This window comes from Nycticebus coucang, chromosome X (assembly GCF_027406575.1).
Source record: "Nycticebus coucang isolate mNycCou1 chromosome X, mNycCou1.pri, whole genome shotgun sequence".
Lineage (NCBI taxonomy): Eukaryota > Metazoa > Chordata > Mammalia > Primates > Lorisidae > Nycticebus > Nycticebus coucang.
This window is the reverse complement of record NC_069804.1, coordinates 119,649,688-119,721,776: the sequence shown is the minus strand read 5'-3', so window position 1 is coordinate 119,721,776 and position 72,089 is coordinate 119,649,688. Positions and strand designations below refer to the sequence as shown.

The window sequence follows — 72,089 nt, the reverse complement described above, 5'->3', positions numbered from 1 at the left end:
AAAAATATCCAGTGTACTCAATAATATTATGAAATCAATATATAACCATCCACACTTTCATATGAAAGATGAAACACAATTATAGCCCAGAAAGAAAAAGAGAGGAGGGGGGTGATGGGAGGGGAGAGGTGGAGGGAGGGTAATCAGTAGGACATTACCTACTGTGTATATTGCAGGAATACATGTTAAATATATTAACAGTAAAGTATAAATGTCTAAACACAACAATTGCAAAAGTGAGGTGAATGACATGTTGACCAATTTGATGTGAATATTCTAGACTGTATATAGAGTCACCATATTATATCCCATAAATGCAGTAATGTATACAGTTATGATCTAATAAAAATAAATTAAAAAATAAAGTAAAACAAAAAGAAGGATTGGTGCACCTAGATTCTCCTAGAACAGTTAGAGGGGAGAGTTGGACAAAGGAAGAAGGAACTACCTGGGCTAGACTGTGCCTTGTAGTTGCTGGTCCAAGTAAGGTGAGTATGTATGTAGGTTTTATTCAAACCCACCTGTTTGATTTTAGAATTCAGAGGCTTAAAGTTAATAATATAAGCTTATAGTTGAATTTAGTAAAGTTTAAAAATATTATAGAGGTGGCAATTTTATAATCATTGAATACTTCAACTTTAAGAATAGGTTTAATATCTCCAAAATAATTGAACATAAGATTGAAAAGAGATACTTGCACATCCATGGCCATTACAACATTATTCACAATAGCCAAGAGATGAAACAACCTAAATATCCATCAACAGATGAATGGATAAAGAAAATTTGATATATGTAAAATGGAAAGTTATTCAGCCTGAATTGGAAAGGAAATCATGTCACATGCTACAACATGGGGAAACCCTGAGGACATTATGCTAACTGACATAGCCAGTCATAAAAAGACAAATACTGCATGGTTCTATTATTATTTCTGGTGTGGTGGGGAGACAGACTCTTACTTAGTTGCTCAGGATGGAGTGCAGTAGCGTCAGCCTAGATTACAACCTCAAACTCCTGGATTCAGGCAATCCTCCTTTCTCATTCTCCTGAGTAGCTGAGACTACAGGTGCCTGCCACAATGCCCAACTAATTTTTCCTATTTTCAATAGAGACAGGGTCTCACTTTTGCTCAGACTGGTCTCTTATTTCTGATCTTCTGAGCTCCCCTCATCCTCCATTGTTGGTTTCCCAGAGTGCTAAAATTCCAGACCTGAGCCTCCACTTCTGGCTGACTCAGTCTCATAAACTCTCCTGTCGTAGCAGGAGAAGAGAGAATGAACACCTCTCCTCTATTTTATACTAACTGAGGATTATTTTACTCACCTGATGCTGTCTCTGGTCAGTGATGTGTGGGAAAGATCAGGGAAACCAAATAGCTCTCTCAAACCCTTTCTCAGAATCAAGACAAAGAATCAGATTTATTTGCGGGTAAGAGAATCATGTAGTATAACTAAATATACATAAATAGATTATGTATATTTACTTAATAGGTCAATTATTATTTCTTCAATTTCTCCTTCTCCTTCTCCCTTCTCCTTCTTCTTCTCCTTTTTCTTCGCTCTTGTTCTCACTCTCATTGTTTTTTTTTTTTTTTTTCTGAGAAAGGGACCAAGGTATCGTGCCATGGTGTCAATGTAGCTGGCTGCAATCTCAAACACTGGGCTTCAGGGATCCTTTTTCTTCTACCTTAGTCTCCTGGGTAGCATGCCATTACAAGTTATTTTTTGTCCAAATTTTAGTAGAGATGAGGTCTTGCTCATGCTCAGGCTGGTCTTGAATTTGTGAGCTCAAGCAATCCGCCTCTGTTGGCCTTCTAGAGTGCTAAGATTATAGGCACAATCCATAGAGGCAGGCAAATTGTTTCCTCTTTTAAGACATTTAATTTGGTAACTGATTATGAGATTAGTGTTAGAAAGCTTTGGGTGAGATGCACCACAGGTGTGATCCCTTTAAAGGTAGATTTAAAAAAAAAAAAAAGAAAGCTTTTGGTGGATTTACAGCTTAAGTAAGATTTCATTAATTGTCCTCTGAATAACCAGCAATGTTTAGCTAAAACAATCTTTGTTAAAAAAAAAAAAAAATGACTGCATTTGTTTATCTTTTTTTTTTTTTTTTTTTTGGAGACAGGATCTGTTGCCCTGGCTGAAGTGCAGTGGCTGGATTAAATTTTGCTGGATTGCAGTTTGCTATAGCCTGGGCTCAAGCAATCCTCTGGTATCAGACTCTGCATTACATTAGCTGGTCCTAAAGGGATATACAACTACATATGGCTAATTGGTGTTCTTTTTTTCTAGAGACAAGGTCACACAACAGCTAAGGCTTGTCTTCAACTCCTGGCCTCAATCCGTCCTCCTGCCTTGGCCTCCCAAAGGACTGGGATTATAGGAGTGAGCTACTATTCCTGGCCTAAAGTTTGAACATACAGATAAATATGGAGAATTATACTGAGGAACCTGTACATTGATATTCATTAAGTCCAATCTCAACATTCTGCCATAACTGCTTCAGTTTCTTTCTTTTAAAAAAAAAAAATTCAAAATTCAAACTTCAGGGTTGAGTGCAGTGGCTCACACCTAGCACTCTGGAAGGCAGAGGTGGGTGGATTGCTTGAGCAGAGGATTTCGAGATTAGCCTGAGCAATAGTGAGACCCCCACATCTCTACCAAAAATAGAAATATTAGGTGGTAGCTGTGGTGAGTGTCTATAATCCCAGCTACTCAGGGGACTGAGGCAGGGAAATTGCTTCAGCCCAGGAATTTGGGGTTGCTGTGAGCTGTGATGACCCCATAGCACTCTACCCAGGGCAACCAAGTGAGAGTATTGTATCAAAACAAGAAAAATTCACAATTCAAAAAAAGAAAAAAAAAGAAAGAAACGGGCCAGGAATGTGGTTCTCACCTGTACTCCTAGTACTTTGTGAGGACAAGGCAGGTGGATTGCTTGAGTTCACAAGTTTGAGACCAGCCTGAGAAAGCGCAAGATTCCATTTCTAAAGATACCCAGACATTGTGGTGGGCACCTATAGTCCCAGCTACTTGGGAGGCTGAGGTAAGAGAATCAACTGAGCCCAAGTGTTTCAGGTTCCTCTGAACTATGATACCACGACACTCTACCAAGGGTGACAAAGTGAGACTCTGTCTCAAAACAACAACAACAAAAAAAAAAGAATAAAAAAATAAAAATAAACGAAAGCCTAACCAAGTCACAGTGAAACCATCTGCCAGCACTTCATTCATCTGTTGTGATAACAACTATGCAGATTGTGGTAGTCCTATTCATATTCAGATTTTATATATTTATTACTTATTATTGTATCTGTAAATAATACGTGTAATTATTTTACACATTAGAAAACTTTGTAGGAATAGCCTCTTACTGTATGTACTGTTTGGCAGCTTGCTTGTTTGTTGAACATTTCTGATTTTGAGGGAATACTCTGTTTCCCTTGTTAACACCTAAGACACAGCTGAGACCTAAATCCAGGCTAGTTTCAGGAGGTTACCTCTAAATGCTCTGGCCCCTCATCATGTTGCTTAGGTGTGCATTCTTGATTCGAATCCTTAGCGTCATCCACCTGGTATTTGATGACCTGTCTTCAGTGACACCTGAAAGCCGGTAGAGGGGCTCTGAGACCTGACAAGAAGCGAAATCTTTGTCCTGAACAGAAAAACCTGGGAGCTGGAACAAAGGTCAGTAACAATGGAAAGTATCACAAACACAGTGTGGCTCTACCCATTGAGCTAGGAGAGCCTTGTTCAAGGTCAAGATGTGACCTCTGTATAGCCAATATTGGCACTCAGCATTGTATTGACACAGAAGACAAAAATTTCCCTCCCAATTTATCTCCATATACAAGAGAACTGTGGGAAGATGCTGCCACCTAAGAGAAAGCAAAAATAATATAATATATGGACTGAAAATGTGATTTATGTTTCCTGGATTGGTATGCACCTAGCACTTTCTGTTACCTATATTAATCAGCACATTACAGTTTCTTTTCAAATTCCTATAGCAGATTTTTTCCCAGTCTCACATCTCTGCCCATTCATCCTCGGAGAAGTATTTGGAAATGTCTTTGAAAGCATCTTTGACCTGGAAAAAGTAAAAAATGCTATCAGTTCTTCACTACTACCCATAAAGCTGGGCCTTTTCCTCCACCTTGAGTGTAGGGTGTAGCCTATAGTCTTTACGAAACAAGAGTAAAGACCATCTCTCCTCAGATTATGTCCTGTTTCACAGCACAAAAACTAAGAGCTAGTTCTCCTATGACGGAGAGTAGTTGTTGGTACTTGTGTCCTTTCCCCTTCCACATCCTAGACAGGAGCAACTGCCCCCATTCCATGCACATGCAGACAGAGTCACCCAGGAGTGCAGGCCAGGAATCTTGCAGACTTCCAGAGACTAGATTCTTGTTATTATGTCCCCCTCCTCACCCTTCCTACAGACAATGCTTGAAGCTTGATTTCACCCCCACCCCTATTCTCTCTGTGGGCTTTCACCCCTTCTCCCTTTTCTACTAGTGGCCTCTCCTCCTGGGACATCATGGTGCTCAACTGCCTAGCAGGTCCTGCTCCAACTCTGAATTTGGGAAAGGCCTGTGAGTCTCCCAGAACCTAGACCAAGGCTCCTGTGGAAGGAGAAGGTATCGAGAGAGGGTGCCAGCCCAGGCCATTGCCAAGAGCCAGGATCTGTTTTCTCTCTTGGGCAGGGCTATCTATAATAGAAAGAATTGGGCCCCATGGATGCCAGAGTGGTTTGGGTGCCTATCGATGGGATGGGGTGGTCTCTACCAGTCCTGACATATCACAATAAGTGAGCTATATTTTGTTTCTTCAGTTCCCTCACAGCTTGGCTCATTTGAGGAAAGGTGGCAAGGGTGTCTAGAGAGTTGAGCCTAAGAGTGTTTGAGGGAAGGCCTGAAGTGTGGGGGCCAGAAGAATACCAAGGAGACCTTGAGGACCCTTGACTGCCAGGACTGCAGTCAGGTTGATGAGCAGCATTCTCTTCCAGTGAGAGAAAATGATCCTGTCTCTTGGAAGAATTTTGGTGCTCTTGGGGGTAGGAGTCTCATGCTGAGGGGAATCAAATGTACTGGGCTTCTGGGTTATATGACGAGAGGTCTCCCAAGGTGGCAGGGTTTGAAGTCCCTTGAGGCTGAGAGGATTTGGAGCTTCTCAGGCTACAGGGATATGAGGTCTCCCAGGCTGTAATTTGAAGGGCTGCACCTGGGGGTTCCTAAGAGTTTCACACCACACAGCAAAGGCTCACGAGCTCCTGTCAGTCCGCCTAAGTCTTTTCCTGTGCTGCCAACTTGAAGCCCCTCAGGAAGTAAGACATGGTGGAGGATGAGCTATCAGACAGCAGTGCCTTATTGGTACACACAAGCTACCAGTCAGCATTCCAACCAGAGTGATCTTGCACTACAGAGTCAAAGCCATGCCTGTCATTCATCAGCACAACCCAGTTCTGAGGTGGGGTGGTCTGGCTGAGGCCTGGTCTTTCCCACTTCAGCAAAGCCCCATCCACCCCATGGGAATTGGCAGTGCTGAGTCTTGGGGCTGTGTTTAAAAGCTGCTGGTAGGCCTGGCATGGTGGCTCACGTCTATAATCCTAGCATTCTGGGAGGCCAAGGCAGGTGGATTGACTAAGCTCACCCGTTCTAGACCAGCATGAGCCAGAGCAAGACCTCATCTTTAAAAATAGCCTGGCATTGTTCTGGAAACCTGTAGTACAAGTTACTTGGGAGACTGAGGCAAGTGAATCACTTAAGCACAAGAGTTTGAGCTCGGTGTGAGCTGTAACACCATCACTCTACTGAAGGTGACAAAGTGAGACTCTGTCTCAAATTTTTTTTTAACTGAGTAATTTATACCGTCACAGAAATGGTTTTGTTGCTGCTGTTTATTAGATGTGACTTCCCAATGCAGTTATGTAAAAAGATAGAATATATAATTAAGTTATCCAGTGAGAGATGTATTTACCATAATGAAAATAAGATAGAGGCCATCACACCTATGTGAATCAGGTAGAATGTTTTCACTGATAAACTACTTATAGCAGATGTGTATTCATTACAAATATTTGTATTTGCCAAAGCATAACCACTTGAAAGAGTGAGTTTTATCTTTTATCTAAAGTGGAGACAAATGTACGTTTAAACTTCAAGATGTTTACTTGCTAAAAAACATGTTATAATATAGTTATTTAACTTCTGATTATTTAGAATCAATTTCTCCTAAAGTTGGGTCAGGTTTTTACCTCTTGCGCACATAAAACTGAGTTGAAGTACATTATGCCTTATTTTTCTAATCCAAATTTTGAGTTCAAGCTTTATATGGTAACTGCATCCTGTTCGAACAAGTATAGTCTAAATGTTTGAAACTGTATCCTGTTCTCTCAAGTAATAATAACAAAGTTGAAGCTCATTAAAATCACAAGCTTCAGTGAAACCCTTAACGTCCAAATCTTCTGAATATTGTAAATTGTACCCCTTCCAGTTTAGTTTCTTCTGGACTCTCTGTACTTAACTGAAAGTTACCTTTTAAAATTAACACACAGTAAGATGAAAACTGGGCCTCTCGTGTGACAATTCCTATTTCCTCTTGTATTTTAAGTGCAAAATAACAAATAAGTGAATTTTAACATCAAGCAATGCAAACCTAAGCGTTCACTTGCTTGATTCAATTTGTTATGTTTTGAATTTACAAGTTTTGAATTGAAATTGCACCTTTTCATAAATAAAGAAAACTAAGTATATTGCTGCACTTTTATATTTTCAAAACAGTATTTAAAAATTGCATTTTTTAAAACTCTGTTCAAAAAGACTAAAACATGCTTTCAAAATAGGCATGTTAATGTGTTCCTACTTTTGTATATGAGCTTAGGTTTTATAACCAATAAAAAAACTGCCTTTGAATTATGTATAGCCGACATCCTCAAAAAACTCCAAATTGATATTAATCAGTTAACCACCCTGAATGATTTTCTGTGGTTACTAAAAAATATTGATTGTCTCCATCCTAAATTAAAACTTTTTACCATAGATGTGGAGCCCATTTTGGACTTTTTTTTTTTTGAGACAGAGTCTCACTATGTTGTCCTCAGTAGAGTGTCATGGTGTCACAGCTCACGGCAACTTCAAACTCTTTGTCTTAAGCAATTCTCTTGCTTAAGTAGCTGAGTCTACAGGCACTTACCACAATGATAAGCTATTTTTGTTGTAGTTGTAGTTGTGTCATTGTTGTTTAGCAGGCCTGGTCTGGATTCGATCCCACAAGACCTGGTGTATGCAGCCAGTGCCCTAGCCACTTAGCTACAGGCACTGAGCCTGTATTCTTAAAAGACCAGCTAATCCTTACTCTTCTCCTTCTTTAACACCTGCTGCCATAGAGGGTCTAAACAAGGTCGACCACACTTTGCATAGAACAGAGCTCACTAATCTTTCCTACTCCTCATATGCCTATTACTTTGTTATGACAACCTCTTAGTGCATTTAAGCACAACAACAAAATGGGTTTTAACTCCCTATTTAAAAAAGTTGCCACATTAATTAAAAAGGAAATACAATGCTTTGGTAGCTCTCAGACACTGGTCCTAACTGTTTGGGAAACTTCCCCATGGCAGCAAATTACATTTGCTAATTTTACTGGGTATTGCAAATATATTTGCTAATGATAGAATGTTTTCTGAAAAGGTAGCTTACACCTCACCTCACAGAGTTGAGTTACATGCTGTCATTATGTCTTTTTCTTTTTTGGTCAAACTTCATAATAACAAATCAAAGAAGGGGGAGATATACCCACAATACACCTCATAATCTTCTCTGTCATGCCCTTTTACACTGAATTTTATAAATGCTGATAACCAGGGACATACAACATCACAATGACTTAGAAATGCACCTAAGTCAAAATATCCTGAGGTGCTATGGAAGGACCCTCTGATTGGTATTTGGCAAAGGCATAATCTTGTTCTAATTTGGGGTACAGGATATGTTTGTGTTTTCCTTAGAACAACTGACAGCCCTCATTGGGTCTCTGAATAGTTGGTCAGACATGGACCCAAAGAAATGCCACCAATGAAGAAGCTGAGATTAACAGCCTGAGTGATCTACCACCAAGCCAACACATCACAGAAAACAAAGCCACTGACATGGGGACAAAATGAAGAAGCTGAACCATGAGGGAGCTGATCCTTTGCAATGTGTGGTGAGCCAGTCACCCCCAAAAAGCTTTTCATAGCTCTGATAGCTATTGTTTCTTGTTATTCTTCTGCAGAGTCAGAGTCAAGCAACTCCTCAAACTAATATCATATATTCATAAATTGGCACTAACTAATTGGCAATGTGAAATAAAAAGGGAGGAGATGTGGAGTGCAGATTGTGAGGTGAGCTAACCCCCACAGCCTGGGAAGTGCATTCAAGGAATGATACCTAAACTGCTTCTCCTCCCTTCCTAAAAACAATAGTCCTTTCTCATTGCTCCCTCTGTCAGAAGTTATGTACATTCTATATATTTTTCTATCTTTTGCCTAAAAGCATACAGCCTTCTCTTCCAAAAGCTAATCTTTACCCCATGTTCCACTACTAGAGGATAATATTTAGATATAAACATATTCTACATGAAACACACAAAGTGAACACAGTGTGAGTTAAAAATGGCTTGCTGCTAACACAGAGGCTTAAGAAACCTGGGCCCCCTGATGCACGCACAGAGCTGGTTTTGCTTGGGGTTAAAATTCCACAAGCTGCAAATATTTTCTCCCATTCTGAGGTCTGTCTGCTTGCTTTACTTACTATGTTCTTGGCTGTGCAGAAGCTTTTTATTTTGATCAGGTCCCAGTAGTGTATTTTTGATACTGCTTCAATTGCCTGGGGAGTCCTCCTCATAAAATATTCACCCAGGCCGATTCCTTCAAGAGTTTTCCTTGCAATTTCCTCAAGTATTTTTATAGTTTCATGTCTTAAGTTTAAATCTTTAATCCAGTGAGAGTCTATCTTAGTTAATGGTGAAAGGTGGGTCTAGTTTCAATCTTCTACAGGTTGCCAGCCAGTTCACCCAGCACCATTTGTTAAATAGGGAATCTTTTCCCCACTGAATGTTTTTAATTGGCTTGTCAAAGATCAAATAACGGTAAGTAGCTGGATTCATCTCTTGGTTCTCTATTCTGTTCCAGATATCTACTTCTCTTTTTTTTGTGCCAGTACTATGCTGTTTTGATCACTATCAATTTATAGTATAGTTTGAGGTCTGGTAGTGTGATTCCTCCTGCTTTGTTTTTATTTCTGAGTAATGTTTGGCTATTAGAGGTTTTTTCTGATTCCATGTAAAACAAAGTTTTATTTTTTTAAAGATCTTTAAAATACGACACTGGAGCTTTGATATGAATTGCATTAAAATTATATATTGCTTTGGGTAGTATAGACATTTTAACGATGTTAACCAGAACCCACAGAGAACTCAAACCTATTAGCAAGAAAAGAACAAGCGATCCCATCTCAGGGTGGGCAAAGGACTTGAAAAGGAACTTCTCTAAAGAAGACAGATGCACGATCTACAGACACATGAAAAAAAGTTCATCATCCTTAATCATCAGAGAGATGCAAATCAAAACTACTTGGAGATATCACCTAACTCCAGTATGAGTAGCCCACATAACCAAATCCCAAATCTAGAGATGTTGGCGTGGGTGCAGGGAAAAGGGCACACTTCTACACCGCTGGTGGGAATGCACACTAATATGTTCCTTTTGGAAGGATGTTTGGAGAATACTTAGAGTTCTAAAAATAGACCTGCCATTCAATCCTATAATTCCTTTACTAGGTTTATACCCAGAAGACCAAAAATCACGACATAACAAAGACATCTGTACCAAAGTGTTTATTGCAGCCCAATTCATAATTTCTAAGTCATGGAAGAAGCCCAAGTGCCCATCAACCCACGAATGGACTAGCAAATTGCGGTACATGTATACCATTGAATATTATGCAGCCTTAAAGAAAGATGGAGACTTTACCTCATTCATGCTTACATGGATGGAGTTGGAACATATTATTCTTAGTAAAGTATCTCAAGAATGGAAGAAAAAGTATCCAATGTACTCAGCCCTACTATGAAGCTAATTTATAGCTTTCACATGAAGGCTATAACCCAACTATAGCACAAGAATATGGGGAAAGGGCCAAAGGAGGGGAAGGGAAGGGGAAAGTTAGGGTGGAGGGAGGTTAATGGGTGGGGCCACACCTACAGTGCATCTTAGAATGAGTACAGGTGAAACCTACTAAATGCAGAATGCAAATGTCTACATACAATAACTAAGAAAATGCCATAAAGGCTACGTTGAACAGTTTGATGAGAATATTTCAGATTGTATATGAAAACAGAACATTGTACCCCTTGATTGCACAAATGTACACTGGTATGATTTAACAATAAAAATAAATAAATAAATAAATAAATAAAATTCAAAGAAAAAAAATTCCTGAAGCTGAGTCTCTGATGTTGTGCGCCTCAAGCCTGGGGTCAAAGGGCATGCTGCCCCTCCTCAGACATACTGGCCAGAGGGTTGACATATGTTAAGGACACATTTGTCAAAGGTCTATAGGTGTTCTGCCCTGTGGAGAAACACAGTTGTTACTTCATGCTGGGTAAACTGAGTGAATGCTTGAAGGCACTTTTCCATTAGCTTTATTCCCCTGTGGCTGTTTTCACCTTTGTGATCTTTATTTAGATGTTAGTTCAAGAGATTAATCAATGTCTAGAAAAGAATGTTAACTGCAGAAATGATTGTGTTGATGTGGTAACAGGATATTTCTTTACAAGTTAATTTCAGATAGGTAAAATGAGGTAATGCTGAAACTATTAGATGATAGATTGTGTACATGACTATAAGTGTATAAAATCAGACCCCCGAATAAAGAACTTTCCTACACGCCATCTTAAGATATGTAGTCGCATGTTTCTTGCCTCCCTTCCTTAACATTGCAGGAGTGAGCTTGCCCCTGAGGCTGCAAAGCTGTCTCTCTGCAGCACCAGCACTTACACCAACACATTACATCTCCTCAAAATTGTAAGGTGAAAATACTCCTACTCACTTTCTATGGTGATTTGAAACATTCTTAGTATAAGCAACCTTGTTTGGGTACTATATAAATAAAGCTATTCACATGGTTCAGTGCTGGTTGCAGTCAGCAGCTGCACCATACCTACCAACACTATCATTTTTTGTGTGATCTTTTCTCTCGTGTGTTTTATTTTCTCATTCCACACCATTCCACTCTGATTTGTTTACTCTTCATGCTGGCTAGCAAAACCCTCACAGAGAGCAAAACTAGAGTTCTCATTGAGAATGGACAGCAAGGTTCTGCCTCTTTAATTAAAGAATCATCCTTGCCAAAGGGCCATACTTTCCCATGTCATGCACAATAGTACAATTTGTGGTAGTGGGAGGCACAGGGAAGGAGGCAGAACCTACACCAACCAATGCACAAAGCTGTTAAAACATGGGGATGAGGGTTCATCACCCTCAGCCCTTGTGAGAAGCTTTTCCTGTTGCCAATGTCCCCAGCTCTTTCCCATATGAGGCAACAAGCCCCCACATGGTGCAACTACATGCAATGTCATTCCATATTTCCTGATACAAAAGCCTGTAACTTTCCTGAACCTCTAACTTTATACTTTTCCTCACCAAAGAACAGACTATCAAACTGCCTTGGGATCCAGCCTTGAAATCCATTATGTCAAGGTATTTTGTTCCATATATTTAGGAGCATTGTCATCAGCAGTTATTTGTACTATTTACTACACAAGCCTCCAGCATACAATTGATACATTGTCCAGAAAACGAACAGAACATGGAAGGTTGGGTAACTACTCCTTCTTGAATCACCAGAAACATTCTTAAAAAGCCTTCTCAGACCTGGGGCAGTGAGTCATGCCTGTAATTCCAGAATGCAGTGAGGCCAAGTGAGGTGGATTGCCTGAGCTCAGGGCATGTAGAACAGTCTGAACAGCAGTAAGACCCTATCTCTACAAATATATGAACACAAGCAGGACATTGTGCACCTTTGGTCTCAGATACTTGGGAGGCTGAGGCAAGAGGAATGATGGAATCCTGGAATTAGAGGTTACTTTGAGCTATATCACCACAGCATTCTAGCCTGGGGCACCAGATAGAGACTTTGTCTCAAAAATAAAAACACACAGCTTCTCACAGGTCCTGATTAGTACCACAGAAATCAAGGCCGGATGAACCTGGATCTGAGTTGCCTCAAATACTACCCTGGCTCTGTTAAAATGGGAAGGTAATTACATGGTCTGTAATTATTAGTGTCTTCTGTGAAATGGAGATGATAAGAATACTATTTAGCTAGCATCATTTTTAGAGAATGAGGTAAGAACCCAATGAAAAGAACTAAGCACAGTTCTGGGTTCTTATAAACATATTCCCAGTCATAGCTGTGATTGAATTCTTGTAGCATCATAACCACTACCATCAGCATCATTCTCTCTACCACCACCATCATTGCCAGTAGTCTAAGGAACTTCACAAAATGACCATTGCTCTCCAAGTTACATCACTAAATGCATGTCATAGGGAAGCCATTTTACAAGGAAAGCACTGAGTTGCATTTGCCTCAATGGCAAATGTCTCTATCTGTGCCTAGGCCTTATGTTCAAGCATAGACTCTGACACATGAAAAAGACAGGAGTTGACATTTATGATGAGAGATACAGGTCTGTAATGCCCAGGGGTAATAATATGCTTCTTTCTTACCTGTAAAATAAAAAAGGGTATCAAAGAATTTTTTCAAATTTATTACTGGGAACTCTCACCTTGCCTTGATAAAGATCATTGACAAGAATCCTGAAGCATGAATCCTATGTACTCAATTTTGATATGAGGACAATTAATGACAATTATGGTTATGGGGGGGGACAGAAAGAGGGAAAGAGGGAGGGGGGTGGGGCCTTGGTGTGTGTCACACTTTATGGGGGCAAGACATGATTGCAAGAGGGACTTTACCTAACAATTGCAATCAGTGTAACCTGGCTTATTGTACCCTCAATGAATCCCCAACAATAAAAAAAAAAAAAAGATGTTAGTACTGCCATGGAAAAGCCTCCATGGAAATGACACCAAATGGCACAGTGTAGGTAAGTCTAGGTATGGAGATCATCAGTGAACTAAATTTCATTGTGCTCTTCTGAAATCTCTGAGATCTTGCATGACTATATGGTAACTCCATGATGTAAAGTTATTTTACAACTAAGGGAGCATATTGACCCATAGGGATATTTTCCCATTTCATCAAATAGTGGCAAAATCAATGTCTGATTCTCCTCATGTAATTGATAGAGTTTCAGTCTGCCCTTGGCTTGATTTCCCCATGAGAATCCACTCTCTTCAGACTCTTTATACAAGGAAGATGCATGAGAAAGCCCTTTATGGCAAACTGGAGTGTAACATGGAATGCTGTGCACCAAGAATATGAAGCACATTACCAATCCCACTAGAGCGTACACACCCACTGACTACATTCAACAAGAAACTGAGTGACGAGCCTGGCCTTAGTATGAACTCTGAGGGAAAGATCCAAGAAACCCACAGTCTACCAGAACATAAGAGGAGGTTCACCTTCTCTTCAATTGAGGGCCTGGATTCTTGAGACTGCCACCAATTCTTTAGACATCTTTTGGCATCCTCTACCTTTTGTATACTTCTTAAATACCATTACCCAGTTAAATTATCCACCAAAGTATACCTTTTTGATTTCCACCACAGCCGGTCATCCAAGAACAAAGCAAGTGAGCAAAATGAAAACAAAGGAGACCCAAGATAACTGTGTCATCACAGAATCAAAGAATACTACATGTGACACTGCCTGTTTAAGAGGGAGAAAGCATTACAGTTACTTAAGTTTCACCAGTGCTTGTGAACAAGAAATAACCCATTCTTGGCCATCATCATAACATTTGGTCAACAAACATGGTTTTGTGTACCATTGTTCCATGTATCTCAGTAATTGGCTTTCCATTTGAGGCACAGGTTTAGTTCATTCACAGTCACAGCCCCCTTGGCTTGTGAATTTGTGGAATTAAACCAGGCAGTTAAGGGCTTCCAATATACAGTGTTGGGGAAGGGATAGCACTGACACTTTCTTACCAAAATGGATGAGTAGAAAAGAAAAAATGGGGAATAGATTCTCATAAAAACCTAAACCCAATAGCATAAACATGAATTCTTTGGTTCTGCTCCAAAATATTCTTCTATGACTTAATGCCTTACCTTCCAGAACATTGGGTAGGGTGTGGAAACTTCAAGAGTCTGAGTGGCCCTCTGACCATGGCTATGCTGGGTCCACCCCATCAGAAACCTTGTGTCTATGGCCCTTAAGGCTGGAGCTGAATGTGGGTGATTCTCCAGGTCTGAGGTCTCAGGGGCAGCCCCACTAATATGCCTCCACTAGACAATCTCAGAGGCTATCTGTAGTCAGCCTGCCACTGGAACCTTGTCTGCCTGGGCTTGAAGGATTTCTGGACATAATTTAAAATGTAAGCAGATGTAACCATCTCCCCACAAGTTTTTCACTATGTGCATCCCTAGGAGATGGCACTGTATGTATTTCACTATGGTTCACTGCTTCTGGAGGGGGAGCATGACCTTCACCTTGGGCTGCCTTGGACCACAGCTTGGGCTGGCAAGCAACAGCGCTGCACCAGAGTGCAAACTGCAGAGCCTTGAAATCAGATGCTCAGCAAGGTGCTGGCGTTCTGGGCCATTCATAGGCAGGGGACCCCTAAGGATCTCCGTGGGGCCTTTCAGATCATCTTCTATTGTCTTGTCGAAGAGCATCTGGCTTCCTCAAGTCTATGCTAGTCTCCTTATCAAACATTCCCTAGGCCACACTCTTGGTGTTCTCTCCTGAGCATGTTTCCTTCATTCTTTACAATGAGGCAAGATGGAGAATTGTCCACATCTATAACTCTTCATTCCTCTTGACTGTGAACTCTGTCTTTAGCTCATTCGCTCTTCTCATATTTCCCCCTAAGCAGTCAAGAGAAGCCATTACACACCATCAACAGTTTTCTCAGAAAATTCTTCTGCCAAAATCCTATTTCAACACTCAGAAGCTCAATTTTTCACAAAGCACAAAAAATGAAAATAAAGAATTCCAAAAAGTTTCTGCTACTGTTTACCAAACATCACCTTTCCTCCAGTTTCTGATTGTATGTCCTATGTTTGCACCTGACAGGTTACTAGAATGGGCTTTCCTACCCACATTTCTACTAACATGTGAATCAAGTCCACTGGAATAATATCAAGGATGGCTGAGGCTTTCTCAGAAGGTCTCCTCTTCTTCTCAGCTCTCACAGGAACCACCCTTTAATATCTGTTAGTGCCAAAATACTTCTAAACTTTTTTAGCCTCTACCCATCACCCAATTTCAAAGTCACTTCCACATGTTTAAGTATTTGTTACAGTAATACAAACTTCATGGTATTAATTGCTGTCCTTGACCCTTCAGGCTGTTAGAACAAAAGATGGTCACACTGGAAAATTTATAATCAACAGACATTCATTGCTCACAGTTCTGGAAGTTCAACAGTTCCAGGTGCCAGTGGTTTTCCTGTCTGGTGAAAGCCTGTTTCTCATTGATGTTAGCTACTGTGAGTACTCACAGTGTGTAAGGTGACATAAGCCCCTCTCAAGCCTCTTTCATAGGGGCACTAGTTCCATTCATGTGGGCAGATTCCTCATGACCTATTCACTCACCAAAGTCCTCCCCTCTTCATAAATTCACATTGGGGACTAACTTCCAACATACACTTTGGGGGAGCCACCAATATTCAAATGATAGCCAATGCCAGTAAGATCCTTGTTACTGTTAATGTCTCAGTGCCATGACATTAGGTGAGTTTATGTAAAACCTTTAGAATAATTTCTGGAAGATGCTAAACTGTCCCATAATGTTAGCTTTGATTGTTACTTTAACATTTTGAATAGCTCTGGTCAAATCAAACCTCCTTTCTTCAGCTGTTCTATGTCATTCCAGTCCACATTAGTGTGCTTTTCCTAATTCCTTTTAGCCTTAACATTCATACACGGAACACTTCCTACAAAACATTGTCCCTCTTGGCATTTGTTTGCACTTCTACTTTGTCACTTTTATCAGTCCTAATACCTCCATGCTAAGCATCATGTTAAGTCCTACATGAGAGGCTCATGTATGCATCTCATCTCCTACGGATATCACACTTTCCCATTGGGAAGGATTATGGTTTGAACATTTGTCTCCTACAAAACTCATGTTTAAATTTAATCTCCAAAGTGACAGTACGGAGCAGCGGAACCTTTAAGTGCTGATTGGATCATGAGGCTCTGCTCTCCTGAATGTGTCAATCCTTTCCCAGATTAATGTGTTGTTATGAATGGTGAGGTAACAGCTTCATGGAAAGAAAAAGAGAGACTGCATTGGCACATAGCATGCATTGGTCCCTTCACATGTTGTGGTCTGTATTACTGTGGGAACCTACATGGAGTCCTGACCAGCAAAAGGCCTCTCTGCATGTGGGGCCACTTAATCTTGTATTTTTCAGTCTCCAGGAATGTTAGAAATAAATTTAATTCCTTGATAAATTTCCCAGAGTCTAGGGCCTCTTGTGAGTAATAGAAAAGAGATTAATATTAGCAGCTCCCTACCTTTAACCTTTCTAATGTAATTTAACTCAGTACACAGCACTATAGGTATGGTGACTCCATAAGGACATAAGTGGCTGCTGACAGAATAGCTTCCTCTGGGAGCTCGCTACAAATATCTCCACTGAGGAATTCACAAGGAACATCACCCAACTCATTGGTGTAGCCAGATGACGCAGAACATGGGTGTGCTTTTGTAGCATGGTGGCACTTCCTATGTCAAGGCTTTCAGCAAAGGATGTGCAAGGCTGAAATGTGCCTTGCATTAGAGTTGAAAGAGTAAAGAGTAGAAAGGAAGATGACTTATACGATGAGGAGTATGGATCAACTTGGCCTCTTGGGAACAGTGGGTGGGCCTCTTTGGAACAGTCATGTTGGAGCAGGGTGAATGATGTAGGTGGCACAAAGAGAGTGGGGAGTGACAGTGCTGAGAAAACAAGTTTGGGGGGATTCTGTGTACATGGATACACTTCCAGGGTTTCAGGACTTCTATAAGAAAATCTGTTATGCGTTTCAGATCTATCAGTTAGGAATCTGTACAGAAAAAATGTCAGTGTTGAATCACAAGATAAAATAGAGGGCATTTAGTTCCATACACACATGAGAGACCAGGTGGGTACTAATAAAGGCAATTATCTTAAAATTGAATTGAATGAAACATGGGAAACACACTAGGACATGACATGGCACAAGGTGACTCAGCAGTGGCTGATATGGGAAATGGGGGAGGATAAAGTGTCAGGGGCTACTACCATTGTGCCCTTGCTGTCACTTGATGGAACTGTCCTTGACCAATTGAGAAGGAGATCAATGGGCAGAATAGTTTAGGGGAGGAGAGAAGGAAAAGTAAGGATTCACATTACAAAGTGTTTGAGGTATTGGTGAAAGTTTGGAAAAGAATGCGAGCAGCGGTTGAGAACAAAACCAATGTGGACTTGAGGGCAGAAGAAACCCCTACAGCTGAAGATCTGAAGTCCTGTTTTGTTGATTGCTTGATTGGTTTGTCTGTTTAGTTCTGTTCCTTGATTTGAAAGGATCTGGACACTGTTGAACAAATGTCAATGTGGGAGGGAGTAGCTGAAGAGGAGGAGAGTTCCTGAAGACACTAAATGGGCTGATGGCATGCCTGTTGGAACCCTACAGGAGAGTGCACTCAGAAGACAGGAACCTTAAAGAAAGAATCAGGGGGAGAAAAGATGAGACTGAACAGAGCGCCTATGCACAGGTGTCTGCAATGCTACAATTGCTACAGCATCCTAGTGCCAGTGCTGTCACCTCTCTGGCTCTCACATGTGTCCCTCCTACACCTGAAGGCACCTCTGCGCCTTGTTTACCTGAGGGTTTAGAGATACATTTCCTACCTGTTGGTCAGAAAAGTCCTCAGTATCCGTCAAAAGAGATGCCAGAATGATTCATTAATTGTCATGGATTCTGTCCCCAATAACAGACCTCTGATCCCCTGACCTCACCCAGATCTTCCCTCTGACCCATGTATTTTTCTTCCTTTCCTCCTTACATCCATGGTCACTTTAGGGCTGTTCAGCTCCTTGCTTCTCCGTGGTCCTCAGAACCCACCCTTGCTTCCCCTCCTCCCCTGTGTCATAGTCTGTCATGCCAACTGCTCTGATTTATGGGCTCCTAGGGAAGACAGATCCATGATGGGATGTGGTGTCATCCCTGCACTTCCTGCACTGTGAAATGAGGGAGATGCTCAGCATAAAGCACCCTAAGGTTTTCCATGTAGAGTCCAATCTTCGGGCAGTGGATCTTCTAGGAAAAAATGTGTTACACTTTTAGAAGGTTGCCACAGTTGTAGTCAAATTGTGTATCAGACACTGGTGGCAAATTTAAATAGCCTTCAAATAATGAGAGGATGTTCATTGACTAATGACCTTTTCAAAACAAGTTCTAAGTGTATCCTCTATTTTTAATGTCTGCAAAATAATCATGAATGTTGAAATTCCTGCTGTCTGAAAATAAAGAGATCAAATTCATGAATCTATTTCTTTATGGCCTAATTCTTTTGCTGAAAGTTTCAGTGCAATTAATTCATCATAAATTCTTCACGTCCATTTATAAGATATTTGCAAGTCTACCTCTAAAATACTTTTCCCACTCCTTACCTCTCATGGAGAGTATAGAAAGGGCTTTGTCTCTGGATTCCACTACTAGGTTTCCCAAGTTCACTGTAAATTGTAGCAGGAAAAAAAAAATATTGCTTTAATACCTTTCAGAAGCAGGTGTTTGAATAACCTTTCAATGGAAGTGTTATTTAGTATTCAGTGCTCATCTGTAACTTTTGTTTGTGGATTCCTGTTCAGGACTCTGTGACAGTGGGCCAGCAGCAAGGATGGGCCTGGGGAAATCCTCAAATTTATGGCAAGCATATGAAATGCAGGCAGTGACCTGGAGGATGGTGTCATTAACCTAAGGTTTGTGTAACTTTGGCAAGTGTCACAATTGTACTTCACCCTCCTTCCTCTCATGACAAGTGGCCCAGCCTCCTAGAGCAAAAAGCTGGCACATGACACATGGAAACACCAGGTCCTCTTTCATACCTTGGCTGAACAATTCAGGTACATTCCTCCAGGAGTGGGACAGACACTGATGATTGACCCTGACCTGTAACATCAGTGGCTATCTAGTGAAGACCCAAATCACCTGCTTGAATCCCTAGAGAAATTCAGACTTCCCACTAGATACCAGAAACTCATAGTTCTCATGGATCACCTCTCTGGCTAGAGCCCAAGCCCAGACTGTACCAGGTGAGCACCCGTGTTCCTGGGACAGATAGACACCTATACCTGTTCGGGGATGCACAGAAATGAGGGAGGAGAAGCAGGATAATAGGGAGAATAGTGGACCCCAACCAGAGACACAGAATCAGCTTTATCCACTCCTCCTGCCATGAGGACAGGTCTGCCCTAAATGCCTCCCTGTCAGATAAAGCCATTCGTGACCTGAGCCTTTCCCATGCTCTATACTTGGGGCCTAAACAGAGCCCTCCTGCGTGGTCTGGAGGATTGACCATAAATGTCCTCAGTTTTTCACTCCGAAATGCTTGTCAGGGATGGGCTCAATGCCTTCAAGTCTCCAGTGTTCCCAGCATGGGTATGAGAGCCATGAAAAGTGTGGGGAAAGGATAAATGAAGGGGTGGGGTACTTATCAACCCTTCCTTTTTATTTGCTGCCACCCACACATTAGCTGGCTTCTAACGTGGGACCACCTAAGGATAGGGAGAGGTGAAAATACAGAAGGGGCCCATTGACGTGTGTGGAGAATACTATGTCTGGGGGAACATAATAGAGCCTCGCCCTCTACTGGCATGAGACAGCCCCATATGTACACAGGTCTCAACTTTACATGATGGATGTCTGCAAATTACCCTGCTAGGTACGTCTTTATTTTTCATACTATATGGCTGGACACATTCCAAGCACCCATCCTATAATCATGTCTACTGCTTCTAAGTGCCTGAGGGTCCAGTGTCTGACGTAAGTTCTCCCTCGTCTTCATATTTACTCGCCATGCCCTGGATATGCAGGAGGAACATAAAGCCCAGCACATGAAGCTCTCAAGAAGTGGAAGATTTCCATGTTCCAAAATCCCTTCTCTTTCTGAGTAACACACAACCTACCCATTCATACTTGCTGATCCTGAGTTAAAAATTATGTGATAATACCCATGCCTCCCTTTTCTCAAATCCCACCATGTTTCTCTATGTTTTCACCTTGCTGAGAACATGCAGAGTAGGATGGGAGTAGCTCACAGCCTAATGGGAAACTCCCTCCCTAACCGAAGCCAATAACAGCAGGGATGAAAATGAACTGTCAGCTGCTACAGGCCATCTGTAGGAGAAGAGTTTTGAATTTTCAGGTGAGACAGGAGACTTTTCAGAGTTGGCCTGTTGGAACCTGTTAATATCAATAAATTTGTTGAAACCTGTGGCTGAAGATCTCTAGGACAACTCAGGGAGAGACTCAGGCCCAGACATTTATTGTGGCATATATACAGACAGGACAGACGGCCTGAGTCTTCTTCTCCTTTCCTGTAAGGGGACATTGAATAACTACAAGGCCAAAGTTCCCTAAGGTGGATAAAACATACCTGGAACTTTTCTGGGTCTGGAGCTCCTGAACCTCACAACTTACTAAAACTGCTCACTGATGAACTGCTTAGACCTGGCTCAGCTGATCAAAGGATATATAATAGCAGTTAAGTGGAAATTTTACACATTGTGCAGAGTTCTGATATTTCTAAGCAACAGATCATGCCAAAAAGCATCTGCCTCAGTGTGGTCCATTCAAAGAAAGGTGAGAGAAAATAAAAAGTGTCTAACACTCGACCAACCAAGGATTTAGGCATGGAAGAGCAGGAATGTTGTTCCTGCTAGCAGTTTCCAGTTTTGTGCCTCATGAGTTCTGAACTGCGTCCTGTAGAACCTTTCTGGTCACTCTACTTCTCCTTAACCTTAGCATGAGGAGGATGGGATTCTGTCCTCAAGACAATATCCACATATGGATTCATGCTCAAGGATTGGCCTAAAGGATCACTTCATATAGGGATGTATGAGATGGCCTACTCCCTTTAGTTTTGTGACAATGGGAGAATTTCTTCTTGGTCTGAAAACAACAAACCCTGCCACAAAATGCCTCCCCTCAATGATCAGAAATATACACATGTATTTTTAATTAGAGCCAATATGATTTCATTCATTGTGAATAAGAAAACACACACATCTCAGAGTTTCTGTAACAAAGATGTTTCATTAAAGAACACAAGGATTTTACAAAGTGCAAGTCCAAATCACAGAACACATTTCCTAGGCACAGTAATCAGAATTGCTCAGCATAACCTAACAGGTGGTATGTTAAATACATTCTCTGCTGCTGAACATATCTCTATGGACAGAGAGCAAATAGTCATGGTGTCTGAGTGAGAAGGTAATAAAGAAAATAAAAATTGGCACCTCCCCATCCAAAGAAAAAAACAGATCTAGCCCTTCCCTTTCCATATACCATTTCCCTTAGAAAACTTGTAACTATTAAATTCTTGGTGTGCTTCTTTGAAATGTATGTTCAAATTTTGAAAGCTAAGGATGCCTCTTTCCAATCTTACAATGAGGAATAGGCAAGAACCACCAGTAAAAGGTTTGGGCTGCATGAAAACTGGCAATAGAGGGGATACCTTTGTAGGATAATATTTAGAAATAAACATATCCTACATCAAGCACACAAAGTGAACTCAGTGTGAGTTAAAAATGGCTTTCTATTAACACAGAGGCTTAAGAAACCTGGGCCCCCCTGAGTTACACGCACAGAGCTGGCCTGCCTGGGGTTAAAATTTCACAAGCCTAGTCTATGAAGTTGTGCGTGTCAAGCCTAGGATCAAAGGGCATGCGGCCTCTCCCCAGAGAAACAGGCCAGAGGGTTGACGTATGTTAAAAACATATTGTCACATGGTGTGTGTCACACTTTATGGGGGCAAGACATGATTGCAAGAGGGACTTTACCTAACAATTGCAATCAGTGTAACCTGGCTTATTGTACCCTCAATGAATCCTCACAATAAAAAAAAAAAAAAGAGAGAAAAAAAAAAACATATTGTCAAAGGTCTATAGGTGTTCTGCCCTGTGGAGAAACACAGTTTACTTCATGCTGGGTAAACTGAGTGAATGTTTGAAGGCATTTTTCCATTAGCTTTGTTCCCCTGTGGCTGTTTTCACCTTTGTGATCAGAGTCTGGTTATTAGACCTTTGTCGTTAGCATAACTTGCAAAAATCCTCTCCCATTCTGAGGGCTATCTATTTGCTTTACTTAGTGTGTTCTTGGCAGTGCAGAAGCTTTTTAATTTGATCAGATCCCAGTAATGTATTTTTGATGTTGCTTCAATTGCCCGGGGTGTCTTCCTCATGAAGTATTCTCCCAGGTCCATTTTCTCAAGTGTTTCCCCTGCACTCTCTCTAAGAATACTTATAGTTTCATGTCTTAAGTTTAAGTCCTTTAACCAGTGTGAGTCCATTTTTGTTAGAGGAGAAAGGTATGGTTCCAGTTTCAGTCTTCTACAAGTTTCCAGCCAATTCATCCAGCACCATTTATTGAATAGGGAATCTTTCTCCCAGTTAATATTTTTAATAGCCTTATCGAAAATCAAATGATGATAAGTGTCTGGGTTCACCTCTTGGTCTTCAATTCTGTTCCATACATCTACCTCTCTGTGCCAGTACCATGCTGTTTTGATCACTATCAATTTATAATAAAGTATGAAGTCTGGAATCGTGATTCCTCCCAATTTGTTTTTATTTCTGAGTAATGTCTTGGCTATTTGAGTTTTTTTTGTTTGTTTGTTTGTTTCCATATAAAATGAAGTACTAATTTTTCCAGGTCTTTAAAATATGAGAGAGGATTGCATTAAATCTATAAATTGCTTTAGGTAGTATAGACATTTTAACAATGTTAATTCTTCCCAGCCACGAGCATGGTATATTTTTCCATTTGTTAACATCTTCAGCTATTTCTTTTCTCAGAGTTTCATAGTTCCTTTTATAGAGATCTTTCACATCCTTAGTGAGATACACTCCCAGATATTTCATCTTCTTTGGCACTATTGTAAAGGGAATAGAATCTTTGATTGTTTTTTTCCCCTTGACTATTGTTGGTGTATGTAAAGGCTACAGATTTATGAGTGTTAATTTTGTACCCTGAGACATTACTATATTCCTTGATCACTTCTAGGAGTTTTGTAGTTGATTCCCTGGGATTTTCCAGATACATAACCATATCGGCTACAAAGAGTGACAATTTGATCTTCTCTGGTCCTATTTGAAGCCCCTTGATTGCCTTTTCTTGCCTGATTGTGGTGGCAAAGACTTCCATTACAATGTTAAAAAGCAGTGGAGACAGTGGGCATCTTTACCTGGTTCCTGATCTGAGTGGAAATGTTTTCAATTTTACTCCATTCACTATGATATTGGCTGTGGGTTTGCTGTAGATGGCCTCTATCAGTTTAAGAAATGTTCCTTCTATACCTATTTTCTTAAATGTTCTGATCAAGAAAGAATGCTGGAATTTGTCAAAAGCTTTTTCTGTATCAATTAAGAGAATCATATGGTCTTTGTTTTTTTAAATTTGTTTATGTGATGTTTTATATTTATGGATTTACATATATTGAACCATCCTTGGGACCCCGGGATGAAACCCACCTTGTTGTGGTGTATAATTTTTTGATGTGTTGTTGGATTCTGTTTGCTAGGATCTTATTGAATATTTTTTGCATCAATATTCATTAGAGATATTGGTCTATAGTTTTTTTTCCTTGTTGGGTCTTTTCCTGGTTTGGGTATCAAGGTGATATTTGCTTCATAGAATGAGTTGGGAAGTATTCCTTCTTTTTCTAAGTTTTGGAAAAAATTAAGTAATATAAGTACTAGTTCCTCTTTAAAGGTTGGGTAGAATTCTGCTGTGAAGCCATCTGGTCCCAGGCTTTTCTTTTTGGGGAGATTTCTTACAGTTGATGCTATTTCAGAGTTTGTTATAGGCTTGTTCAACATTTCCCATTCTTTCTGAATAAGTCTGGGAGGGTGACATGTTTCCAAGTATTGATCTATTTCCTTCAGATTTTCATACTTCAGAGATTAGAGTTTTATGTAGTATTCATTAATGATTTGCTGAATTTATGAAAAGTCCATTGTTATTTGGCCTTTATCATTTCTGATTGATGAAATTAGGGATTTTACTCTTCTACCCTGTTTCCCCGAAAATAAGACAGTGTCTTATTTTAAGGTGTGCTCCCAAAGATGTGCTAAGTCTTATTTTCAGGGGACGTCTTATCTTTCCTGTAAGTAGGTCTTATTTTCGGAGGATGTCTTATTTTCGGGGAAACAAGGTATGTCTGGTTAGATTAGCTAATGGTTTATCTATTTTATTGACCTTTTCAAAAAAACAACTCTTTGACTGGTTGATCTGTTGTATGATTCTTTTGTTTTCAATTTCATTAAGTTCTCTAATTTTAGATATTTCTTTTCTTCTGCTGGGTTTAGGGTTGGAAAGTTCTTCCTTTTCCAGTTGCTTGAGATGACCCATTAAGTTATTGACTTCCTCTCTTTCTGTTCTCTTGAGGAAGGCTTGCAACACTATAAATTTTCCTCTTAGGACTGCCTTTGCTGTATCCCAGAGGTTCTGATAGTTCATTTCTTCATTATTGTTTTGTTCCAAAAATTTTGTAATTTCCTTCTTAATCTCATCTATGACCCAGTTTTCATTCAGCATGAGGTTATTTAGTTTCCATGTTTTTTGTGTGCATGTGGAGATTCCTGTTGTTACTGAATTCAACTTTTATTCCGTGCTGGTCCGAGAAAATACAAGGAATGATTTTTATTCTTTCAAATTTGCTAAGGTTAGACTTGTGACCTAAGATGTGATCAATTTTGGAGGATGATTCATGGGCTGATGAGAAGAATGTGTATTTGGTTTTTTTAGGATGAAATGTTCTATAGATGTCTATTAGATACAAATGTTGAATGGTTAAGTTTAATTCTAAAATTTCTTTGCTTAGCTTCTTTTTTGAGGATCTATTCAACACTGCCAGAAGAGTGTTAAAGTCTCCAGCAATTATGGTGATGGGGGGAATCAAATTGAGCATGTCAGTTAGAGTTTATCTTATAAATTGAGGCACATTCTGGTTGGGTGCATAGATGTTGATAATTGAAATATCATCATGTTGAATTTTGCTCTTAACAAATAAGAAGTGACCATCATTGTCTTTTCTTACTTTGATTGGTTTAAAGCCTACTGTATCTGCGAATAAAATTGCAACACCTGCTTTTTTCTGATTTCCATTTGCCTGAATAATAGATGACCATCCCTTCACTCTGAGTCTATATTTGTCTTTTAAAGAAAGGTGAGATTATTGAATGCAACAGATATCTAGCCTGAGTTTTTCTATCCAGTCAGCCAACCTGTGTCCCTTTAGAGGGCAACTTTAGCCATTCACATTAATTGAGAGTAATGATAAACCCAACAGAGTTTTGGGTATCAAGTTTTTTGAAAGTCCAGTGGACATTTTTAATCCTTTTGCCACTTTATGGAAGCTAGAATTTGATCAAAAGTTTCTGAGTGATTTTACTTTAGTGGTGGAGGATTGTGTTGTTTATTATGGAGGATAGGTCTGAGAATTTCCTGAAGTGGTGGTATAGTTATGGCAAATTTCTTCAACATGTGAATGTCATTAAAGTATTTAATTTCTCTATCATAGATGAAACTCAGTTTAGCTGGATACAGGATCCTGGGTTGAAAGTTATTTTGTTTAAGGAGATTAAAGGTCAAAGACCACCCTCTTCTAGCTTGAAAGGTTTCAGTGGAGAGATCTGCAGTCATTCTAATGCTCTTCCTCTTGTATGTAATGGTTTTCTTACTCTTTAAAGCGTTCAGAATTTTCTCCTTCATATTAACTTTAGCAAAGTTAACTATAATGTGTCTATGAGAATTTTTATTTTGGTTGAGTCATGCTGGTGTTCTCAAACTGTCTGATATCTGAGTTTCAGAATCTCTGGGCATGTCTGGAAAATTATCTTTAATTATTTCATGAAGCAAAGCATCTATATTATTTGCAGCAACCTCATCACTTTCAGGTATTCCTATAAGGTGAATATTAGATCTCTTAGAATTATTCCAGAGCTCTCTCAGAGAATGATCCATTTTTGTTCTCCACTTTTTTTCCTCTTTGAGTGTTTAGGAGCATTCAAAAGCTTTGTCTTCAATGTCGGAGGTTGTCTTCTGCCTGCTCCATTCTGTTACTGAGGGATTCTACTGTATTTTTTAGATATTTGAGGGCTTAAAATTCTTGCTTTAATGTGTCAAAATCTTTGGTCATTTAGTCTTTAAATTTGTTAAATTCTTGAGACATCTTTTGAATTTCTGCTTTAAATTCTAATTTCATCATTTCCTCCATTTCGTTGATCCTATTTGCTATCCAAATTCTGAACTCGAGTTCTGTCATCTCAGCCATTTGTCTGGGAATATGATCTTGTACTATATCTGCTTTATTGTTTTTGGGGGAATTTGATCTACTGTGATTGTTCATGTTGCCATAGTTTTTCCACTGATTCCGCCTCATGATTGTTTTTCATTGTTGGCTAGGTGGTCTGGTAAGGTGAGATTGGATTGGGGTTTTCTGGGGTTGTGGTTAACCAGCCCTTTGTTAAGGATCTGGGACTGATGACTGCAGTTTTTTCCCCTTTAGCTTTGCAAAGGACCTGTACAGTATTACAGTTTGAGGCTGGGGAAACCCGCTTGGTGTGGTGGGGTTAGGTGGCTCAGTCTTGTCTTCAACTGGTTCTTGTCCGATCCTGGTGGATCAGTGACTCTGGTGAACTTTTAGCTGTGAAGAAATACAAACAATTAAGAAACCCCACCTCCACAGACAACAACTGGAATGGGAAAATTGACCCTTCCTGTTACTACACAACCAGAATATCCCCCCAGAGGGTCCTTGGCTGATTGTCCCCAAGTTAGGGGTTCTGAACCAATTGACTCTGTCAATACGAACTCTCAGGTGGGAGAGTTTGAAAGGTCTCCAGCAGCTAGATAGCAGCAGTCTACTGGCTGCTCAGATTTGGCTCTCTTCAGTGCTCCACAGAGTCAGAAAGGCCCACCTGGTAGCACAGTAGGACCATGAGGCTGAGTTTCTTTCTCCACTTTGTTCTTTTTTCATGCCTAATCACTAGTGACCCTGCAGGGCTGCAGTCCTGTTTCCTCCAATAATGTGAAGTGCCAGGGCTTAGCGCCTGTCAGATTAAAAGAAGGTCAATGCCCCCAAGGCCCAGCCACTGCCCTTGGCTACCAGCCAGCTGTGGCAGCTGAGGCCTGCCTATCTGAGGTGTTCAATTTCCACTGGCGAGTGTTCCACTTGGGCTCAGTCTAATACTGGGGGTACCAGGCCTGCAAATGCTTATCTCCCTCAGCCATGGCACCTTTGTCCCTGCTGCTCTGCAGCACCAGTATCCCTACAGAGTGACTTTTAGTTTCCTCTGGCAGTCCACAGAGTTGGGGGGGGGGTTCTCCAAGATTGGATTCTGGAGTGATCACTCTATTGTTGCTGCATCTTTGTGGGAAGTGCCCATGCACAGTTCCACTGCTGCTGCCAGAGCCAGAGAATTCTGGCTGTAGGAGCAGCTGTAGGAGCATGCTGCACACGGATCTGGCAGTAGGGTGGGGTACACTGCACAGATTCTGGTTGAGCAGGGGCCTGGCGTGGAGGCAGGGCAGGTGCAGCGTGAGACCTCGGCAGACTCCTGGTGGGTGGGACACAGCATACAGCCTCGGTGGTCCAGGAGAGTGGAGCACGGTAAGGCCTTGTGGTCTCTGGGTGGGCCGAGTGCAGCGCGAGGCCTTGACAGTCTCTGGGTGGGCAGGGTGTGGATGCAGCACAAGGCCTCGGTGGTCTCCCAGCAGGCAGGGTGCAGTGCCGGTTTTGGCAGTCTCCAGGCGGGTGGGGTGTGATGTGCAGCCTCAGTGGTCTGAGCAGGTGGGGCATGGCATGGCCTTGGTGGTCTCCGGGCTGATGGGGTGTGGCAAGAAGCCTCAGTGGTCTCCAGGTAGGCGGGGAGTGGGCCCAGTGCGAGACCTCTGCGGTCTCCGGGAGGATGGGGCTCTGGTGCAGCGCAAGGCCTCGGCAGTCTCCTGGTGAGCAAGGCTCAGCGCAGAGGCCGGGAGGGCATCAGGGGCAAGGCGTGGCTTGGAGACAGGGAGGGAGCGGGGTACCAACCAGGCAGTGGGCGGGGTACTCATTCAGGCAAGCTGTGGGGGGGGCACTACTCATGAGCCTCCTCCCTCAGTCTCTGGGAATATGGTTTATCTGGTTAGGGGAAAGGGTGGACTGAAAGTTCAGAATGGCTGGAAAAATGTAAGTTCAGTTTTTCTGCCTGGTAAGAGAATGATCAGTCATGGCAGGGTCCCTCTGGAGGAAGAAGTCCCCATTTCTTACTGCTCTCACTTGTGGGTTGAGACAAGAGGTCCTCAGTTCACTACTTGTCTGTAGAAATCCCACAGGAGCAAACGAAGAGTGAAAGAAAAAGGAAAAAAGAACCTGTGGCTTTCTTGGGGAGGGGTCAGGCATTTTTCTTTTCCTTTGAGTTTTGTACCTGGAGATTGTTGTCTTGGAATCACAGCTTGCCTCAGCAAGGGTGACCTGTGGTTATCTCTCTTCTCTCTTGGCTGGGCTTCCTGTCTTCAGCTCAATTGGATACCCTCTGGACATTATCCTTCTCTCTGGACAGGAGGCTGCATCCAATCGGCCATCTTGCCCCTCCCTATACTTAGCTTTCAAAATTTGAACACACATTTCAAAGAAGCATACCAAGATTTTAATAGTTACAACTTTTCTAAGGGAAATGGTGTATGGAAAGGGAAGTGCTAGATCTGTTTTTTTTCTTTGGATGCAGAGGTGCCAATTTTTATTTTCTTTATTACCTTCTCACTCAGACACCATGACTGTTTGCTCTCTCTCCTTAGAGACATGTTCATCAGCAGAGAATGTATTTAACACACCACCTGTTAGATTATGCTGAGCACTTCTGATTTCTGGGCCTAGGAAATGTGTTCTGTGATTTGGTCTTGCACTTTGTAAGATCCTTGTGTTATTTCAGTAAAATGTCTTTGTTACAAAAACTCTGAGATGTGTGTGTTCTCTTATTCACAATGAATGAAATCATATTGGTTCTAATTAAAAATATATGTGTATATTCCCGATTATTAAGGGGAGGCATTTTGTGGCAGGGTTTGTGGTTTCCAGACCAAGAGAAAGTTCTCCATTGTCACAACGTTAAAGGGAGTAGGCTGTGGGGTAACAGAGCTCTCCACATGAAGCACATGAAATTAGCCTGGTAAGGGTTAATTGGCTTTTGCTAACACAGAAGTAGCTTTGCAGACAGAAAAAAGAAAAAGCTGAATAGAGAACTGGGCTCACCTGAGGCATACACAGGGCCTGTTTCCTTGGAGGTAAAATTCCAGGAACAGTGACTCTGAAGTCATGCATTCCGTTAAGACTGGGAGGTCAGAGGTATTATTGCCTCACCCCTAGGGACACGGACCAGAGGATGACATATGTGAAAACATAATGTCTCAAAGAGCCTAAAGGTCCCTGTGCTATGGAAAAACAAAGCCATAAATCTATTCTGGGAAAATTGAATGTGTGCATGAGGGGTTTCACTTCCTCAGTAACCCTGCAGTTCTTTGTTATTTTTAATTAGATATGTAGTTAGAGTTAGAGTTGATGCATGTCTGAGAGAATGTAAAAAGCAGAAGTAATTGTTTTAATGTGGAGACTTGGTGTCTACCCACAAGTTAATTTTAGATAGAGTAAGTTAGGTAAGATTTAGGTAATGGTAAAGCTTATAGATTAAGTGCCTACGTGACCACCAATGTATATAAGGTGGCACCAAATGAAGTTTCTTTGCTACATGCCATCTTGTTTGTGTAGTCTCTTTCCTGTGCCCTTTAACATTACAGGAGCGAGTTTGCACCCATGGCAAGGCTTCTGACTCTCTCGTGACTCCAATCACGCAACATGGGCCATCTCATACATCCCTATATGAAGTGATCCTTTTGGCCACTATATGAGCATGAATCAATACATGGATATTGTGTTGAGGCAGAGTCCCATCCTCTTCCTGCTAAGGGTAAGGAGAAGTAGAGTGACCAAGAAGGTTCTGCAGGACACAGGTTAGAATTCATGAGGCTCAAAACTGGAAACAGTGAGCAAGAACAACATTCCCACTCTTCCCTGCCTAAATCCTTGGTACTTCAAGTGTTAGACACTTTTCATTGTCTCAAACAACCTTTCTTTGAATTGACCACACTGAAAGGGGCAGATGCTTCTTAGCATCATCTATTGCTTGGAAATGTCAGTACTCTGTACAATGTGTAAAATTTCCAGTTAACTGCTATTATATATCCTTTGCTCAGCTGAACCATGTCTAAGCACTTCATCAATAAGCAGTTTTAATAAGTTGTGAGGTTCAGTATTGCCAGCCCCAGAGAAGATTCAGATAAGTTTTATCCACCTTAGGGAGCTTTGGCCTTATAGTTATTCAATGAAACTTTACCGGAAAAGAGAAGAAGACTCAGGCATTCTGTCCTGTCTGTACATATGCCACAATAAATGGCTGGCCCTGAGTCTCTCCCTGAGTTGTCCTAGAGATCTTGGGCCACAGGTGCCAGCAAATCTATTGTTATTAGCCAGTTCCAACAGGCCCACTCTGAAAAGTCTTCTATCCTACCTGAGAATTCAAAACTCCTCTTCTAAAGATGGCCTGTAGCAGCTGGCAGTACATTTTCATCCCTGCTGTTATCGGCTTCTGTTAGGGAGGGAGTTTCCTATTAGGCTGTGAGCTACTCCCATCCTACTCTGCATGTTCTCAGCAAGGTGAAAAAATAGAGAAACGTGGGATTTGAGGGAAGAGAGGCATGGGAATTATCACATAAATTTTTTACTCAGGATCAGCAAGTATGAATGGGTAGGTTATATGTTATTGAGAAAGAGAAGAGATTATGGAACATGGAAGTCATTAGGTGTGTGGGTGATGACTTCCATTTCTTGAGAGCTTCATGTGCCGGGCTGTATGTTCCTCCTGCATATCCAGGTCATGGTGAGTAAATATGAAGATGAGGGAGAACTTACGTCAAACACTGGACACCCAGGCACTTAGAAGGAGCAGGCTTGGGTATAGGATGGGTACTTGGAATGTGTCCAGCCATGTAGTATGAAAGATAGAGACGTACCTAGCTGGGCAATTTGCAGACATCCATCATGTAAAGGTGAGACCTGTGTATATATGGGGCTGTCTCATGCCTGTAGAGGGTGAGGCTCTGTTATGCTCCCCCAGACACAGTATTCTCCATGCACATCAGGGTGCCCCTTTTGTATTTTCACCTCTTCCTGTCCTTAGGTGGTCCCATGTTAGAAGCCAACTAATGTGTGGGTGGCAGCCAATATAAATGAAGTGTTGGTAAGGACCCCATCCCTTCAGTAATCCTTTCTCCACACTTCTCATGGCTCTCATATCCATGCTGGGATCACTGGAGACTTGAAGGCATTGAGCCCATCCCCAACAAGCATTTTGGAGTGAAAAACCCAGGACATTTCTAGTCAATCCTCCAGATTACACAGGAGTGCTCTGGTCAGGCCCCAAGTACAGAGCATGGGCAAGGCTCAGGTCAGGGGATGGCTTTTTCTGACTGGGAGGCATCTAGGTCAGATGTGTCCTAATGGCAGGAGGAGTGGATAAAGCTGATTCTCTGTCTCTGGCTTGGCTTCACTATTCTCCCTAGCATCCTGCCTCTCTTCCCTCATTTCTTTGTGTCCTTGCACAGATCTAGGTGTCTATCTGTCCCAGGAACACAGGTGCTCACCTGGTACAGTCTGGGCTTTGGCTCTAGCCAGATAAGGGATACATGAGACCTATAAGTTTCTGGTAGTGGGAAGTCTGAATTTCTCTAGGGATTCAAGCAGATGATTTGGGTTTTCTCTGGACAGCCATCGCTGGTTACAGGTGAGGGTCAATCATCAGTGTCTGTCCCATGTCCTGGAGGAATTTACCTGAATTGTTCAGCAAATGTCTGAAAGAGGACCTGGTGTTTCCATGTGCTGTGCGCCAAGGCTGGGCCACTTGTCATGACAAGAAGGGGGCTGAAGTACAATTCTGACACTTGCCAAAGTTACCCAAACCTTAGGTTAATTGCACCATCCTCCAGGACACTGCCTGCATTTCATATACTTCACATAAATTCAAGGGTTCCCCAGGCTCATCCTTGCTGCTGACCAACTGTCACAGAGTCCTGAAGAGGAATCCACAAACTAAAGTGGCAGATAACCACTGAATACTAAATAACATTTTCATTCAAAGTTTATTCAAACACCTGCTTAAGAAAGGTATTAAAGCAATATTTTTTTCCTGCTACAATTTACAGTGAACTTGGGAAACCTAATAGTGAAATGCGAAGATGCTGCCCTTTCTATACTCTCCATGAAAGGTAAAGAGAGGGAAAATATTTTAGAGGTAGACTTGCAATTATATTATAAATGGACGTGAAGAATTTCTGATGAATTAATTGCACTGAAAACTTTCAGCAGAAGAATTAGGCCATAAAGAAATAGATTAATGAATTTTATCTCTTTATTTTCAGGTAATAGGAAATGCAAAATTCATGCTTATTTTGCAGACATTAAAAATAGAGGATACACATAAAACCTTGTTTTTAAAAGGCCATAAGTAAATGAACATTCTCTTAGGTTTTGGAGGCTATTTAAATTTGCCTCTGGTGTCTGGTACACAATTTGACTACAACTGTGGAAATCTTCTAAAAGTGTAACACATTTTATCTGAGAAGATCCACTTCCAGAAGATTAGACTCTACATGGAAAACCTTAGGTTGCTTTACACTGAGCATCTCCCTCATTTCCCAGTGCAGGAAGTGCAGGGATGACACCATGTCCAATCATGGATCTGTCTTCCCTAGGAGCCCATACATCCATACATCAGAGCAGTTGGCATGACAGACTAGGACACAGGGGAGGAGGCGAAGCAAGGGTGCGTTCTGAGGACCACAGACAGGCAAGGAACTGAACAGCTCTAAAGTGACCATGGATGTAAAGAGAAAGGGAAAGAAAACACATACATCAGAGGGAAGATCTGGGTGAGGTCAGGGGATCAGAGGTCTGTTACTGGGGACAGAATCCATGACAATTAATAAATCATCCTAACAGCTCTTTTGAATGATACTGAGGACTTTTCTGATGAAAAGTTTGGAAATGTATCTATGAGCCCTCAGGTAAATGAGGCACAGAGGTGCCTTCAGGTGTAGGAGGGACACGTGAGAGCCAGAGAGGTGACAGAACTGGCACCAGGATACTGTGGTAATTGTAGCATTGTAGACACCTGTGCACAGGCGCTCTGTCAGTATCATATCTTCTATCCCTGATTCTTTCTTTCTGGCTCCTGTCTTCTGAGCACACTCTCCTGTAGGGTTCCAGTTGGCTCACTCCTCAGCCCATTTAGTGTCTTCAGGAACTCTCCTCCTCTTCAGCTACTCCCTCCCACATTGACATTTGTTCAACAGTGTTCAGATCCTATGAATTCAAGAAACAGGATTAAACAGACAAATTAATCAATCAACCAACAAAACAGGACTTCAGATCTTCAGCTGTAGAGTTTTCTTCTACCCTCAAGTCCACATTGCTTTTGTACTCACCCACTGCTCATCTTCCTTTTTTTATTATTATTGTTGGGGATTCATTGAGGGTACAATAAGCCAGGTTACACTGATTGCAATTGTTAGGTAAACTCCCTCTTGTAATCATGTCTTGCCCCCATAAAGTGTGACACACACCAAGGCCCCACCACCATCCCTCTGTCCCTCTTTCTGCTTTCCCCCCCCTCATAACCTTAATTGTCATTAATTGTCCTCATATCAAAATTGAGTACATATGATTCAAGCTTCTCCATTCTTGTGATGCTTTACTAAGAATAATGCCTTCCACTTCCATCCAGGTTAATATGAAGGATGTAAAGTCTCCATTTTTTTTAATGGCTGAATAGTATTCCGTGGTATACATATACCACAGCTTGTTAATCCATTCCTGGGTTGGTGGGCATTTAGGCTGTTTCCACATTTTGGCGATTGTAAATTGAGCTGCAGTAAACAGTCTAGTACAAGTGTCCTTATGATAAAAGGATTTTTTTCCTTCTGGGCAGATGCCCAGTAATGGGATTGCAGGATCAAATGGGAGGTCTAGCTTGAGTACTTGGAGGTTTCTCCATACTTCCTTCCAGAAAGGTTGTACTAGTTTGCAGTCCCACCAGCAGTGTAAAAGTGTTCCCTTCTCTCCACATCCATGCCAGTTTTGAGATTTTGTGATGTGGGCCATTCTCACTGGGGTTAGATGATATCTCAGGGTTGTTTTGATTTGCATTTCTCTAATATATAGAGATGATGAACATTTTCTCATGTGTTCGTTACCATTCATCTGTCATCTTTAGAGAAAGTTCTATTCATGTCTCTTGCCCATTGATATATGGGATTGTTGGCTTTTTTCATGTGGATTAATTTGAGTTCTCTATAGATGCTAGTTATCAAGCTTTTGTCTGATTGAAAATATGCAAATATCCTTTCCCATTGTGTAGGTTGTCTCTTTGCTTTGGTTATTGTCTCCTTAGCTGTACAGAAGCTTTTCAGTTTAATAAAGTCCCATTTGTTTATTTTTGTTGTTGTTGCAATTGCCATGGCAGTCTTCTTCATGAAGTCTTTCCCCAGGCCAATAACTTCCAGTGTTTATCCGATGCTTTCTTGGAGGATTTTTATTGTTTCATGCCTTAAATTTAAGTCCTTTATCCATCTTGAGTCAATTTTTGTGAGTGGGGAAAGGTGTGGGTCCAGTTTCAGTCTTTTACAGGTAGACATCCAGTTCTCCCAACACCATTTATTGAATACGGAATCTCTCCCCCAAGGTATGTTCTTGTTTGGTTTATCAAAGTTTAGGTGGTTGTAAGATGTTAGTTTCATTTCTTGGTTTTCAATTCGATTCCAAGTGTCTATGTCTCTGTTTTTGTGCCAGTACCATGCTGTCTTGACCACTATGGCTTTGTAGTACAGACTAAAATCTGGTATGCTGATGCCCCCAGCTTCATTTTTATTACTAAGAACTGCCTTAGCTATACGGGGTTTTTTCCGGTTCAATACAAAATGCAGAATCATTTTTTCCAAATCTTGAAAGTACGATGTTGGTATTTTGATAGGAATAGCATTGAATAGGTAGATTGCTTTGGGAAGTATAGACATTTTAACAATGTTGATTCTTCCCATCCATGAGCATGGTATGTTCTTCCATTTGTTAATATCCTCTGCTATTTCCTTTCTGAGGATTTCATAGTTTTCTTTATAGAGGTCCTTCACCTCCTTCGTTAGGTATATTCCTAGGTATTTCATTTTCTTTGAAACTATGGTGAACGGAATTGTGTCCTTAATTAGCTTCTCATCTTGACTGTTATTGGTGTACATAAAGACTACTGACTTATGGACATTGATTTGATATCCTGAAATATTACTGTAATTTTGATGACTTCTAGGAGTCTTGTGGTTGAGTCTTTGGGGTTCTCTAAGTATAAGATCATGTCGTCAGAAAAGAGGGAGAGTTTGAACTCCTCTGCTCCCATTTGGATTCCCTTTATTTCCTTGTCTTGCCTAATTGTATTGGCTAGAACTTCCAGCACTATGCTGAATAGTAAAGGTGACAGAGGACAACCTTGTCTGGTTCCAGTTCTACAAGGAAAAGCTTTCAGTTTTACTCCATTCAGTAAAATATTGGCTGTGGGTTTGTCATAGATAGCTTCAATCAGTTTTAGAAATGTGCCACCTATGCCTATACTCTTCAGTGTTCTAACTAGAAAAGGATGCTGGATTTTATCAAATGCTTCTTCTGCATCTATTGAGAGATCATGTGATCTTTATTTTTGCCTCTGTTGATATGGTGGATAACGTTTATGGACTTGCGTATGTTAAACCAGCCTTGCATCCCTGGGATGAAGCCTACTTGATCATGATGAATGACTTTTTTGATGATAAGCTGTAATTAATGGCTAGGATTTTGTTGAGAATATTTGCATCTATATTCATGAGTGAGATTGGTCTGAAATTCTCCTTTTTGTTTGGGTCTTTTCCTGGTTTTGGTATCAGGGTGATGTTTGGTTCATAGAATGTGTTTGGGAAGATTCCTTCTTCCTTAATTTTTTGGAATAATTTCTGCAGTACAGGAATAAGCTCTTCTTTGAAGGTTTGATATAATTCTGGAGTGAAGCCATCTGGACCAGGGCATTTTTTAGTTGGAAGCTTTTTTATTGTTTCTTTGATCTCAGTGCTTGAAATTGGTCTGTTCAGGAGCTCTATTTCTTCCTGGCTGAGTCTAGGGAGAGGGTGTGATTCCAAATATTGATCCATTTCCTTCACATTGTCAAATTTCTGGGCATAGAGTTTCTGGTAGTATTCAGAGATGATCTCTTGTATCTCTGTGGGATCAGTTGTTATTTCCCCTTTATCATTTCTGATTGAGTATAGAGATTTTACTTTTCTATTTCTCGTTAGTCTGGCCAATGGTTTGTCTATTTTATTTATTTTTTCAAAAAACCAACTTCTTGTTTCATTAATTTTCTGAATGATTCATTTGTTTTCAATTTCATTGATCTCTGATTTGATTTTGGATATTTCTTTTCTTCTACTGAGTTTAGGCTTAGATTGTTCTTCTTTTTCCAATTCCATAAGATCTCTTGTGAGATTGTTGATGTGCTCTCTTTCTGTTTTTTGAATGTAGGCATCTAAAACGATGAATTTTCCTCTCAAAACTGCTTTTGCAGTATCCCACAGGTTTTGGTAGCTTGTGTCTTCATTGTTGTTATGCTCAAGGAAATTAATGATTTCCTGTTTTATTTCTTCCTGCACCCATCTGTTATTAAACAGAAGATTGTTTAATTTCCATGCCTTTGGGTGGGGTCGAGCATTTTTGTTAGAGTTGAGTTCCACCTTTAGTGCCTTATGGTCTGACAAGATACAAGGTAAAATTTCAATTCTTTTGATTCTGTTGATATTTGTTTTGTGTCCCAGGGTATGATCAATTTTGGAGAATGTTCCATGGGGTGATGAGAAGAATGTATGTTCTTTATCTTTGGGGTGGAGTGTTCTATACGCATCTATCAAGCACAGTTGTTCTAGGGTCTCATTTAAATCTCTTATATCTTTGTTTAATTTCTGTTTAGAGGATCTGTCCAGCTCTGTAAGAGGAGTGTTAAAGTCCCCTGTTATTATGGTATTATCAGATATCATATTGCTCAGACTGAGTAAGGTCTGTTTCAAGAATCTGGGAGCATTTAAATTGGGTGCATAAATATTTAGAATTGAAATGTCTTCTTGTTGTATTTTTCCCTTGACCAATATAAAGTGACCATCTTTGTCTTTTTTGATTTTAGTTGCTTTAAATACACATGTATCTGAAAATAAGATTGCAACTCCTCTTTTCTTCTGAATTTCATTTGCCTGAAAAATTGTCTTCCCTCCCTTGACTCGGAGCTTTAATTTGTCTTTTAAAGCCAGGTGTGTTTCTTGCAGACAGCAAATGGATGGCTTGTGTATTTTAATCCAGTCAGCCAATCTATGGCTCTTCAGTGGGGAATTCAAGCCATTAACATTTATTGAGATCATTGATAAGTGTGGTAGTATTCTATTTGTCTTATTTTGTGAGAGTCCATTGCTTATTTTTATCTTTTGCATCAGTGTGGAGGTTAGGTTCTGTACTTTAATTTCTGAGTTCTTACTTTGCTGCTGATCCATTGTGGTGGTCAGTGTGCAGAACAGGTTGAAGTATTTCCTGTAGAGCTGGTCTTGTTGTGGCGAATTTTCTCAATGTTTGTATATCAGTAAATGATTTGATTTCTCCGTCAATTTTTAAGCTTAGCTTAGCAGGGTTCAGAATTCTGGGCTGGAAATTGTTCTGTTTAAGTAGATTAAAGGTAGATGACCATTGTCTTCTTGCTTGGAAAGTTTCATTAGAGAAGTCTGCAGTCAATCTGATGGATTTGCCCCTGTAGGTCAACTGGCGCTTACTCCTGGCAGCTTTCAGAATCTTTTCTTTTGTCTGGACTTTGGACAGGTTCATCACAATGTGTCTTGGAGGAGCTCAGTTAGAGTTGAGGCGATCTGGGGTCCGATATCCCTCTGAAAGCATTGTGTCAGGATCTTTGGTGATATTTGGGAAATTTTCTTTTATAATATTCTCTAGTATGGCTTCCATTCCTATGGGGCATTCTTCTTCCCCTTCTGGGATTCCCATAACTCATATGTTGGAACGCTTCATAAAGTCCCATAATTCTGACAGTGAACGTTCTGCTTTCTCTCTCTTCTTTTCTGCCTCTTTTACTATCTGAGTTATCTCAAGAACTTTGTCTTCTATTTCTGAAATTCTCTCTTCTGCATGGTCTAACCTGTTGTTGATACTTTCCATTGCATCTTTAAGTTCCCTAATTGACTGTTTCAGTTCCTTCAGCTCTGCTATATCCTTTTTATATTCTTCATATCGTTCATCTCTTATTTATTCTGTTTTTGGATTTCCTTTTGGTTATTTTCCACTTTATTAGCAGTTTCCTTCCTTGTTTCCATCATTTCTTTCATTGTTTTCAACATGTGTATTCTAAATTCCCTTTCTGTCATTCCTAATTTTTCTTTACAGGTGGAATCATCTGCAGTAGGTACCTCATGGTCCCTTGGCGGGGTTGTTCTGGACTGGTTCTTCATGTTGCCTGGAGTTTTCTGCTGATTCTTCCTCATGAGTGATTTCTTTTATCTGTTTCCTTGCCCTAATTTTCCTTTCACTTCCTCTTGCTCTTTAAGTTCTCATGCCTGTGGACTAAGGGTTACAGGACCAGAGGGGTGAGAAGGTTGAAGAGCAAAGAAGGTATGAAAGTAAGGAGGACCGAGTGATAAGAAAAAAAAGAAAAATAGAGAAACGAGAGGGGGTGGTTAAAAGGAATATTGACAAAAAGAAGAGAGGCACAGAAAGAGGGAGACAGAACAATATAGGTGTACAGTTGGGTACTTTGACACAACCTTAAAAAAAACCCACCTTCTGGGGGTGCCCAGTTGGGTGGTTCCCTTGAGGTCAGCAGCTCTTTGCTAACCTGATCAGCCACAGTACCCCACCTCCACCAAGTAGAGAGGAAAGACAAAAATGCTATAAATCAAACCAAAACAAGCAAACAGAAAACTTTATGGGATAAAATTGGGTGAAAAACCAAATAATAGCGGTAGAAACACTAGCAAAAATGAAGTTCCAGTTATTGAAAAAGGCAGCAATGGGAAATTATAATTAAACTAGAAAAATTGAGAAAGAATAAGGATCTGTATGGAAAAGGTTGAAATTAAAAAACAAAACAACATCAACAACATCAAAATAAACAAAAAAAAAAAAAACATTCCAAACCAAAAAAATAAATAAATAAAAAAAAAATAAAGCAGTATGTATATTTTATTGAATATTGTCTGGGCAACATGTGGTCCTCTGGGGTATGAGATGTTAATCACAGTTCTGATACGAGTGGAGGCTGCTGATTTCTCAATCCCCAGCAGGTAGACACCCTAAATCTCTTTTCAGCCCACTTAAAAGGCACTTTCAACTTGTAAACTTGCTGTGCAGAAGCTTTCCCAGGAAAGTGCTTGTCGCTGGAATCACTGCTGAAGTGGCTATCCACTTACCCAGTGTGCCAAAACCGGTCTCACTCTGCCCCTGAGGGTTAGGGCTGAGAGGGTTAGGGCTGCAAGGCGGCTCAGACCCCACCCTTAGGCTACTCGGTCACTAGCTCTTTAACCCTGAGGGCGGAGCTTGCCAGGGCAGATGACTCACAATGGCTCCATGAGACCCACAGCCAAACACTATTAGCTCCGTCTGGCTCACTGGCTCAGACTGGGGCCCTAGACAATGTCCAAAGTTCTCCACACTCCCACTCAGGCTCTCCCCAAGGCAGTTCAACTGAGTGCCAAGTCCAAAGACACCAAAAAAGTTCCCAGGTAAGGCCTTTCTGGTTTGTAGTCTCACTGCTACTGAACTTACAGTTGCGGGCGGGTTTAGACGGATTGAACACACGTGACCACTTGCCATTTTTGCACTGTTTTAGTCCTCCTCTTGGGGTCCAGAAGTCTCTCGCTGACTCCCTGTATCCTCGCAGGGGTGATGATAGGCAGTTCCCACCAGCCAGAGATGCCTGGAGTCCTATCTCCCCAGACGCAAGGAAGCTGTTACTCTGCCGCCATCTTGCTCTGCCTCTCAAGACTACTAGTTTCTTAATACTGTTCTATATAATGATGAGGACTAAGACAGGCAAACAATGTCATTCTCTGCAAAGCTCTTAATTCCAGTCAGAAGTAACAAGATATTTTGTATCAGATAAAATCTGGGCGCAGAACCAGGATGCGCCCGCCGTCGCAGCTGCCCAGCTCACGGATCAAAGAGCTGCTGCTCGGATAGGGGAAGATGGGCTGAGGGAAGAAGGTGTGGGGAGGAGGGGAGAGAAGGAGAAGGAAGAGAAAGAAATAGAAGGGAGGAAAAGAAAGAGAGGATGCTGCTGCTGCTGCCCAGAGCCCGCGCAGCCCGAGCGTCCATCCCCCGCTGCTCATCTTCTTTACCAAACTTTCATCAGTACCTCAAACACGTTGTAGTGTGAATCCTTACTTTTCCTTCTCTCCTCCTCTAAACTATTCTGCCCATTGATTTCCTTCTCAATCTGTCAAGGACGGCTCCATCAATTGACAGCAAGGGCACAGTAGTAGTAGCCCGTGACTTTTTGTCCTCCCCCATTTCCCACAGCAGCCACTGTCTAGTCACCTTGTGCCATGTCATGTCCTAGTATGTTTCCCATGTTTAATTCACTTCAATTTTAAGATAATAGCCATTATTAGTACACCCCTGGTCTCTCATATGTGTATGGAACTAAGTGCCCTCTATTTTACCTTGTGATTCAACATTGACATTTGTTCTGCACAGACTGCTAAATGATAGATCTGAAATGCATAACAGATTTTCTTATAGAAGGCCTGAAAGTGTCTCTATGTGCACAGAATTCATCCATGCTTGTCTTCTCTGGACTTTCACTCCCTACTCACTTTGTGCCACCTACATCATTCACCCTGCTCCAACATGCCAGCCCACCCACTGTTCCCAAGAAGCCGAGTTGATCCACACTCTTCATGCTATAAATCACCTACTTTTCTCCTCTTTACTCTGTCGACTCCAATATAAGGCACACTTTAGCTTTACACATCACTTGCTGAAAGCCTCAGCATAGGAAGTGCCCCCATGCTACAGAAGCACACCAATTTTCTGTGTCATCTGGCTATACCAATGAGGTGGGTGATGTTCCTTGTGAATTCCTCAGTGGAGATGTTTGTTGTGAGCTCCCAGAGGAAGCTACTCTTGTCAGCAGCCACTTATGTGCTTATGAAGTCTCCATACCTATAGTGCTGTGTACTGAGTTAACCTACATCAGAAAGGTTAAAGGTAGGTAGCTGTTAGTATTATTCTCCTTTCTGTTGCTCGTAAGAGGCCCCAGACTCTGGGAAATTTATGAAGGAATGAAATTTATTTCTTACGTTCCTGGAAACTGAGAAATCCAAGGTTCAATAGCCCCATATGCAGAGAGGACATTTGTTGGTCAGGACTCCATGTAGGTTCCCACTGTGACACAGACCACAAAACATAAATGGGCCTATGCATGCTACGTGACAATGCAATCTCTCTTTTTCTTTACATGAAGCTTTTACCTCCCCTTTCATACCAGCACATTGATCTGTGAATGGATCGACCCATTCAGGAGAGAAGAGCCTCATGACCCAATCAGCACCTGCTCCATACTGCCACTTTGGAAATTAAATTTAAACATGAGTTTTGGAGGAAACAAATGTTCAAACCATAATCCTTCCAAATGGGAAAGCATGATATCCATAGGAGTTGAGATGCATACATGAGATTCTAGTGTAGGACTTAACATGATGCTTAGCATGGAAATATTAGGACAAATGAAAGTGACAAAGTGGAGGTGCAAACAATCTCCAAGAGGGACAATGTGTTGTAGGAGGTGTTCCATGTATGGATGTTAAGGCTAAAAGGAATTAGTAAAAACACACTAATGTGGACTGGAATGACACAGAACAACTGAAGGAAGGAGGTTTGATTTGACCAGAGCTATTCAAAATGTTAAAGTAACAATCAGAGCTAACATTATGGGACAGTTTAGCATCTTCCAGGCATTATTCTAAAGGTTTTTCATAAACTCAACTAATGTCATGGCACTGAGTAATAAGGTTCTTACTGATATTGGCTGTCAATTGAGTGTTGATGGCTCCCCCAATGTGTATGTTGGAAGTTAGTCCCCAATGTGAATTTAGTAAGAGGGTAGGACTTTGGCAAGTGAATAGGTCATGAGGAATTTGCCCTCATGAATGGGACTAGTGCCCCTATGAAGGAGGCTTGAGAGAGGCTTCTGTCACCTTACACAATGTGAGGACACATAGAAGGTGACATCAATGAGAAATAGACTTTCACCAGATAGGAAAACCACTTGCCCCTGGAACTGTTGAACTTCCAGAACTGTGAGCAATGAATGTTTGTTGATTATAAATTTCCCAGCGTGACATCTTTTGTTCTAACAGCCTGAAAGGTCAAGGACAGGAATTGATACCATGAAGTTTGCATTATTGTAAAAAATCCTTAAAGTGGAAGTGACTTTGAAATTGGATGATGGGTAAAGGCTAAAAGAGTTTAGAAGTATGTCGACACTAATAAACATTAAAGGGTGGTTCCCAGGGGGCGGCATCTATGGCTCAGTGAGTAGGACACCAACCCCATATACTGAGGGTGGCAGATTCCAACCTGGCCCTGGCCAAACTGCAACAAAAGATAGCCGGGCATTGTGGTAGGCGCCTGTAGTCCCACCTACTCAGGAGGCTGAGGCAAGAGAATTGCTTAAGCCCAAGAGCTAGTGGTTGCTGTGAGCTGTGATGCCACGGCATTCTACCAAGGGTGACAAAGTGAGACTCTATCTCAAAAAAAAAACACAAAAAAAAAACGTGATTCCCAGAGAGGTGGAAAAAGGAGACCTTTCGAGAAAGCATCATTCATCCTTCATATTATTCCAGTGGACTTTATTCACATGTTAGTAGAAATGTGGGTAGGAAAGGCCATTCTAGTAAGCTGGCAGGTGCAAATATGAGAAAAGTAATTAGAAACTGGAGGAAAGGTGATGTTTGGTAAACAGTAGCAAAACCTTTTTGGAATTCTTTATTTTAATTTTTTGTGCTTTGTGAAAAATTGAGCTTGTGAGTGTTGAAATAGGATATTTGGTAGAAGAATTTTCTGAGAAAACTGTTGGTGGTGTTTAATGACTTCTCTTGACTGCTTTGGGTAAAATACGAGAAGAGGGAATGCGCTAAAGACAGTTCACAGTCAACAGGAATGAAGAGCTGTAGATGTGGATAATTCTCAGTCTTGCCTCATTGCAAAGAATGAAGGAAATATGCTCAGGATAGAAAAACAGGACTGTGGCCCTGGGAGTGTTTGATAAGGAGACTAGTATGAACATAAAGAAGCCAGATGCTCTTTGACAAGACAATGGAAGATGTTCTGGAAGGCTCTGCAAAGATCCTTAGGGGTCCCCAGCCCATGACTGGCCCAGAATGCCAGGGCCTTACTGAGCATCTGATTTCAAGGTTCAGCAGTCTACACTCTGGTGCAGGGGTGTTCCTTGCAGCCAAAGCTGTGGCTCAAGGAAGTCCAGGTGAAAGTCATGCTGCCCCTCTGGAAGCAATGAAGCATGGTGAAATACATACAGTGTCAATTGCTAGGTATGCACAGTGTCCAACCTGTGTGGACACAGCTACATCTACTTACATTTTAAATGATATCCAGAAATCCTTGGAGCCCAGGCAAACAAGAGTCACAGTGGCAGGCTGACTTCAGATAGCCCCTGTCATTGTCCAGTGGAGCCATGTTAGCTGGGCTGCCCCGAGATCTCAGACCTAGAGAGTCACCTGCATTCATCTCCTACCTTAAGGAACATAGGCACAAGGTTGCAGGTGGTGTGGACCCATCATGCCATGGCCATAGGGCCACTCAGACTCTTGCAGTCTCCATACCCTACCCAGTGTTCTGGAAGGTAAGGCATTAAGTCATAGAAGAATATTTGGGAAGAGAACCTAAGAATTCATGTTTATACTGTTGGATTTTGGATTTGAAGAGAACCTATTCCCCATTTTTTCTTTTCTATTCATACATTTTGGTAATAAAATATCAGTGCTGTGCCTTCTCCACTACTGTATATGAAGCCCTTAGCTGCCTGGTTTCATTCCACAGATTCACAGGTCAAGGGGGCTGTGCATGAGAATGAACTAAACCTGTGCCTCAAATGGAAAGCCAAGTACTGAGATACATGGAAAAAACAATACACAAACTCATGTTTGTTAACTGAATGTTATGATGATGGCCAGGAATGGGTTATTTCTAATTCACAAGCACTGGTGAAATTTTGGGTAACTATGATGCTTCCTCCCTCTTACACAGGCAGTGTCACATGTAGTGTTCTTTGATTCTGTGATGACACAGTTATCTTGTATCTCCTTTGTTTTCATTTTGCTCGCTTGCTTTGTTCTTGAATGAGGGGCTGTGGTGGAAATCAAAAAGGCATACTTCAGTGGTTAATTGCACTGGGTAATGCTATTTAAGAAGTATACAAAAGGTAGAGGATTCCAATAGATGTCTAAAGAATTGGTGGCAGTCCCAAGAATCCAGGCCCTCAATGGAAGAGAAGGTAGACCTCCTCTTATTTTCTGGTAGACTTTGGGTTTCTTGAATCTTTCCCTCAGAGTTCATACTAAGGCCAGGCTTACCACTCAGTCTCTTGTTGAATGTAGTCAGTGGGTGTGTATGCTCTAGTGGGATTGGTAATGTGTTTCATATTCTTGGTGCACAATATTCCATGTTACATTCCAGTTTGCCGTAAAGTGCTTTCTCATGCATCTTCCTTATATAAGGAGTCTAAAGAGAGTGGATTCTCATGGGGAAATCAAGGCAAGGTCGGACTGAAACTCTATCAATTACTTGAGTAGAAGCAGACTATTAATTTTGCCACTGTTTGATGAAATGAGACAATACACCTACAAGTCGATATGCTCCCTTGGTTGTAAAATACCTTTGCATCATGGAGTTACCATATAGTCATGCAAGAACTCAGAGATTTCAGAAAAGCAAATGAAATTTAGTTCACCGATGATCTCCATACCTAGACTTACCTACACTGTGCCATTTGGTGTCATTTCCATGGAAGCTTTCCATGGTAGTACTCATGTCTTAAATAAGGATTCTTGTCAATGATCTTAATCAAGGCAAGGTGAGGTTTCCCAGTAAGAAATTTGAAAAAAATTTTTGATATCTTTTTAATTTTACAGATAAGAAAGAGGCATATTGTTACCCCTTGGGCATTACAGACCTGTATCTCTCATCGTAAATGCCAACTCCTGTCTTTTCCATGTGTCATGGTCTGTGCTTGAACATAAGACCTAGGCACAGATAGAGACATTTGCCAATGAGACAAAAGCAACTCACTGTTTTTCTTGTAAAATGGGTTACATGTGACATGCGTTCAATCATGTAACTTGGACAGCAATGGTCATTTTGTGAAGTTCCTTAGACTACTGGCAATAATGGTGATGGTAGGGATAATGATGCTGATGGTGGTGGTTATGATGCCACAAGAATTCAATCACAGCTATCACTGGGACTACGTTTACAAGATCCCAGAATGGTGCTCAGGTCTTTTCATTGGGTTCTTACCTCATTCTCTAAAAATGATGCTAGCTAAATAGTATTCTTATCATCTCCATTTCACAGAGGACACTAATGATTACAGACCATGTTAATTACCTTCCCATTTTAACAGAGCCAGAATAGTATTGGAGGCAACTCAGATCCAAGTTCATCTGGCCTTGAATTCTGTGGTATTAATCAGGACCTGTAAGAAGCTGTGTGCTTTTATTTTTGAGACAAAGTCTCTGCCTGTTGTCCCAGGCTAGAATGCTGTGGTGCCATAGCTCAAAGTAACCTCTAATTCCAGAATTCCAACATTCCTCTTGCCTCAGCCTTCCAAGCAGCTGAAATCACAAGCACCTAGCACAACGCCCCATTTGTTTTCATTTATTTGTAGAGATAGGGTCTCACTGTTTTTCAGGCTGTTCTACATGTCCTGAATCAGGCATTCCACCCACATTGGCCTCTCAGAATGCTGGGATTACAGGTGTGAGTCACCACATGAGGTCTATGGGAAGGCTTTTTTTAAGAAAGTTTCTGGTGTTTCAAGAAGGAGTAGTTACCCAACTTTCCATGTTATGTGCATTTTCTAAGCAATGTGTCAATCCAGAGAAAATACAAGGGACTTGTATAGTAAATAGTACAAGTAACTGCTGATGACAATGCTCCTAAAGAGATGGAACAAAATACCTTGACTAAATGGATTTTAAGGCTGGATCCCCAGGCAGTTTGATAGTCTGTTCTTCACTGAAAAGAATTGTAAGGTTAGAAGCTCAGGAAGGTGACAGGCTTTTGTATCAGCAAAGAAGGAATGACATTGCATGTAGTTGCACCATCAGGGGCTTATTGCCTCATATGGGAAAGGGCTAGGGACAGTGGCACCAGGGAAAGCTGCTCACAAGGGCTGAGGGTGATGGACTTTCATCCCCATGTTTTAATGGGCTTTGTGCATTGGAGGTTGTAGGTCCTGCCTCTTTCCCTGTGTCTCTCACTACCGCAAATTGTATTGTTGAGTTTGACATGGGCAAGTGTGACCCTTTGGCAAGGATGATTCTTTAATTAAAGACACAGAACCTTGCTGTCCATTCTCAGTTGGAATTCTGCTTTTGCTGTCTGTGAGGGTTTAGCTAGCCACCATGAAGAGTAAACAAATCAGAGTGGAATGGTTGGGAATGGGAAAATAAAACACACAAGAGAAAGATCACACAAAAAGTGATGGGGTCGGCAGGTCTGGTGCAGCTGATGTACTGAACCATGTGAATAGCTTTATTTATATAGTACCCAAACAATGTTGCTTATACTAAGAAGGTTGCAAATAACCATAGAAAGTGAGTGGGAGAATTTTCACCTTACAAGGTTGAGGGGATGTAATGGAACATGGGGTAAAGATTATCTTTAGGAAGAGAAGGCTGTATGCTTTTAGGCAAAAGGTAGAAAAGTATACAGAAGGTACATAACTTCTGGCAGAGGGAGCAAGGATAAAGTACTATTGCTTTTAGGAAGGGAGGAGAAGCAGTTTAGGGGTCATTCCTTGAATGCACCTCCCTGGCTGTGGGGGTCTTCCCACCTCATCATCCGCACTCCACATCTCCTCCCTTTTTATTTCTTATTGGTAATTTTTTAGTGCCAATTTATGAACATATGATATTAGTTGGAGGAGTTGCTTGACTGTGACTATGCAGAAGAATAACAAGAAACAATAACTATCAGAGCTGTGAAAAGCTTTTTGGGGGTGACTGGTTCACCACACATTGCAAAGGATCAGCTCCCTAATGGTTCAGCTTCTTCATTTCGTTCCCATGTCAGTGGCTTTGCTTTCTGTGATGAGTTGGCTTCATAGTTGATCACTCAGGCTGCCAATATCAGCTTCTTCATTGGTGGCATTTCTCTGGGTCTACGTCTGACCAAATATTCAGGGAGCCAATGAGGGCTGTCATTTGTTCTAAGGAAAACACAAACATATCCTCTACCCAAAATTAAAACAGGATTATGCCCTTGCCAAATACCAGTCAGTGGGTCCTTCCATAGCACCTCAGGATGTTTAGACTTAGGTGCATTTCAAAGTCACTGTGATGTTGTATGTCCCTGGATATTAACATTTATAAAATTCAAAGTAAAAGGTCATGAGAGAGAAGGTTATGAGGTTTATTGGGGGTATATCTCCCCCTTCTTTAATTTGTTCCTATGAAGTTTGACAAAAAAAAAAAGAGAAAAAGACATAATGACAGCATGTAACTCAACTCTGTGATGTGGGGTGTAAGCTACCTTTTCAGCAAATATTCTGTCTTTAACAAATATGTTGCAATACCCAGTAAAATTAGCAGATGTAATTTGTCACCATGAGGAAGTTTCCCAAACAGTTAGGCCCAGTATCTAGGAGCTACCAAAGCATTGGCATATGAGGAGTAGGAAAGGTTAGTGTGCTCTGTTCTATGCAAAGTGTGGTCGACCTTGTTTAGAGCTTCTATGGCAGCAGGTGTTAAAGAATGAGAAGAGTAAGGATTAGCTGGTCCTTAAGAATACAGGCTCAGTGCCTGTATCTCAGTGGCTAGGGCACTGGCCGCATACACCAGGGCTGGTGAGTTAGAACCCATCCCAGGCCTGCTAAACAACAATGACACAACTACAACAACAACAAAAATAGCCAAGCATTGTGGTGGGTGCCTGTAGTCCCAGCTACTTGGGAGCCTGAGAGAAGAGAATTGCTTAAGCCAAAGAGTTTTAGGTTGCTGTGAGCTGTGATACCATGACACTCTACTGAGGGCAACATAGTGAGACTCTATCTCAAGAAAAAAAAAAAATTTGTCCAAAACAAGCTCCACATCTCTTGTAATAAGTTTTAATTTAGGATGGAGCCAATCAATATTTTTTAGTAAGCATAGAATACCACTCAGGGTAGTTAACTGATCAATATCAATTTGGAGTTTTTTGAGTGTGTTGGCTATACACAATTCCAAGGCAGTTTTTTTATTGGTTACAAAGCCTAAATTCATATACAAAAGTAGGAACACATTTATATGCCTATTTTGAAAGCATGTTTTAGTCTTTTTGAACTGAATTAAAAAAATGTAATTTTTAAATACTATTCAGAAAATATAAAAGTGCAGCAATATACTTAGTTTTCTTTATTTATGAAATATTGCAATTTCAATTCAAAACTGGTAAGGTCATAACAAATTGAATCAAGAAAATGCACACTTAGGTGTGCAATACTTGATGTTAAAATTCACTTATTTGTTATTTTACACTTAAAAGAGGAAATAGGAATTGTCACAATAGAGGCCCAGTTTTAATCTTAATGTGTGTCAATTTTAAAAGGTAACTGTCAGTTAAGTATAGAAAGTCCAGAAGAAACTAAACTGGACGGGGTACAATTTACAATATTCTGAAGATTTGGACGTTAAGGGTTTCCCTAAAGCTTGTGATTTTAATTAGCTTCAACTTTGTTATTATTACTTGTATAGAAAAGGATACAGTTTCAAACATTTAGACTATATTTGTTTGAACAGGATGCAGTTACCATATGAAGCTTGAACTCAAAATTTGAATAAAGAAAAAAGGCACAATGAAATTTAACTCAATTTTATGTGCACAAGAGGTGAAAACCTGACCCAAGTTTAGGATAAATTGATTGTAAAATTGGTAAAATCTATAAATAGTAAGAATTTAAATAACTATATTATAAAATGTTTTTTAGCAAGTAAACATCTTGAAGTTTGAACATACACTTGTCTCCACTTTAGATAAAAGATAAAACTCACTCTTTCAAGGTGTTCTGCTTTGGCAAATACAAATATTTGTGAAGAATACACACCTGTTATAAGTAGTTTATCAGTGAAAACATTTTACCTGATTCACACAGGTGTGATGGCCTCTGTCTCATTTTCATTATAGTAAATGCATTTCTCATTGTATAACTTAATTTAGATATTCTATCTTTTTACATAACTGCATTGGGAAGTCACATCTAGTTATCAGCAGCAACATAACCATTTCCGTGACAGTATAAATTACTCAGTTAAGAAAAATTTTGAGACAGAGTCTTACTTTGTCACCCTCAGTACAGTGAAGGTGTCACAGCTCACAGCAAGCTCAAACTCTTGTGCTTAAGTGATTCTCTTGCCTCAGTCTCCCAAGTAGCTTGTACTACAGGTTCCCGGCACAATGCCAGGCTATTTTTAAAGATGAGGTCTCACTCTGGCTCATGCTGGTCTAGAACGTGGGAGCTCAGGCAATTCACCTGCCTGGGCCTCCCAGAATGCTTGGATTATAGACATGAGCCAAGTCTACCAGCATCTTTTAAACACAGCCCCAAGACTTAGCATTGCCATTCCCCACGGGGTGGGTGGAGCTTTGCTGAGGTGGGAAAGACCAGGCCCTAGCCCGACCACCCCACCTCAGAACTGGGCTATGCTGCTGACTGACAGGCATGGCTTCACCTCTCTAGTGCAAGATCACTCTGGTTGGAATGATGACTGGCAGGTTGTGTGTATCAACAGGGCACTGCTGACAGATAGCTTGGCCTCCACCATGTCTTACTTCCCGAGAGGCTTCAAGTTGGCAGCATGGGAAAAGACTCGGGCAGACTGACAGGAGCTCATGGGCCTTTGCTGTGTGGTGTGAAATTCTTAGGAACCCCCAGGTGCAGCCCTTCAAATTCTAGCCTGGGAGACCCCAGATCCCTGAAGCCTGAGAAGCTCCAAATCCTCTCAGACTCAAGGGACTTCAAACCCTGCCACCTTGAGAGACCTCGTATCAGATAACCCAGAAGCCCAGTACATATGAATTCCCTCTGCTTGAGACCCCCACCCCGAAAGGCACCAAAATTCTTCCAAGAGACAGGATTATTTTCTCTCACTGGAAGAGAACCCTGCTCATCAGCCTCACCTCAGTCCTGGCAGTCAAGGGTCATCAAGGTTCCCATGGTACTCTTCTGGCCCTCATACCCCAGGACTTCCCTCAAAAACTCTTAGGCACAACTCTCCACACACCTTTGCCACCTTTCCTCAAATGAGCCAAGCTGCAAGGGAACTGAAGAAACAAAATCTAGCTCACTTTATGTGATGTGTCAGAACTGATAGGGACCACCCCATCCTATTGATATGCACCCAAACAACTCTGGCATCCATGGGGCCCAATTCTTCCTCTTCTAGACAGCCCTATTCAAGAGAGAAAATAGAACCTGGCTCTTGGCAACGGTCTGGGCTGGCACCCTCTCTCCTTCCATAGGCCCCTGGGCCTAGGATCTGGGAGACTCAAAGGCCCTTCCCAAATTCAGAGTTGGAGCAGGACCTACTAGGCAGTTGAGCACCATGATGTCCCAGGAGGAGAGCCCAAAGGTAGAAAAGGGAGAAGACGGTGACAGCCCACAGTGAGAAGAGGGGTTGGAGTGAAATAAAGCTTCAAGCAATATCTGTAGGAAAGGTGAGGAGGGGGACATAATACCAAGGCTCTACTCTCTGGAAGTCTGCAAGATTCCTGGCCTGCACTCCTGGGTGACCCTGTCTACATGTGCATGGAATGGGGGCAGTTGCTCCTGTCTAGGATGTGGAAGGGGAAAGGACAGAAGAATCAACAACTGCTCTCTGTCAAAGGAGAACTAGCTCTTAGTGTTGGTGCTGTGAAACAGGACATAATCTGAGGAGAGATGGTCTTTACTCTTGTTTTGTAAAGACTATAGGCTACACCCTACACTCAAGGTGGAGGAAAAGGCCCAGCTTGATGGGTACTAGTAAAGCACTGATGGCATTTTTTACTTTTTCTAGGTCAAAGATGCTTTCGAGGACATTTCCAAATACTTCTCCAAGGAAGAAAGGGCAGAGACATGAGACTGGGAAAAAAATCTGCTCTAGGAATTTGAAAAGGAACCATAATGTGCTGATTGATACAGGTAACAAAAGTGCTAGGTGCAGACCAACCCAGGAAACATAAATCAAATTTTCAGTCCCTATATTATATTATTTTGGCTTTCTCTTAGGTGGCAGCATCTGCCCACAGTTCGCTTCTATATGGAGACAAATCTGACGGGAAATTCTGTTCTTCTGTGTCAATACAATGCTGAGTGCCAATATTGGCCATACAGAGGTCACATCTTGACCTTGGCCAATATACTCCTAGCGCAACATATAGAGACACACTGGGTTTGTGAAACTTTCCATTGCTACTGCCCTTTGTTCCTCCTCCCAGGTGTTTTCATTCAGGACAAAGATTTTACTTCTTGTCAGGTCTCAGAGCCCCTCTACCGGCTTTCAGGTGTCACTGAAGATGGGCCATCAAATACCAGGTGAGGATTCGTATCAAGAATGGACACCTAGGCAACAAGGTGAGGGGCCAGAAGATTTAGAGGTAACCTCCTGAAACTAGCCTGGATTTAGGTCTCAGCTGTACCTTAGGAGTTAACAAAGGAAACAGAGTATTTCCTCAAAACCAGAAATGTTCAACAAAGAAGCAAGCTGCCAAACAGTACATACAGTAAGAAGCTATTCCTATGAAGTTTTCTAATGTGTAAAATAATTAATATATTATTACAGATACAGATATTACAGATACAATAATAAGTAACAAATATATAAAATATGAATAGGACTACCAAAATCTGAATATTTATTATCACAACAGATGAATGAAGCGCTGGCAGATGGCTTCATTGTGGCTTGGTTTGGTTTTTGTTTATTTTTATTTATTTATTTATTTATTTATTTTTTGAGACGGAGTCTTACTTTGTAACCCTCACTATGACTGTAGTGGTGTCATAGTTCAGAGCAACCTCAAACACTTGGGCTCACTTGATTCTCTTCCCCCAGCCTTCCAAGTAGCTGGGACTACAGGTGCCCACCGCAATGCCTGGGCATCTTTAGAAATGGGATCTTGCTCTTACTCAGGCTGGTCTTAAACTTGTGAGCTCAGGCAATCCACCTGTTTTGGCCTCAAAGAGTCCTAGGATTACAAGTGAGAGCCACATTCCTGGCCCATTTTTTCTTTTTTTAATTTTGAATTGTGATTTTTTCTTGTTTTGATACAGACTCTCACTGTGTTGTCCTGGGTAGAATGCTATGGGGTCATCACAGCTCAGAGAAACCCAAAACTCCTGCAATCTTCCTGCCTCAGTCCCCTGAGTAGCTGGGATTATAGGCACGCACCACACCCACCACCTAATTTTTCTAGTTTTGGTAGAGATGTGGGTCTCACCATTGCTTGGGCTAATCTACAAATCCTCTGCTCAAGCAATCCACCCACCTCCACCTTCCAGACTGCTAGGATTACAGGTGTGAGCCACCACACCCGAACGCGAAGTTTGAATTTTGAAATTAAAAAAAAAAAAGAAACTGAAGCAGTTATGGCAGAATGTTGAGATTGTACTTAATGAATATCAATGTACAGGTTTCTCAGTATCATTCTCCATATTTTTCTGTATGTTCAAAATTTAGGCCAGGCGTAGTAGCTCACCTCTGTAATTCCATTCCTTTGAGAGGTCAAGGCAGGAGGAAGGCTTGAGGCCAGGAGTTGAAGACCAGCCTTAGCTGATGTGTGACCTTGTCTCTAGAAAAAAAGAAGACCAATTAGCCAGATGTAGTGGTGTGTGCCTTTAGGACCAGCTAATGTAATGCAGAATCTGACCCCAGAGGATTGCTTGAGCCCAGGCTACAGCAAACTGCAATCCATCAAAATGTAATCCAGCCACTGCACTTCAGCCAGGGCAACAGAGCAAGATCCTGTCTCAAAAAAAAAAAAAAAAAAGTAAACAAAAGCAATCTTTTTTTTTTTTTTTTAACAAAGATTGTTTTGGCTAAACATTGCTGGTTATTCAGAGGACAATTAATGAAATCTTAATTAAGCTGTAAATGCACCAAAAGCTTTCTAACACTAATCTCATAATCAGTTAGCAAATTAAATGTCTGTTCTCCTGCTTTGAGAGGACAGTTTATGAGACAGAGTCAGCCAGAAGAGGAGGCTCAGACCTGGAATCCTAGTGCTCTGGGAGGCCAACAATGCAGGATGACGTGAGTTCAGAATATCAGAAATGTGGGAGCAGCCTGAGCAAAAGCGAGACCCTATCTCTATTGAAAATAGGAAAAATTAGCCAGGCATTGTGGCAGGAGGCTGAGGCAGGAGGATTGTCTGAACCCAGGAGTTTGAGGTTGTTGTAATCTAGGCTGATGCCACTACACTTCATCCTGAGCAACTGAGTGAGAGTCTGTCTCCCCACCCCCACCAGAAAAAAATAGTAGAACTGTGTACTATTTGTCTTTTTATGACTGGCTAACGTCACTTAGCATAATGTCCTCAGGGTTCCCCATGTTGTAGAGTGTGACAGGATTTCCTTTCTTATTAAGGATGAATAACATTCCATTTTACATATATCAAATTTTCTTTATCCATTCATCTGTTGATGGATATTTAGGTTGTTTCATCTCTTGGCTATTGTGAATAATGTTGTAATGGCCATGGGTGTACAAGTATCTCTTTTCCATCCTATGTTCAATTATTTTGGAGATATTAAGCCTATTCTTAAAGTTGAAATATTCAATGAATTGGGCTGCAATAAACATTCTGCTACAAATATCTTTGTTATAATGTGATTTTTAGTCTTCTGGGTGTATATCTAGTAGAGGAATTATAGGATTGAATGGCAGATCTATTTTTAGATTTCTAAGTGTTCTCCAAACATCTTTCCAAAAGGAATGTATTGATTTTCATTACGGCGCATCTTACAAGGGTACATGTGAAACTTAGTAAATGTAGAATATAAATGTCTTAACACAATAACTAAGAAAATGCCAGGAAGGCTGTGTTAACCAGTGTGATGAAAATATGTCAAATAGTCTATAAAACCAGTGTATGGTGTCCCATGATCACATTAATGCACACAGCTATGATTTAACAGTAAAATTTAAAAAAGAAATATTCAATGATTATAAAATTGCAACCTCTATAATATTTCTAAACTTTACTAAATTTAACTATAAGCTCATATTATTAACTTTAAGCCTCTAAATTCTAAAATCAAATAGGTGGTTTTTAATAAAACCTACAGACATACACTCCTTACTTGGACCAGCAACTGTAAGGCACAGTCTAGGCCAGGTAGTTCCTTCTTCCTTTGTCCAACTTTCCCCTCTAATTGTTCTAGGAGAATCTAGGTGCACCAATCCTTCTTTCTGTTTACTTTATTTTTTAATTTATTTTTATTAGATCATAGCTGTGTACATTACTGCATTTATGGGGTACAATGTGCTGACTCTATACAATCTAGAATGTTCACATCAAATTGGTCAACATATCATTCACCTCACATTTGCAATTATTGTGTTTAGACATTTATACTCTACTGTTAATATAATTGACATATACGCTTACAATATACACAGTAGGTGATGTCCCACCAATTCCCACCAATTACTCTCCCTCCACCTGTCTCCCCTCTCCCCTCCCATCACCCTCCTCCTCTCTCTTTCTTTCTGGGCTATAATCATGTTTCATCTTTCATATAAAAGTGTGGGTGGTTATATATTTATTTCATAATAGTATTGAGTACATTGGATATTTTTTTTTTCCATTCTTGAGATACTTAACTAGGGTGGTGCCTGTGGCTCAAAGGAGTAAAGGGCCAGCCCCATATACCAGAGGTGGCAAGTTCAAATGTGGCCCCAGACAAAAACTGAGAGAGAAAGAGAGAGAGAGAGAGAGAGATACTTTACAAAGAAGAATATGACCCAGCTCTATCCATGTGAACATAAAAGAGGTGAAGTCTCCATCTTTTTTATGGCTGCATATTATTCCATGGTATACATGTACCACAATTTGGTAATACCTTCATGGGTCGATGGGCATTTGGGCTGCTTCTAAGGCTTGGAAATTATTAATTGGGCTGCAATAAATATTCCGGTGCGTATTTCTTTGTTGTAGAGTGATTTTAGGTCATCTGCATATATACTTAGTAGAGGAATTGCAGGATTTGAATGACAGGTCTACTTTTACTTCCCAAAAGGTTCTCCAAACTTTTTTCCAAAAGGAACACAATAGTTCGCAATCCCACCAGCAGTGCATAAGTGTTCCCTTCTCTCCACATCCCTGCCAACATCTGTAGTTTGGGGGTTTTATTATGTGCGCTCCTTTTACTGGAGTTAGATGATATCTCAAAATGGTTTTAATTGAATTTCTCTGATGATTAAATGTGAAGAGCATTTTTTTCATGTGTCTGTAGGTCATGCACTTGTATTCCACAGAGAAGCTTCTGTTCAAATCTCTTGCCCACAGAAATGGGATCACTTTTTCTTTTTTTGTTAATAAGTTTGAGTTCTCTGTCAAAGGTTATCAAACCTTTGCCAGAAACATAACCTACAAATATCTTCTCCCATTCTGAGGTCTGTCTGCATGCTTTATTTACTGTATTCTTGGCTATGCAGAAGATTTTAGTTTAATTAGATCCCAGTAATGTATTTTTGGTGTTGTCTTAATTGCCTGGGTGTTCCTCCTCATGAAGTATTATCCCAGGTCAATTTCTTCAAGTGTTTCCCCTGCACCTTCTCCACAAATATTAATAGTTTCATATCCTAAATTTAAATCTTTTCTTGAGTGAGAGTCAATTTTTTTTAATGGTGAAAGATGTAGTTCCAGTTTCAGTTTCCTAAAAGTCTCCAGCCAATTCACACAGCCCCATTTCTTAAATAGGGAATTTTCCCCAAAATTTATGTTTATGATAGGCTTATCGAAGATCAAATGACAACAAGTAGCTGGGTTCATATTATGGGACTTTATTCTGTTCCATACATCAACCACTATATTTTTGTGCCAGTACCATGCTTTTTTGATCACTACAGATTTATAGCATAGCCTGAAGTCTGGTAGTATGAATCCTCCTGATTTGTTATTGTTTCTGAGTAATATCTTGGCTATTCAACATTTTTTCTGATTCTATATAAAATGATTTACTATCTTTTCCAAATCTTTAAGGTATGAAAGTGGTGTTTTAATAGGGATTTCATTAAATTTGTGTATTGCTTTGCATAGTATAAACATTGTAACAATGTTGATTCTTCCTAGCCATGAGCATGGTATGTTTTTCCATTTATTAACATATTCATCTATTTCTTTTCTCATAGTTTCATAGTTCCCTTTATAGATATCTTTCTTGTTCTTTGTCAGGTAAAATCCCAAATATTTCATCTTCTTTGGCACTACTGTAAAAGGGATAGAGTCCTTGACTGTTTTTTAGGTTTGAATGTTGTTAGTGTATATAAAAGCTACTGATTTGTGAATATTGATTTTGTATCGTGAGATGCTGCTGTATTCCTTGATCATTTCTAAGAGTTTTGTAGTTGAGTCTCTGGAGTTTTCCAGGTATAAGATCATATTATCTGCAAAGAGTGAGAGATTCATTTCCTCTGACCCTATTTGATTACCTTTGATTGCCTTCTCTTGCCTAATTGCGATGGCTATGACTTCCATTACAATGTTGAGAAACAGTGGAGACAATGGGCAACCTTGCCTGGTACCTGATCTGAGTGGAAATGTTTTCAGTTTTACTCCTCTAAATATGATATTGGCTGTGGGTTTGCTTTCAATAGCATCTATCAGTTTACAAAATGTCCCTTCTATACCTATTTTCTTAAGTGTTCTGGTAATGAAAGGATGGTGAATATTATCAAAAGCTTTTTCTTAATCAATTTAGAAAATCATATGATCTTTGTTTTTTGTTTTGTGTATGTTATGTATTATATTTATAGATTTATGTATCTTGAACCAACCTTGAGACCCTGGGATAAAACCAACTTGGTCATGATGTACAATTTGATGTCTTGTGGGATGCTGTTTGCTAAGATCTCATTGCGTGTTTTTGCTTCTCTGTTCCTTAAAGATATTGGTCTACAATTTTCTTTCCTTGTTGGGTCTTTACCTGGTTTGGGGACTAGGGTGATATTTTCTTCAAAGAATGAGTTGTGAAGTAGTCCTTCTTTTTCTATTTTTTGAAAACATTATGTAATATAGGTATTAGTTCCTCTTTAAAGGTTTAGTAGAATTCTGATGTGAAGCCATCTGGTCCTGGACTTTTTTTTTTTTTGCCAGGTTTCATACAATTGATGCTATTTCAGTACTTGATATAGGTCTATCAACATGTCCAATTATTTCTGGCTGAATCTAGGGAGGTGGCGTGTTTCCAGGTATTGGTCTATTTCCTTCAGATTTTCACCCTTGGTAGAGTGCCGTGGTGCCGTAGTTCAGAGCAACCTCAAACACTTGGGCTCAGGTAATTCTCTTCCCTCAGCCACCCAAGTAGCTGGGACTACAGGTGCCCAACACAGTGCCTGGATATCTTTAGATATGGGGTCTTGCTCTTGCTCAGGCTGGTCTCAAAATTGAGAGTTTAGGCAATCCACCCACCTTAGCCTCACAGAGTCCTAGGATTACAGGTGATAGCCACATGCCCGGTCTGTTATTGTTTTCTGTTTTTTTTTTTTTTTCTTTTTTTGAATTGTGAATTTTTCATGTTTTGATACAGAGTCTCACTTTGTTGCCCTGGGTAGAGTGCCATGGGGTCATCATAGCTCACAACAACCCCAAACTTTGGGCCTCAAGCAATCCTCTTGCCTCAGTCCCCTGATTAGCTGGGACTACAGGTGCTCACCACAACCACCATCTAATTTTTCTATTTTTGGTAGAGATGTGGGGTCTCTCCATGGCTCAGGCTTATCTCTAAATCCTCTGCTTAAACAATCCACACCACAGCCTTCCAGAACGCTAGGATTACAGGTGTGAGCCACTGCACCCGACTCTGAAGTTTGAATTTCAAAATTAAAAAAAAAAAAAATCTGAAGCAGTTGTGGCAGAATGTTGAGATTGGACTGAATGATTTGGATGTATAGTTTTCTCAGTATAATTCTCCATATTTTTCTCTGTGTTCAAAATTTAGGCAAGGTTTAGTAGCTCACCCCTGTAATCCCAGTCATTTGGGAGGCCAAGGCAGGAGGATGGCTTGAGGTCAGGAGTTGAAGACCAGCCTTAGCTGTTGTGTGACCTCGTCCCTAGAAAAAAGCAGACCAAGTAGCCATATATAGTAGTGTGTGCCTTTAGTACCAGCTAATGTAATTCAGAGTCTGACACCAGAGGATTATTTGAGCCAGGCTAGAGCAAACTGCAATCCAGCAAACGTTAATCCAGCCAGTGCACTTCTGCCAGAGCAACAAAGCAAGACACTGCTCAAAAAAAAAAAAGTAGTAAACGAAAGCAGTCATTTTTTTTTTTTTTTTTAACAAAGATTTTTTTTGGCTAAATATTGCTGGTTATTCCAAGAACAATTAATGAAATCTTAATTGAGCTGTAAATCCACCAAAAGCTTTCAAACACTAATCTCATTATCAGTTAGCAAATTAAATGTCTTAAATGAGGAAACAATTTGCCTGGCTCCATGGATCATGCCTATAATCTTAGCACTCTAGGAGGCCAAGAGAGGAGGATTGCTTGAGCTCACGAATGGAAGACCAGAGTGAGCATGAGCAAGATCCCATCTCTACTAAAATTTGGACAATAAATAACTGGTTGTAATGGCATGCTACCCAGGAGACTGAGGTAGAAGAATAAAAATTCCTTGAGCCCAGGGTTTGAGATCGCAGTCAGCTGCATTGACACTATGGTACTCTACCTTGGTGCCTTTCTCAAAAAAAAAAAAAAAAGTGAGAGTGAGAGCAAAGAAAAAGAAGGAGGAGAAGGAGGAGGAGAATGGGAAGGGGAGGAGAAGGAATAGAAGGAGGAGGAGGAGAAGAAGAAGAAATAATTGACATATTAAGTAAAGATGCATGATTTATTTATGTATATTTAGTCGTACTACATGATCCTCTTACCCCCAAATAAATCTGATTCTTTGTCTTGACTTTGGAAAAGGGTTTGAGAGAGCTATTTGGTTTCACTGACCTTTCCCACATGTCACTGACCAGAGACAGCATCAGGTGAATAAAATAATCCTCAGTTATTATAAAATAGAGGAGAGGTGCTCATTTCCTCTTCTACTGCTTTGACAGGAGAGTTTATGAGACAGAGTCAGCCAGGAGTGGAGGCTCAGGCCTGGAATTCTAGCACCCTGGGAAGCCAACGATGGAGGATGAGGGGAGCTCAAAAGATCAGAAATGGGAGAGAAGCCTGAGTAAAAGTGAGACCCTGTCTCTATTGAAAATAGGAAGAATTAGTCAGGCATTGTGGCAGGCACCTGTAATCTCAGCTACTCATGAGGCTGAGTCTGCAGGATTGCCTGAATCCAGGAGTTTGAGGTTGTTTTGAGCTAGGTTGACGGCACTAAACTCCATCCTGAGTATTGGATTAAGAGTCTGTCTCCCCCACCAGAAATAATAGTAAAACCATGCAGTATTTGTCTTTTTTTATTTCTGGCTTATGTCACTTAGAATAATGTCCTCAGGGTTCTCCCATGTTGTAACATGTCACAGGATTTCCTTACCCATTAAGGCTGAATAACATTCCATTTTACATGTATCAAATTTTCTTTATTCATCTGTTGATGGATATTTAAGTTGTTTCATCTCTTGGCTATTGTGAATAATGTTGTAATGGTCATGGGTGTGCAAGTATCTTTTTGCAATCCTATGTTCAATTATTTTGGAGATATTGAAACTATTCTTAAATTTGAAATATTCCACGACTATAAAATTGCCACCTCTATAGTACTTCTAAACTTTACTAAATTTAACTATAAGCTTGTAATGTTAACTTTAAGCCTCTGAATTCTAAAATCAAACAGAGGGTTGTGATAAAACCTATGGACATAGTCTCCTTACTTGGACCAACAGCTACAAGGCACAGTCTAGCCCAGGTAGCTCCTTCTTCCCTGTTCCAACTTTCCCCTCTAACTGTTCTAGGAGAAGCTAGGTGCACCAATCCTTCTTTCTGTTTTACTTTATTTTTTTACTTTTCTTATTAGAATGTGACTGTGTACATTACTGAATTTATGGGGTACAATATGCTGACTATATACACTCTAGAATGTTCACATCAAATTGGTCAAAATATTCACCTCACATATGCAATTGTTGTGTTTAGACATTTATACTCTACTGTTAATATATTTGACATGTATGCTTACAATATACACAGTAGGTGAGGTCCCACTGATTACCGTTCCTCCACCCTTCTCCCAACTCCCCTCCCATCACTCTCCTCCTCTCTCCTTCTTTCTGGGCTATAATTGTGTTTCATCTTTCACATGAAAGTTTGGGTAGTTATATATTTCATAATAGTAGTGAATACATTGGATATTTTTTTTCCATTCTTAAGATACTTTACTAAGAAGAATATAATCCAGCTCCATCCATGTGAACATATAAGAGGTGAAGTTTCATCTTTTTATGGCTGCATAATATTCTATGGTATGCATATACCACAGTTTCTTACTCCATTCATGGGTCGATGGGCACTTGGGCTGCTTCCAAGTCTTGGCAATTATGAATTGGGCTGAAATAAACATTATGGTGCAAATGTCTTTGTTGTAGAGTGATTTTTGGTCATATGGATATATACCTAATCGAGGAATTGAAGGATCAAATGGCAGGTCTACATTTAGTTCCTGAAACGTTCTCCAAACTTCTTTCCAGAAGGAACACATTAGTTTGCAATCTCACCAGCAGTGCAGAAGTGTTCCCTTCTCTCCACATCCCTGACAACATCTGTAGTTTTGGGATTTTGTTATGTGGGCTATTCTTACTGCAATTAGATGATATCTCCAAGTGGTTTTAATTTGCATTTCTCTGATGATTAAATGTGAAGAGAATTTTTTCATGTGTCTGTAGGCCATGCAACTGTCTTTCACAGATAAGCTTTTGTTCAAGTCTCTTGCCCACAGAAATGGGATCACTTTTCTTTTCTTGTTAATAAGTTTGAGTTATCTGTGGATTCTGACTATGAGACCTTTGTCAGAAACATGACCTACAAATATCTTCTCCCATTCTACGGGCTGTCTTCTTGCTTTACTTACTGTATTCTTGGCTGTGTAGAAGCTTTTGAGTTTGATCAGATCCCAGTAATGTATTTTTGATGTTGCCTCAATTGCCTGAGTGGTCCTCCTCATGAAGTATTATCCCAGGCCAATTTCTTCAAGTGTTCCCCCTGCACAATTTCCAAGAATCTTAATAGTTTCATGTCTTAAGTTTAAATCTTTTATCCAGTGAGAGTAAATTTTTGTTAATAGTGAAAGATTTGGTTCCAGTTTCAGTCTTCTACAAGTCACCAGCCAATTCACCCAGGTCCATTTGTTAAATAGGAAATCTTTCCCCCAATTTATGTTTATGATAGGCTTGTCAAAGTAAGTAGCTGGTTTCGTCTTTTGGTTCTCTATTCTGTTCCATACATCAACCTCTTTATTTTTGTGCCAGTACCATGCTGTTTTGATCACAGTAGATTTATACCATAGCCTGAAGTCTGGTAGCATGATTCCTCCTGATTTTTGTTTGTTTGTTTGTTTGTTTGTTTCTGAGTAATGTCTTGGCTATTCGTGTTTTTTTTTTTTTCTCATTTCATATAAAATGAAGTACTATCTTTTCCAAATCTTTAAAGTATGACAGTGGTGCTTTAATAGGGATTTCATTAAATTTATATATTGCTTTGTGTAGTATGTACACTTTAACAATGTTGATTCTTCTTAGCCATGAGCCTGGTTTGTTTTTCCATTTGTTAACATCTTCAGCTATTTCTTTTCTCAGAGTTTCATAGTTCTCTTTATAGAGATATTTCACATCCTTTGTTAGGTACACTCCCAGATTTTCCATCTTCTTTGACACTAGTGTAAAGGGAATAGAGTCCTTGACTATATTTTCAGCTTGACTATTGTTGGCATACATAAAAACTATTGATTTATAAGTTTTTATTTTGTATCCTGAGATGCTGCTGTATTCCTTGATCACTTCTAAGTGTTTTGTAGTTGAGTCTCTGGAATTTTCCAGGTACAAGATCATATCATCTGCCAAGAGTGAGAGATTGATCTCCTCTGACCATATTTGATTACTCTTGATTGCCTTCTCTTGCCTAATTGCGATGGCTAAGATTTCCATTACAATGTTGAAAAACAGTGGAGATAATGGGCAACCTTGCCTGCTACCTGATCTGAGTGAAAATGTTTTCAGTTTTACTCCACTACATATGATATTGGCTATGGGTTTGCTGTTGATGGCCTCTATCAGTTTACAAAATGTCCCTTCTATACCTATTTTCTTAAGTGTTCTGATAATGAAAGAATGCTGAATATTATCAAAAGCTTTTTCTTAATCAATTGAGAGAATCATATGGTCTTTGTTTTTTTGTTTTGTTTATGTGATGTATTATATTTATAGATTCATGTATGTTGAACCAACCTTGAGACACTGGGTTAAAACTAACTTGGTCGTGGTATATAATTTGTTTAATGTGTTGTTGGATTCTGTTTGCTAAGATCTCATTGAATATTTTTGCTCCTATATTCATTAAAGATATTGGTCTATAATTTTCTTTCCTTGTTGAATCATTACCTGTTTGAGGATCAGGGTGATATTTTATTCGAAGAATGAGTTGGGAAGTAGTCCTTCTTTTTCCATTTTTTGGAAAATGTTATGTAATATAGGTACTAGTTTCTCTTTAAAGGTTTGGTAGAATTCTGATGTGAAGCCAACTGATCCCGGGCTTTTCTTTTTTGGCAGATTTTGTATAATTGATGCTATTTCAGTACTTGATATAGGTCTATTCAACATTTCCAGTTCTTTCTGGCTGAGTCTATGGAGGTGGCGCCCTTCCAGGTATTGGTCTATTTCCTTCAGATTTTAATATTTCTGAGAATAGAGTTTTTTATAGTATTCATTAAGGATTTTTTGAATTTCTGAGGTGTCTGTTATTATTTCGCTTCTGTCATTTCTGATTGAAGATATTAGGGATTTTACTTTTCTGTTTCTGGTTAGGTTGGTGAAAGGTTTATCAATTTTGTTAAGCTTTTCAAAAAACCAACTTTTTCATTCGTTGATCTGTTGAATGATTCTTTTGTTTTCTATTTCATTTAATTCTGCTCTAATTTTGGTTATTTCTTTTCTTCTGCTGTTTTGGAGGTTGAAATAGTCTTCCTTTCCCAGTTGTTTGAGATGGCTCATTAAGTTGTTGACTTTCTCTCTTTCTGTTCTCTTGAGGAAAGAGTGCAACACTATAAATTTCCTTCCTAGGACTGCCTTTGCAGTATCTCACAGGTTCTTATAATTAGTGTCTTTATTATCATTTTGTTCCCAAAATTTGGTGATTTTCATCTTGTAAACAGCTATCGTTCAGCATAAGGTTATTTAGTTTCCATTATTTTGTTTGAGTATAAAGATTACCATTGCTGTTGAATTCAAATTTTATTCTGTGATGGTCCAAAAAAATACAAGGAATAATTTATCTTCTTTTCAATTTTCTGAGGTTAGACTTGTGACCTAAACTGTGATCTATTTTAGAGGCAGTCCCATGAGCTGATGAGAAGAATGTGTATTCAATTTTGTTGAGACGAAATGTTCTGTAGATATTTGCTAGGTCCATTATTTTTAGGGTCAGATTTAAGTCTAAAATTTCTTTGCTTAGTTTGTTCTTGGAGGATCTATCCAACAGTGCCAAACTGCTGTTAAAATCTCCAACTATTATGGTGCTGGACATATCAAATCATTCAGGTCTATTAGGGTCTCCTTTATAAATTGTGAACATTCTGGTTGGGCACATCAATGTTAATAATTGAAATCTATTAATGTTGAGTGTTTTCCTTCACAAATATATAGTGACCATCCTTATTGTTCATTACCTTTGTTAGTTTAAAGCCTAGCGTATCTGTGAATAAAATTGCAACCCCTCTTAAAACTAAATATTATCCTAAGAACTGTACTAAAACTATAAATAAAAATGCTAATGTTCTCGCCATGCAAATCTTAGCCTCAAAACCCAAAACTTGTGAATATTTGTAAATAATTACAAAGTAATTTTTCTCTTAACCTATGCATGCCAATGCCTCTGCTTACTTCTTTTCAGTAAAGGAACTTTTAAAAATATCTTCCAGATCCTACATTACAGATGGATTCACCAAGATCAAGATACGTACAAGACCTCCAGCAAATCACCTTTGATCTCTATAGAGCACACACCTTACCAACTGATAGATAGAGTCAAATGGAGGGACCTACTCAAATAGAGAGTTCCTGCCCAAATATGATGGCCCACCTAGGAAAGGTGAATATGCCAACCCCCACCATTCCAACATTTAAAACCCCCATCCACCTTAACCAACACGATGACTTCCTTCTTGAGCTCAGGGTGGAAATAAAGGCCAATGTTGTCCACTTGGAACCTGGACTCCATTTCCTTTTTGTTTCACATTTGAGAATAATCTTATATTTTAGGTCTTTGACCTGTCAATGATGATCTATTGATTCAGACTATATAAGTAGAATAAGTTTCACAAGGTTACATCTTGTAATCATACTTAAATAACTGGTCAGAATCTCCCTAAATTAGACTTAACATGAATGTACTCTTCCTCTCCACATTTTACCAAAAATTATTTGCATGCTAATTAAGGATTAAAACATCAAAGACCTACTAAACCATGGGCTCTCAACCTGTGTGTCACAACCCCTTTGGGGGTCGAAAGACCCTTTCACAGAGGTCACCTAAGACCATCAGAAAACACATATTTCTGATCATCTTAGGAAGCGAGACACTGTCCCTCTATTCATTTCCAGGCAGGTCTGACCACACGCAGATAAGCCCACATATGAGTACTCAGGTGATGACATGATTATACCAACCCCATCATATATACCCAGCACAAATACAGGTGTATGTGACAGGTTTGGCACAATAATGTACTTATGCGGACCAGTCACACATGTGTAGAAAGCAGGTACTGTGTAGAGTACAACTAGTGTGTAGAAAATTGCTGTGTTGAAAGCAGCTACTCTGTTAAAAGCAGCTACTGTGTTGAAAGAAGCAGTATTAGAGGTAAAAGGACACTTCATCAATTATAATTACTGGGTAAATGTAAAATCATGTGTTGTGAAAACATTAACTACTGTAAAAAACAAATCTGCACCATAGGAACTTAATCTGGATGCTGATAAGTCTTTTTATATTCAGCTGTGGTTGATGTGAATACTGTCCCCTGTGACAGTAGCAGGTATGTTAAAAAAAACAACACAGAGAATCACAGGAAACTTTAATGAACTGCATTGGCTGAACTATGCAATGTATCATCTTTTGTATTATTAAAGCTATTGTTATATATTATTTTCATTAGCAAACCATCCAATGACAATGGATCGTGTAGAGAAGAACATTAAGAAAAGAAAATATAGTGAGGATTTGTTACAGTACGGTTTTACCTCAATAATTACAGCAGGAATTGAGAAACCACAATGCATTTGTTGTGAAGTTCTATCAGCCGAATCTATGGAGCCGAACAAACTAAAACATCATGTTGATAGCATGCATCTTAACTTCGCTGGCAATGATACCAACTATTTTAGAAGGAAAGCTGAGGGACTCAAGAAAGCCAGACTTGACACTGGTGGCAAGTACCACAAACAAAACGTAGCAGCCATTGAAGCTTCATATTTGGTGGCACTCAGAATTGCCAGAGCTATGAAACCTCACACCATTGCTGAAGATTTATAGTTGCCAGCGGCCAAAGGCATTGTTCAAATTATGATCAGAGACGAATTTGTTATGAACTTGAGTGCAATTTCCTTATCAAGTGACACTGTCCACAGAAGAATAGATGACATGTCTGCTGATATTCTTTATCAGATAATCCAGGAAATTAAATCTGTTCCACTTCCAATATTTAGTATCCAGCTTGATGAATCTACAGACATCGCAAACTGTTCACAGTTACTGGCTTATGCGAGGTTTTTGATGACGGCAATTTTAAAGATGAGTTTTTTGCAAACCTCTTGAAACGACAACTACTGCATGTGATGTATTTGACACAGTTGATTCATTAGTGAAAGAGCATAAGATCTCTTGGGAAAAGGTTTGTGGTGTTTGCACAGATGGTGCTCCAGCTATGCTAGGATGTTGATCTGGATTTCAACATTTGGTACTGAATGAGTCACCAAAAGTCATCGGAGCTCACTGTATGGTTCATTGGCAAATATTAGCAATGAAGATGCTGCCACAAGAGTTACAAAAAGTAATGAAATGCATCATAAATTCTGTCAATTCTGTCAATTTTGTAAAGGTGAGCACTTCAAACAGAGATCAACTATTTTTGCAACTGTGCAATGAGTTGAATAAGCTGAACAATGCTCTGCTATTTCACATTAAAGTGAGATGGTTGTGAAAAGGAAAAGTTTCAAAATGTCCTTAGAGACGTGTGATGAACTCAAAACGTTTTTTAATCAGAGAGCAAGACCACAGTTCAAAGCACTTTTCAGTGATAAAAGTAAACTGCAGAAAATAGCTTACTTGATTGACATCTTTGCCATCTTGAATGAGTTAAATTTATCACTGCAAGGACCAAATGCAACATGCCTCGATTTGCCTGAAAAGATCTGATCATTCCAAATGAAACTCCAGCTTTGGCAAAAAAAAAAAAAAAAAATTGGGTGAAAATAAAACTTACATGTTGCCTACCTTATCTACTTTCTTTGAGGAACATGACATTGAACCAGACAAAAGGATTACAATGATAATTTCTGTGAAAGAACACTTGCACATGCTTGGAGATGAAATGTCATTGGAATGTTCCAAATCTACCTGACACCCCATTTGCACTTACCAGAATCCCATTCACAAAGTTGAAGATGTTCCTGAGACAGCAGAACAGGAGTTCATTGAACTTATTAACAGCTATGCAGTGAGAACTGATTTCTCTACAATGCCAGTGACAAGATTCTAGATTAAGTATTTGCTATTATATCCTGTTCTGCCTGAGACTTTGTTGCACCTTCTTCCATTTCCAACATGTCTTTGTGACACAGGGTTTTCCAGCTTGTTGGTTATCAAATCTAAATACAGAAGTAGACTTGTTGTGGAAGATGATCTTCGTTGTGCTCTTGCAAAAACTGCCCCAGGAATTTCTCATCTGGTAAGAAAGAAGCAATCTTAACCTTCATACTTATGTTAGCTTTTTTTTTTTTTGACTGATGTTAGCTTTTTAAACATACTGCAGCAAAATATAACAATATACTTTACTATCATTATATTAAGACTATTACCCATGCTACACCATGCTTCAAGTCAAAATTTCATTCATTTGTAATTAGAAATAAATATTTCTCAATATATAATTACATATTTTTGTGATTAATCACTATGCTTTAATTATGTTAAATTTGTAACAATGAATATACATCTGCATATCAGATATTTATATTATGATTCATAACAGCTGCAAAATTATAGTTATGAATTAGCAATGAAAATAATTTTATGGCTGGGGGTCACCACAACATGAGGAACTGTATTAAAGGGTCACAGCAGTAGGAATGTAGAGAACCACTGTAGGAAACTATCAATTCTTAAGCCCAAACAAATGTAAAAATTCACTATGCCTTATGTTTACTATGAGGATCCTACAGAATGAAATCCTGGCCTAGCAATGCCACTCTATAGAGTCCAGAAACTTTCATTATGCCTTTAAAAAAGGAAACACAGGAAATTACTTTGCCCTTTCTCTCCTGTATAACTAAACAAAGTCTTTACTCCCAAATGGTAAGCCCTGACAATTGCCACCAATGGGCAGCTGAAGACAAAACTGATAAAATAGTTATGTACACCTCCAAGCCCTACATATTGACATTAACTTCTCAAACTACTTCCATTCAATTTATAAAAACCTTTATTTACAAGTCAAACACTTTAATTTGATTCTCCAAACTCACAAAACTTAATGTAACTCAATTCATATTTATCACCACCAGGGGGCTTGTCAGAAGCACTTGGTTTAAGATTTAACTCAATTACAAAATACTCTTACTGAACAATTAAAACAATTAAAATTGGAATCACAACAAACCCCCCAAAACTTGCAGGTCTTAATGCAACTGACTGGCTCAATACAAAAACCTGATTTTCTGTACTCAATTTACAAGTTTAAATTTTTATGGCTTTTGGTATAATATTATTATTATGCTTTCTTACAGTAATCAATGCTGTTTACCAATGACTTGAGAAGACCCCATGCTTTAACCGTGGTTGCTGCATATTTTCCGATCAACATGATCCTCCCAAAGCTCCCTCTCTTCCCTCTTTCCTCCCCCTTTCTCTAATACCTTTCTCCACTCCCAATCACAGTCATTTAAATAATAAAACCCCAGAGAGATGTGGAAGGTAGACAGGTTGACTTCTCAAGTAGGTGCCATGTCTCTATCCTGAGTATCCACGGTAAGGTTTGCAGAGGAATAATCCCTGGGGGTTGTTCAAATCACAAAAGATGAAAAGAATCAGGAGGTGCCCAGATAAGTTGATCTAGGCCTGTGTTGGCAAGTCAACACATGGGAGGGATCAGAATCTTTGAATCTGTATTAGATCAGGAAACCTGGTTTACTTCTCCTGTGTGAATAGAACTACCTTATCGCTCCCCTTTTTATTTAAATTGACCATCAGCTATTTACCAACCCCCTACAGCTTACCAAGTCTCTCAGTTGCTCTCTCTATCCAGTCTTCCTGGGAACTTGGGATTCTTTCAACCCTATATTTTCCATATGCACCTTTGTTGGAAATCTATAAAAGTCTTCTGAAGAGACCAGAGGAAGGCTGAATTTTCTTAGTGTTAATACTCCACCTCAGTGCATGTAAGCCTTCTGCAGGTGCTTTCAGACTTTATTTTCAGCTCACGTATTTTCAGTGTCATTCTTCCCAACCAGCAATAAACCAAGTCTGGGCTTGCATGCAAAAACCCAGACATAGAGTCTAGGAAGGGGAAGGAGGAGGGAAGAGAAGGGCGGGGATGGGAAGGGCAATTGATGGGAGGAGGGAGGGTATTTAACCTACTGTGGTATCTAACCTACTGTGCACAATACAAGGCTGAATTTCAAAATGTCTTAATGGAAATTATAAATAAATATCTTCCCACAAATAACATGTAAGTGAGGTGATGGCTATTTTAATCAGTTTGATTAACATATTCCACATGGAATGTCAAATCATCACATTGTACCCTATAAATATATACAGTTTTGATTTTAATAAAAATAACTAAAAAACATGAAATTTTAAAAAAATTCAGTACTCTTTCGATAATTTCCAGGTAACTACAATTATATATTCTTTGCTGAGCTGAGCTGCGTCTAAGCACTTCATCAATGACCAGTTTTAGTAAGTTGTGAGGTTCAGGAGCTCCAGCACCAAAGCAGGTTTAGATAACTTTTATGTCCCTTAGGCAGCTTTGGCCTTGTAGTTATTCAATGTCCTCCACAGTAATGGAGAAGACTCTGGCAGTCTGTCCTGCCTGGAAATGTGCCACACTGAATGGTTGGGCCTGAGTCTCTCCCTGGGTTGTCCTAGAGCTCTTGGACCACAGGTGTCAGCATTTCCAATTGTTATTAGTAGGTCTCAACAGGCCCAATCTGAAAAATCTTCTGTCACACCTGAAAACTTATAACTCCTCTCCAGATGACCTGTAGCAGCTGGCAATTCATTTTCATCCCTGCTGTTATGGGCTTCCATTAAGGAGTGAGTTGCCTATAGGGCTGTGAGCTACTCCCATCCAATTCTGGGTGTGCTCACCAAGGTAAAAACAGAGACATGTGGTGGGATTTGAGGGAAGAGAGCATGAAAATTCTCACATAGCTTTTCACTTCAAGATCAGCAAGTATGAATGGGGTAAGTTGTGTGTTTCCACAAGGAGAAGGGATTTTGCAACTGGGAAGTCTTGAGGTGTGTAGGTGATGACTTCCATTTCTTGACGTCTTCAGGTGCCAAGCTGTATGTTCCTCCTGCATATCCAGGGCCTGGCAGGTAAATATAAAGGTGAGGTAAAACTTATTTCAGTCACTGGACACGACAGTGCTTAGCAGCAGTAGACTTGTTCCCATTCTATGGGTATAACATGGCTGCTCTGAATATATCCAGTCATATACTGTGAACAATAGAGATGTACATATCTGGATACTTTCCAGACAGCCATCATATACAGGTGACACCTGTGTACATACAGAGCTCCCTTATGCCCTTGAAGGGTGAGTCTATGTTATGCTCCCCAGACACAATCCTCTCTACACACCTGAGGGAGCCCCTTCTCCCCTTCCACCTCTTTTCTTAAATATGGTCCCAAGTTAGAGGCCAGCTAGTGTGTTGGATGGTATCCAATAGAAAGGAAGAGTTGCTAAGTGCCCCACCCCTTCAGTGATCCTTTCTCCATGGTTTTTGTGGCTCTTATCCCCACCTCAGGAACACCGGAGACTTCAAGGCATTGAGCTCCCTCTCAGATAAGTATTTTAGATTAAAAATATCAGGACATTAATGGTCAATTCTCCAGACACTAGAGGAGGATTTCTGGTCAGGCCCCAAGTGCAGAGCAAGGGCAGGCTCAGGTCAGGGGATTGGTTTGTGTGACCGGGAAACGTTCAGGGTAAATGTGCCCTCACGGCAGAAAGAGTGGATACAGCTGATTCTATGTAGTTGGTTGTCCCAAAGTTAGACAAATCTTACGTTAATGGCACGATCCTCCATGAGACTGCCTGTATTTCATATACTTGCCATAAATTTGAGGCTCCCAGGCCCATCCTTGCTGCTGACCAACTGTCACAGAGTCCTGAACAGAAATCCACAAACAAAAGTTGCAGATCACCACTAAATAGTTAATTAGATTTTCATTCAAAGGTCATTAAAACACCTGCCACTAAAAACAAAATAATTGTTTATTTAGATCGATTGATTTTAACATTAGAGTGTCATTCTTAGGGGCAACACCCACAGTGCAAACCAGAGAACAACTCCCTTCTAACTAGGGGTGATGAGAAGGAAAGCATGGAAGACTTCCTGGAAGACAGGGAAATAGAGCTAGGCCTGATCAAACTGGATA

The 72,089-nt window shown here is 40.2% G+C and overlaps 1 pseudogene; it reads left to right on the top strand.

The window, feature by feature from the left end:
• The first annotated feature begins 28,237 nt into the window (after positions 1-28,237).
• LOC128576967 (protein ZBED8-like) lies at positions 28,238-68,189 on the top strand (annotated as a pseudogene).
• Positions 68,190-72,089: the final 3,900 nt, after the last annotated feature.